This window comes from Delphinapterus leucas, chromosome X (assembly GCF_059928025.1).
Source record: "Delphinapterus leucas isolate spDelLeu-1000000601 "Yukka" chromosome X, BTC_Dleu_Yukka2, whole genome shotgun sequence".
Lineage (NCBI taxonomy): Eukaryota > Metazoa > Chordata > Mammalia > Artiodactyla > Monodontidae > Delphinapterus > Delphinapterus leucas.
Genome location: NC_143150.1, coordinates 78,892,210 through 78,964,298, shown reverse-complemented (window position 1 = coordinate 78,964,298; position 72,089 = coordinate 78,892,210). Strand labels below are relative to the sequence as shown.

At 38.6% G+C, this 72,089-nt stretch overlaps 2 non-coding genes across 2 annotated transcripts; one reads left to right on the top strand and one right to left on the bottom strand.

Moving 5' to 3' along the window:
- The first annotated feature begins 4,121 nt into the window (after nt 1-4,121).
- On the top strand, nt 4,122-4,225 carry LOC115802268 (U6 spliceosomal RNA). Its single transcript, XR_004022698.1, has one exon. It is a non-coding gene; the product is annotated as a U6 spliceosomal RNA (small nuclear RNA).
- A 15,751-nt stretch (nt 4,226-19,976) lies between these two features.
- LOC111169716 (uncharacterized) lies at nt 19,977-70,181 on the bottom strand. Its single transcript, XR_016391358.1, has 6 exons — nt 65,841-70,181; nt 64,310-64,467; nt 38,933-40,499; nt 23,303-23,350; nt 22,908-23,031; nt 19,977-22,191 (listed from the first exon to the last, which is right to left on the bottom strand). It is a non-coding gene; the product is annotated as an uncharacterized LOC111169716 (transcript).
- Nucleotides 70,182-72,089: the final 1,908 nt, after the last annotated feature.

The window sequence follows — 72,089 nt, the reverse complement described above, 5'->3', positions numbered from 1 at the left end:
ACAATGGATACCACAGAAATACAAATGATTATAAGAGAATACTATGAACAGCTATATGGCAATAAATTAGACAACCTAAAATATGGACCTTCCAAGACTGAATCATGAAGAAATGGAAAATCTGAATAGACCGATCACTAGTAAAGAGACTGAAGCAGTAATCAAAAACTCCCCCCAAGAAAAAAAATCGAGAACCAGATGCCTTCACAGGTAAATTCTACCAAACATTTAAAATTGATTTAATGCCTACCCTTCTCAAACTCTTCCAAAATATTGAAGAGGAGGGAATGCTTGCTAACTCATTTTATGAGCTCAATACTACCTGATACCAAAACCAGACAAGGGCAATGCAAAAAAAGAATTGTATACGTCAGTATTTCTAATGAACATAGATGCAAAAATTGTCAACAAAATATTAACAATGCATATACAACAATACATTAAAAGGATACAACATGATCAAGTGGGATTTATTCCAGGCATGCAAGGATGGTTCAACATTCACAAATCAGTCAATGTGATATACCACATCAACAAAATGAAGGGTAAAAATCATATGATCATCTCAATAGATGCAGAAAAATAATTTGACAAGAATCAACACTTGTTTATGATAAAAACTCAATAAAATGGGTATAAAATAAATGTACCTCAACATAATAAAAGCCATACATAACAAGCCCATAGCTAACAACATACACAACAATGAAAAACTGAAAGCTATACCTCTAAGATCAGGAAAAAGACAAGGATACCCACTCTTGGCAGTCTTATTCAAAATAAGAAGTCTTAGCCAGAGCAATTACAAAAGTAAAATAAATAAAAGGCATCAAAATTGGAAAAGAAGAAGTAAAACTGTAACTATTTGTGGATGACATAATTTTATATATAGAAAAACCCTAACAACTCCACCAAAAATCTATTAGAAATAGTAAGTGAATAAAGTTGCAGGGTACAAAATCCATATGCAAAATCTGTTGAGTTTCTACACACTAACAACAAGCTAGCAGAAAGAGAAATTAAAAAGAAAATAATCCCACTTACAGTCACAACAAAAAGAATACCTAGGAATAAATTTAACCAAGGAGGTGAATGACCAGTACACTAAAATCTGTAAGATACTGTTGAAATAAACTGAACAAGACACAAAGAAATGGAAAGATATTCCATGGTTGTGGCTTAGAAGAATTAACATTGTTAAAATGTCCATATTACCTAAAGCAATCTACTGATTCAATACAATCCCTATCAAAACCCTGATGACATTTTTCACAGAAATAGAACAAATCATCTGAAAATTTATGTGGATCCTTAAAAAACCCTGAATAGCAAAATAAATCCTGAGGAAAAAGAACAAAGTGGAGGTATCATCCTCCCTGATTTCAAAGTATACCACTAAGCTGCAGTATCAAAACAGCATAGCATTGGCAGAAAAAAGACACATAGACCAATGAAACAGAAATGATAGCAAAGAAATAAACTCATGCATATATGGACAATTAATTTATGACAAAAGAACAAAGAATGTACAATGGAGAAAGGTATCTTTTCAATAAATGGTGTTAGGAAAACTGGACAATCCACATACAAAGAAAAATGAAACTAGACCACTATCTCATACCAGACACAAAAATCAAATCAAAATGGATTAAATCCTTGAATACAGACCTGAAACCATAAACCCCCTAGAAGAAAACATAAGCAGTACACTCTTTGACACTGGTCTTAGCAATATCTTTATGGATATTTTCCTCAGGCAAGAAAGACAAAAGCAAAAAACAAACAAATGGGACTACATCAAACTAAAAAGCTTCTGTACAGTAAAGGAAACCATCAGCAAAATGAAAGGACAACCTACCAAATGGGAAAAGTTATTTGCAAATCATATATCTGATATGGGGTTAATATCCAAAATATATAAAGAACTCATACAACTCAACAACAAAATCAACAATATGATTAAAAAATGGGCAGAGGATCTGAAGAGACATTTTTCCAAAGAAGACATACAGATGGCCAACAGGCACATGAAAAGATGTTCAACATCACTAATTATTAGGGAAATGCAAATCAAAACCACAACATATCACCTCATGCCCATCAGAATGGCTAGTATCAAAAAGGCAAGAAACAACAGGTGTTGGAAAGGATGTGGAGAAAAGGGAGTCCTTGTGAACTGCTAATTGGAATGTAACTTGATGCAGCCACTATGGAAAGAAGTATGGAGATGCCTCAAAAAGTTAAGAACAGAAATATCATACTATCCCGCTAATCCACTTCTGGGTATTCATCTGAAGAATGCAAAAATAATAATTTGAAAAGACACATACAACCCCTATATTTGTTGCAGCTTTATTTACAATAGCACACAACCACTATGTTTGTTGCAGCTTTATTTACAATAGCCTAGGTATGTATGGAAACAACCCAAGTGCTCACTGATGGATGAATTGATAAAGAAGATGTCACATATGTGTACACACACACACACACACACACACACACACACACACAAAATACACAATGGAATACTACTCAGCCATAAAAAAGCCAAAATCTTGCCATTAGTGACAACATGGATGGATATTAAGGGTTTTATGTTAAGTGAAACAAGTCAGATGGAGAAAGACAAATACTGTATGATTTCACTTATATGTGGAATAAAAAGAAAAATGAACAAACAAAATGAAACAAGACAAACACATAGATACAGAGAACAGGGTAGTGGGAGAGGGGAAGCACGGATACAGGCCCATTGCAATAGGCTCCAATATAGCTCATCACAGCACTGGTCAGAACCCTAAATTGTTGATGAAACGGGTCAGGGGAAAAGGGCAGGGCTGTCTCCTGAAAGAAGTAGGTAGAGGGGCTGGTCTGGGAAGTCAAGCTCTGCCTGCTGAGAGAGAGAGGGGCAGATGACCCCAACAAGAGGGTCAGGCTCAAGAAGAAACAACTAAGGCTAATCTGGCATCACCTACTAACAAATTAAACACACACATTCCCTTCAACCCACATATTCCCTTCCTTCGAATGTATTCCATAGACCTTTAAGGAATAAAGTGATTTAACTGACTGCTTCCTGGAACCTGCATGGGAAAAGGGATGTCCAGGGGGTCTCACCTGGGTGAAGGTGACACCAAGGGAGATGAGAGAAGTTGTGCCTCGAACGCCCCAATCCACCATTTCTTACTCTTTTTTTTTAACATCTTTATTGGAGTATAATTGCTTTACAATGGTGTGTTAGCTTCTGCTTTATAACAGTGAATCAGTTATACATATACAAATGTTCCCATATCTCTTCCCTCCTGGGTCTCCCTCCCTCCCACCCTCCCTATTCCACCCCTCTAGGCGGTCACAAACTACCTAGCTGATCTCCCTGTGCTATGCGGCTGCTTCCCACTAGCTATCCACTTTACGCTTGGTACTATATATATGTCCATGCCACTCTGTCACCTCGTCACAGCCTACCCCTCCTCCTCCCCATATCCTCAAGTCCATGCTCTAGTAGATCTGTGTCTTTATTCCCGTCTTACCCCTAGGTTCTTCATGACCTTTTTTCTTTTTTCTCCTCAGATTCCATATATATGTGTTAGCATACGGTATTTGTTTTTCTCTTTCTGGCTTACTTCGCTCTGTATGACAGACTCTAGGTCCATCTACCTCACCTTAATTTTTAACTGTAACTTTCAATTCCATTTCTTTATACATTTTAGAACTGTCTTTAAATGCATTAAAGGGACATATCATCCAAGCTTTTTAAGCAAATTATTTTTTGTTTATCTGAAATTCAAATTTAAAAATACTTTGGGATGGGTATAAACAAAAACACAATATACCAAAACTTATGGGATACAGAGAAAGAACTGCTAAGAAGGAAATTTATGGCTGTAAATGCATTCACTAAAAAAGAAGATCTCAAGTAAATCACTTTATACCTTATGAAATGAAAAAAGAAGAGCAAATTAAAACCAAAGTCAGCATAAGGAAAGAAATAATAAGGATTAGAACAGAGACAAAAGAAATAAAGATTATAAAAAAATAGAGAAAATCAACAATTGGTTCTTTGAAACGATCAATAAATTCAACAAAACTTTAAGCTAAACTGATTAAGAACAATGAGAGTGCTCACTTTAGCAGCACATATAATATAGTTGGAATGATACAGGGATTAGCATGGCACGTGTGAAAGAATAACATGCAAATTTGTGAATTGTTCCATATTTTTGCTATGAGTGCAGAGCTTTAATATTCTCACCATAACAACAGCAACAGCAAAATGGCAATTGTATGAGGTAGAGGATGTGCTAACTGATCTTATTGTGGCAAGCATTTCACAATATTTACATATATCGATCACCACATTATACACCTTAAACTTACACCATGTTATATGTCAATTATATCTCAATAAAGCAGGAAAAATGCCCCCCAAACCCCTAAATGTCATAGAAATGTATAATTTAATATGTATTATCCAGTTTACGTACAGGATGCTTTGGATATTAAAGTATTTCGGCCTCAAAAAATAAAAGAGAAAAGTCTCAAATTACTAAAATCATAAATTAAATTAGGGATGTTACTACTGAACTTACAGAAATAAAGAAAAATATGAGAGAATATCCTGAACAATTGCATGCCAACACATTAGACAGATGAAATGAATGAATTTCTAGAAACATAGAAACTACCAAAAATGACTCAAGAAGGAATAAAACATTTGAACAGGCCTATAACAAGTAAAGCCACTGATTCAGTCATCAAAAACTTCCCAACAAAGAAAAATCCAGGACCAGATGGCTTCACTGGTGAATTCTACTAAACATTTAAAGAATTAACAACAATCCTTCTCAAACTATTCCAAATATTGAAGAGAATGGAAGACTCCCAGCTCATTCTATGTGGTCACCATTACCCTGATACCAAAGCCAGACCAGGACATCACCAACAAAAATGTAGATTAATATGCTTTATGAATATAGATGTAAAAATCCTCAACAATATAGTAGCCAACTGAATGTAGCAGCATATTAAGAGGATTATACACCATGGCCAAGTGGGATTTACCCTAGGAAAGCACGGGTGGTTCAACATCTGAAAATCAATCAAATTTATACACCATATTAATAAAATTAAGGAGAGGGAGCTCCCTGGTGGCCTAGTGGTTAAGATTCTGGGCTTTCACTACTGTGGCCTGGATTCAATCCCTGGTCAGGGAACTGAGATCCTGCAAGCTGTGCAGCATGGCCAAACAAAAAAGAAACAAAAAAGTAAATAAAATTAAGGAGAAAATAACACATAGTCATCTCATCTGCATCTCAACATGATTCAGGAAAACATCTTATATAATCTAACACCCTTTCATCACAAAAGCACTCAACAAACTAGGAACAGAAGGAATGTCCTAAACGTGATAAAGGTCATTTGTAAAACAAAACAAAACAAAAATATAACATACTCAATGGAGAAAGACCAAAAGGTTTCCCCCTAAGATCAGGAACAGTACAAGGATGTCTGCTTTCACTACTTCTATTCAACACTGTAAGTTCTAAACAGGGTATTAGGCAAGAAAATAAAAGGCATCCAAATTGGAAAGGAATAAGTAAAACAATCTCTATTCAGAAATGATATGATCTTACATATATAAAATCCTAATGAATATACAAAATAAACCGCTAGACTTAATAAATGCATTCAGTTCTGTCTTGTACTCATTGAGTTGTGGTCAGTGAACACGGCACCCTATACTTTACACTTTTTGGGGAAAGTAGAGCAAACAATACCAGCACATTCTCTTTCTCTGTTTTTCCTTCTCTTTGTTAGGGAAAAGGATGGGAAAGAAGAGGAATATACAAGGAAAGACTCAAAGGAATGAAACAACCTACATCTTGACTGGTTGTATTACTACAAATCAACTATTGTTTCTTGTTTATTTCCCTCAGCAAGTAACAACAACCAAAGGGAGTGTGGTCTTGTTTTCAGAGGCAGCAAGGAATGGGTGATCTGGGGAGAGAGTGTCCTACTCCATAGCCAGGCTTATGGAGATGATGTCAGCTATAAAAGGAGAGGCAAAGCAGCTGAGGCCCTGGGCTTGCTGTAAGAAAGGATGGGACAGCTTAGGAACTTACTGAATGTTGTAGGGCACAGTACTAGGATTGAGTACCCCATACACAGTGAAGCCTATATAGAGAGGGTTCCTGAAGTCTGGTTTCCTCTGAACCAAGAAAGGCCACACGGAATGGGTTTTCTCATAGATTCTGTCAGAAAGAAAAAGCAAGCCAAAAATTTAAAAGCAGCAAGCAAGTAAAATCAACAGTCCTGTTGAACTTGATAATCACCCAAATTTTATTAACAATTAACCTAATTCAAGACAGAGGGATAGGATATGATAGAAGGAAAGTGAAAATAAGTGGTAATGAACACTGATAGAGTAGCAAATTATCTGGGCTTCAACTTACCCATTTTTAAATGAATTAGAGGTTAGAAAGTGTTCCACATTGAAGAGCAACAGATGCTGAGTATAGTCTCTGCCATGGAGTAGCTATGTAATCTGAGGAATGTCTCTAGCTCTTTCTGGGACTATTTCCTCATTTGTAAAATATGACCTTTAAGGTCTCTTCCAAATCTCAGATTCTATGAACTAATGACCTTCCCAGTTTTAAAAAATCTAGAATTGCTTTAAAAAATCTGGTAAGTTAACAGAAAGACCAGAGGGTGAATTTCTGGCTTTTCTATATTTTATTTTATTTCAAGCTAGCTTCTCCTCCTCTCAGAAGGTGTAAGACAGTGAAAGACAATTAGCAATTTATATTAGCAAATATTTGTGAGTTATCTAGGTGAGCAGCACAGACTGTGATATTTATATTGCAAGACTGATTCTTCTTATACCTTAGTTGAGTCCTTCAGGAGCCACTTAGTTAACACTGCACAAAACATGGGATCCATTGTCCCAATGAGAGCTGCTGTGTAACCATGCATGGATAGTTCATTTACTCACACAGTGTCAAAGAAAGTTCAAGGAGGACAACAAAGAGAAGCGGTATGGGTTGTAGGACCTAAACATTGTAGTCTTGTAACTTTTAGAATCCTCAGACCATTTCAATGAGGTCAAAGGACTTGTATATCCATCTTTCTCATTTGTTTTTGGTTGAAAAAAAATCTTGCAGAGGTAAGGTAACTAGTATTTGTTGAGTATGTACTATGTGTGAAACACTGTTCCAGACTCTACCTAAAATACTTCATTAAATTTTCATAATAAAACACTGTGAAATATTTTATCCCCAAAATAATAATGAGAAAATGAGACAAAAAATAATTTGAAAAAAGTTACATAGCTAGTAGGTGACAGAGCCAAAATCTGAACCCCAGTCTCTCTGATTCTAGAGTCCATGCCTTTTCTTTTATGGATGAATGATATTTCTGTTTATTTTATGCAATCACTATTTTAACATGTTAAAATTTTCAACTTTTGTACTTTTACATGGAGATTCAGATTTGTGTGGGGAATGGGTCTAGGATATATTAGCCTCACTTTAAGAGGGAGGAAAAAAGAATATGGAAAAGATCTTAGATTTTAATGCTAGAAAAGCAGGTCAGAGACAGAATGAATGTGTCTGAAAGCATCTGTGAAGAGGGTAAGAAAGGTCTAGTTGCAAAATGAAATAGAAATGTGCATAGAAGCTACCAAGTAAGCACAAATGTTAAAGCAGCAAGATCCATCTCTGTGTTGACAAGAAAACAGAATTAGAGATGTCATCCAATTCATCCAGGATACATCATAGAGGGGTCTGAGAACTTGAGCTAACTGCCACTCAACCAACAGCTATGAAACAAGAGTGGGCTGTGCGACAGCTACTTCCCTCTCTATTTCATTTTCTCTGACTCTAAAACAAGGAGAATACTATTCACAGAAACTCTATCTTGTCAACTTCAAAAATTATTTACGTTTTATATATTGTGAGGATGTTAGGGTTTTAAGTCTGGTGCAAATCTAACTGCCTATAGGAGCTGGGAAGATAACATTAGAAGTGCGCTGAGAATAAACTATAGAGAGTGGTGAGAACTGTGGCAAACGAGAGTGTGTGCTTCATTCAAGTGGAGCAGCTGTTATTCAGCTTTAGCTGATAACTGCCATTAGAAAATGCAGGTCCAGTACTGCCAGAGCTCCTGATTTTGCAGAATATCTTGGCACAACAGCTTTTTGATTTAGGAAAAAATCCTAAAATAACTGGATTTGTATGTGAAATATCGTGATATTTAAATGTTGACAACTTATTCACAGTTTAAAGAATACTCCACAGACTAAACAAAATATACCTGTTAAGCTAGATTTGGCCTATGAACTGCCATTTGGTGATCTCTGACACAAATGATAAAGGACTGTAGCTATTGACTACTCACACCTGCACAGTAGTTCATTCCTTACAAAGTCCTTGCACATCCATTGTTTTACTGGTTCCTCAGGATTGCTCTGAAAAGTAGGTATTATCCCTATTTCACAGATAAAGAATCTGAGGTTTTGAGGAATCTCCATGCAAACACTGAGTGATTTATGCTTCAAAAGTTATTTTTATAGTTGTCATCTCCTCCCCTTTCGTGAACTGCTGTCCCAAATTCAAGGTGATGTGTAAATTTCTTTTACACTGATCCCCTCTCCCTATTCAGTGTTTTTTCACAAACTGAATTCACCTCAGATCTTCTCGAGCCTTCTGGCAGTTTCCAAGGAAGTTCCGAAACTGGCAGGAGAAAACATGGTCATGAATTTCCAGCAAGAAATTTTCATTAAACTCAAAGGCACAAGGAAATTGTTCCATTAACTGCCAGATACAGTCTAGGAACTGTGTGAAGATAGGGGATACTTCTTTAACGTCCCCATCCAGGTGGCCACACCTGAGAGATGCAAATAAAGGTAAAGAAAGACAATGATTAACATCAGGGATTACACTGTTTGGAATAGGCTATAGCAAGTTCACCTTTTGTCTCTGTTGGCATTGGTAAGGAAAGGCCTAATGCCAAAATGCCACCCAGAATCTCAAAGTTCATTAATCCCAATGGACCTCTTAGCCACCAGCATCCTTCACTATTATCAATATTGTAAGCCCTTGGTAATCTATTCTATTTCCTTTTACATCCTCTACAATACAACTTTCTGCAATGATCAAAATGTTCCATATTTGTGCTGTCCAATATGGTAGTCACTAACTATTAAGCCCTTGAAATGCAGCTAGCGTGACTAAGGAACTGAATTTTCAATTGTATTTAATTTTAATTAATGTAAACAGCTACCTTTAGCTTCATGTGAGCAAGGACCATATCTATCTTGTTTACTGGACAGTGCCTAGTATGAAAAGGGTATTTAATAAGTTTATTAAATGAATGAAAAAACCTAATCCCAGAATTGTTTAATGTTTCCTCTCTCATGATGTCCTCTTTCCCAACTCTACCATTCATTCCACTAGAAATAAACATGGCATCCTTAGCTTTTACATTGAATGTTCTACCTTTTGATTTAATTGAAATCCATCTCACCAAGGACACTACTTCTTCTTGGGGCCCAAATCAAATGGAGAATGCTCATCATTCCATTCTCCATGTATAATAATCCTAAAGCAGAGCAGAAGTGGGATCAGCTTTCTCCTTTCTACTACTCCTTTCACTCTCTTAAAAACACTTCCACTATGGGTCATGCTGTTGTTCACTTTCCTCAATGTTGTGTTCCACAATCTTTGGGTCACTTCTCCACATTTTCTGAAGAATCTGACTCCAGTCATAAGTACTTATCTTTGGAGTCGATGCAGATGACCTACACTTGGCTTAGCAGGTTCCTTAACTAACTCGAATCTAATTATCTTCACCGATCTTTACCTCTACTTCACATCAGCCTCTCGTATCCATGGCTGTTTCTTGATGTTAGCTAAAGATCCTTCCTCCACTTTGAAACCTTAATCTCAATATCCTACTCTGATCACCGTATATTATATTTCCAAAGGCTGCTCATCTTATCTCCTCCAGTTGGACCTATCACCTTTCCAGATTCCTACTAGCTTCCCTTTCTTCCTTACCCAGACTATATTCTGCCCCATCAACTATTCTGTCCCCATTTTCTTCAATTTTCTGGTCATTTTTTTGTCATTATTCTCCTTCAATATCCAACCATTGATGAGCCTAAGAAGCTATGTTCTCTACTCCCAAATCTTGACTGATAAATGCTGCTTGAGAAAATTATAAAACCATGCAAATTGATACCATAAGTCTCCATACTCAGCTGGAACTTAATTGCTCCCAAATAACCTTTATGTATATCCTTAACACAGTTTTCCCATTAAACCTTACAGCTCTTGCAAATTTTAACCTATCTTCTTAAACCCTAACCCATTTCACATTGATGTATATACAGCGTTAATGAAAAAGATCAAGGCTATCAAGTAAAAATATCTAACTTCTGCCTTGGACACTCAAAAACTTAGTTCCTTCTCCTCCTGTCCTTCCATGGAGTCTCCATGTAGAGAAAAGGGAACCATCCTACACTGCTGGTGGGTATGTAAATTGGTGCAGCCACTGTGGAAAACATTATGGAGATTTCTCAAAAACTAAAAATAGAATCAACCTCATCTTTTTAATGTTCTAAAATGCCATCAGTTCTAGAAAGCTTTCTTTGCCCAGAATAGGTAAGGTTCCCTTGTATATGTTTACCTTTGACTTAGCACTTATCATACTATACTATCATCATTGATTTTATTTTCTATAAAAGAAGGGACAGAGACCATATCTGATCTAATACAGTCTCCTTAAAACCTGGCATATTGCCTGGCCCAATGTTTGTTGACAAAGGAAGAATGAATGGATGGACCCAAATAGCTAGAGAGCAATAATCAAATGAAATTAAATGGATATACACCAATGCAGGAGAATAAGACCTGAATAGTAACCTCCTTGAGGGTAAACCTCACATTGCATGTGCCTTTGGCACCAGCTCAGTGTCTGATATAGTATACAGCGTATTGTTAGGTGTTCAGTAAACATTTGTTATTGTTCTCATAACACACATAAAGTCTCAGTGAGGCTGTTTGGCTTATAGCAGCATTAGGTCACTAAATAAATGTAAGTCCTTGCATCCACCTCTTACCAAAGAACAGAAATGCGCACATGCCTTTTCTTCTTATACAAGGTTAAAAGGTACATTGTGGGCTTCCCTGGTGGTGCAGTGGTTGAGAGTCTGCCTGCTGATGCAGGGCACATGGGTTCGTGCCCTGGTCCGGGAAGATCCCACATGCCACAGAGTGGCTAGGCCTGTGAGCCATGGCCACTGAGCCTGCACATCTGGAGCCTGTGCTCCGCAACGGGAGAGGCCACAACAGTGAGAGGCCCGCGTACCACAAAAAAAAAAAAAAAAAGGTACATTGTCTTAGATATTATTCCCTCTGCCTGAATGCCCACTGTTCTCTCTAGCAAACACCTATTCATTCCCTAAAATTCACTTTTAAATACTGCCTATTCCTGGAAGGCTATCCTGTCTTCTTCAGAAACAGTTAAGCACTTTTTCCTCTGTGGCCCATGATGTCTGTTCTTCCCTGAAATATTTAACAACTTGATATAATCATTTGCTCACTTTGAAGGCAGATATGATATTCTAGTCACCCTTGTAGCCCTAGTCCCTTAGCATAGTGTCTGGAATATGTGTTTCTTGATGAAAAGAGATTTATGCCATGTTCAACCTACTCTTCCTTCTTTCACAAGAATATATTGGGGTTTTTGATAAATCTCACTCTAATAAATTCTCCTTAGCCTCTACCTTTAAAGTAATATTTTTACCTTTGGGAGAACTTGTGGCCCATGGATACCCATTCCTTCTCTATCAGGATCTTCATTTTTATACAAAAAGAAAATTTTGCATTAGAAAAATCATAAAATTAATTAACCATACCTATAAAATATCAAAACACTTTGCTGAAGTAGACTTTGTACAAATTTGCATTGAACTGATCATAAAGTTAATTTCCCAAATGATAAATAAGTTACTTGGATTTCATTTAAAAGCCTATACAGGCTGCCTTCAAATTTCAAAGCTCTCAGGAGAAATTATTCTGGATTTGTATCCATTGTCACATTTCTTTTGGCTTTTACATAATGTGTGACAAGCCATAACTAAGTGCAATCTTGATAAACATATTACATTCAACCTATGAAAAAACAGGGATCCAAAGGCAGTACTTGAGTTTATACCAAGAACAAATCTTGATATAAACACATTTTCAAGCGTTAAAAAAAATAAAGCATTTCCAAAAGAAAAATGAGGATAAACCCCTACTGTGAGTTCTGTTTCATAGAAAGACAAACTAAGAAACCTTGGATTCAGCACCAGAAAAAAATCATGAGTCTGACATCCAGACAGCTGATGCTGAAGATGATGAGCCCATCAGTCTGCTTATTTAACAGTCATCCATTAAATTTTGCAAACTTTTGGAGTCTTTCCTACCCCTTACATCAGCCTATTACATCCAACTTATCTTCTGATGGATAAGAAACTATGTTGAGTGTGAAATGTAAAGTATATAGACTGTAAATGCCTGGTTTAGTAGAAAGAAGTAAAATTGAAAAACAGAGCTGTTTTCGTAGACCTCTTTCTTGTAGAAAACAAGTTGGCTTAGAGTTATTTTTGATATATTCACAATCTCCCACTTGTGCAAAGTAAAATCCAATCACTTGTTCTCTTACCATGAGTCCCTTGAATGTCCTATAAAATGGATCTAGGAAGATGCTGGCCACAGAGCAGACCTGTGCTGTGTGGTCCCACCCATCAAAACAATGGACTAAGACATTGGTCTTTTCTACCTTCACTGCCTGTGAAGACAAGAGGCAAAAAGTAGCACAGACAATTTTTCATAGCATGCCGGGTTAATAAATAGGGTTACCACCCCTACAGCAGAGAACTTGGTCTTACTGGGCTACATGAATTTCTTCTCAAAATATTAACACCCTGTATGGGAATGACAAAGAAAATAAAGGGGAGCTGCGAAGGAGAGCGCAGCCACAGGGGTGCGGAGGGCAAAGCGGTGAGATTCCCGCACAGAGGATCAGGGCCGACTGGCACTCACCACCAGCCCGAGAGGCTAGTGTGCTCACCCACCGGGGTGGGCGGGGCTGGGAGTTGAGCTCCGGTTTCAGTCAGAGCTCCTGGAGAGGACTGGGGTTGGTGGCCTTGAACACAGCCTGCAGGGGGTTAGTGCACCACAGCAAGCCGGGAGGGAGTCCGGGGAAAAGTCTGGACCTGCCAAAGAGGCAAGAGACTTTTTCTTCACTCTTTGTTTCCTGGTGCACGAGGAGAGGGGATTAAGACGATTGCTTAAAGGACCTCCAGAGATGGGCGCGAGCCGCGGCTAAAAGCGAGGACAACAGAGACGGGCATGAGATGCTAAGATGGCTGCTGCTGCCACCAAGAAGTCTGTGTGCAAGCACAGGTCACTATCCACACCACCCTTCCGGGGAGCCTGTGCAGCCCACCACTGTCAGGGTCTCCGGATCCAGGGACAACTACACCGGGAGAACGCACGGCGTGCCACAGGCTGGTGAAACGTCATGCCAGCCTCTGCCACCACAGGCTCGCCCCACACTCTGTGCCCCTCCCTCCTCCCGGCCTGAGTGAGCCAGAGCCCCCGAATCAGCGGCTCCTTTAACCTCGTCCTGTCTGAGCGAAGAACAGACGCCTTCCGGCGACCTACACGCGGGGCCAAATCCAAAGCTGAGCCCCTGGGAGCTGTGAGAACAAAGAAGAGAAAGGGAAATCTCTCCCAGCAGCCTCAGAAGCAGCGGATTAAAGCTCCACAGTCAACTTGATATACCCTGCATCAGTGGAACATATGAATAGACAACGAATCATCCCAAATTAAGGAGGTAGACTTTGAGAGCAAGATTTATGATTTTTTCCCCTTTTCCTCTTTTTGTGAGTGTGTATGTGTATGCTTCTGTGTGAGATGTTGTCTGTATAGCTTTGCTTCCACCATTTGTCCTAGGGTTCTATCCATCCGTTTTTTTTTTTTTACTTTCATTTTCTTTTCTTTTTATTTCTCTTAATAATTATATTTTTTATTTTAATAACTTTATTATATTTTATCTTTATATTACTTTACCTTCTTTCTTTCATTTTTCCTTCCTTCCTTCCTTCCTCCCTCCCTCCCTTCTTTCTTTCTTTCTACTTCTACTAATTCTTTCTTTCTACATTTTCTCCCTTTTATTCTGAGCTGTGTGGATGAAAGGCACTTGGTGCTGCAGCCAGGAGTCAGTGCTGTGCCTCTGAGGTGGGAGAGCCAAATTCAGGACACTGGTCCACAAGAGACATCCCAGCTCCACATAATATCAAACGGCAAAATCACCAGCACCCAGCTTCACTCAACAACCAGCAAGATACAGTGCTGGACATCCTATGTCAAACAACTAGGAAGACAGGAACACAAACCCACCCATTAGCAGAGAGGCTGCAGAAAATCATAATAAGTCCACAGACACCCCAAGACACACCACCAGACGTCGACTGGCCCACCAGAAAGACAAGATCCAAACTCATCCACCAGAACATAGGCACTAGTCCCCTCCACCAGGAAGCCTACACAACCCACTGAACCAAACTTAGCCACTGGAGACAGACACCAACAACAACGGACACTACAAACATGCAGCCTGCAAAAAGGAGACAACAAACACAGTAAGATAAGCAAAATGAGAAGACAGAAAAACACACAGCAGATGAAGGAGCAAGATAAAAACCCACCAGACCTAACAAAAGAAGAGGAAATAAGCAGTCTACCTGAAAAAGAATTCAGAATAATGATAGTAAAGATGATCCAGAATCTCAGAAATAGAATAGAAAAAATGCAAGAAACATTTAACAAGGACATAGAAGAACTGAACATGAAACAAACAATGATAAACAACACAATAAATGAAATTAAAAGTACTCTAGATGGGATCAATAGCAGAATAACTGAGGCAGAAGAACGGATAAGTGTCCTAAAAGATAAAATACTGGAAATAACTACTGCAGAGCAGAATATAGAAAAAAGAATGAAAAGAACTGAGGACAGTCTCAGAGACCACTGGGACAACATTAAATGCACCAACATTCGAATTATAGGGGTCCCAGAAGAAGAAGAGAAAAAGAAAGGGACTGAGATAATATTTGAAGAGATTATAGTTGAAAACTTCCGTAATATGGGAAAGGAAATAGTTAATCAAGTCCAGGAAGCACAGAGAGTCCTATACAGGGTAAATCAAAGGAGAAACATGCCAAGACACATACTAATAAAACTGTCAAAAATTAAATACAAAGAAAATATATTAAAATCAGCAAGGGAAAATCAACAAATAACACACAAGGGAATCCCCATAAGGTTAACAGCTGATCCTTCAGCAGAAACTCTGCAAGCCAGAAGGGACTGGCAGAACATATTTAAAGTGAGGAAGGAGAAAAAACTGCAACCAAGATTACCCAGCAAGGATCTCATTCAGATTTCATGGAGAAATTAAAACCTTTACAGACAAGCAAAAGCTGAGAGAGTTCAGCACCACCAAACCAGCTTTATAACAACTGGTAAAGGAACTTTTCTAGGCAAGAAACGCAAGAGACGGAAAAGACCTAAAATAACGAACCCAAAACAATTTAAAAAATGGGAATAGGAACATACATATCGATAATTACCTTAAATGTAAATGGAGTAAATGTTCCCACCAAAAGACACAGATTGTCTGAATGGATACAAAAAGAAGGCCCATATATTTGCTGTCTACAAGAGACCCACTTCAGACCTAGAGACACATACAGACTGAAAGTAAGGGGATGGAAAAAGATATTTCATGCAAATAGAAACCAAAAGAAAGCTGCAGTACCAATTCTCATATCAGACAAAATAGACTTTTAAAATAAAGACTATGAGAAGAGAGAAAGAAGTACACTACATAATGCTCAAGGGATCGATCAAAGAAAAAGATATAACAGTTGTAAATATTTATGCACCCAACATAGGAGCACCTCAATACATAAGGCAAATACTAACAGCCATAAGCACGGAATTCGACAGTAACACACTCAGAGTGGAGGACTTAAACACCCCACTTTCACCCATGGACAGATCATCCAAAATGAAAATAAATAAGGAAACACAAGCTTTAAATGATACACTAAACTAGATGGACTTAATTGATATTTGTAGGACACTCCATCCAAAAACAACAGAAAACACATTTTTCTCAAGTGCTCATGGAACATTCTCCAGGATAGATCATATCTTTGGTCACAAATCAAGCCTTGGTAAATTTAAGAAAACTGAAATTGTATCAAGTATCTTTTCCGACCACAATGCTATGAGAGTAGATATCAATAACAGGAAAAGATCTGTAAAAAATACAAACACATGGAGGCTAAACAATACACTACTTCATAACGAAGTGATCACTGAAGAAATCAAAGAGGAAATTAAAAAAAAACTTAGAAACATATGACAGTGGAGACACAACGACCCAAAAACTATGGGATGCAGGAAAAGCAGTTCTAAGAGGGAAGTTTATGGTAATACAATCCTACCTTAAGAAAGAGGAAACATCTCGAATAAACAATCTAATCTTGCAGCTAAAGCAATTAGAGAAAGAGGAACAAAAAAAACCCATAAGATAGCAGAAGGAAAGAAATCATAAAAATAAGATCAGAAATAAATGAGAAAGAAATGAAGGAAACGATAGCAAAGATCAATAAAACTAAAAGCTGGTTCTTTGAGAAGATAAACAAAATTGATAAATCATTAGCCAGACTCATCAAGAAAAAAAGGGAGAAGACTCAAATCATTAGAATTAGAAATGAAAAAGGAGACGTAACAACTGACATTGCAGAAATAAAAAAGATCATGAGAGATTAGTACAAGCAACTCTATGCCAATAAAATGGACAACCTGGAAGAAATGGACAATTTCTTAGAAATGCACAACCGGCCGAGACTGAATCAGGAAGAAATAGAAAATATGAACAGACCAATCACAAGCACTGAAATTGAAATTGTGATTAAAAATCTTCCAACAAACAAAAGCCCACAACCTGACGGCTTCACAGGAAAATTCTATCAAACATTTAGAGAAGAGCTAACACCTAATCCTTCTCAAACTCTTCCAAAATATAGCAGAGGAAGGAGCACTCCGAAACTCATTCTACGAGGCCACCATAACCCTGATACCAAAACCAGACAAGGATGTCACAAAGAAAGAAACCTACAAGCCAGTAACACTGATGAACATACATGCAAAAATCCTCAACAAAATACTAGCAAACAGAATCCAACAGCACATTAAAAGGATCATACACCATGATCAAGTGGGGTTTATTCCAGGAATACAAGGATTCTTCAATATACGCAAATCTATCAATGTGATAAACCATATTAACAAATTGAAGGAGAAAAATCATATGATCATCTCAATAGATGCAGAGAAAGCTTTTGACAAAATTCAACACCCATTTATGATAAAAACCCTGCAGAAAGTAGGCATAGAGGGAACTTTCCTCAACATAATAAAGGCCATATATGACAAACCCACAGCCAACATCAGTCTCAATGGTGAAAAACTGAAAGCATTTCCACTAAGATCAGGAACAAGACAAGGTTGCCCATTCTCACCACTCTTATTCAACATAGTTTTGGAAATTTTAGCCACAGCAATCAGAGAAGAAAAGGAAATAAAAGGAATCCAAATCGGAAAAGAAGAAGTAAAGCTGTCGCTGTTTGCAGACGACATGATACTATACATAGAGAATCCTAAAGATGCTACCAGAAAAATACTAGAGCTAATCAATGAATCTGGTAATGTTGCAGGATACAAAATTAATGCACAGAAATCTCTGGCATTCCTAAACACTAATGATGAAAGATCTGAAATTGAAATCAAGAAAACACTCCCATTTACCATTGCAACAAAAAGAATAAAATATCTAGGAATACACCTACCTAAGGAGACAAAAGACCTGTATGCAGAAAATTATAAGACACTGATGAAAGAAATTAAAGATGATACAAATAGATGGAGAGATATACCATGTTTTTGGATTGGAAGAATCAACATTGTGAAAATGACTCTACTACCCAAAGCAATCTACAGATTCAATGCAATCCCTATCAAACTACCACTGGCATTTTTCACAGCACTAGAACAAAAAATTTCACAATTTGTGTGGAAACACAAAAGACCCTGAATAGCCAAAGCAATCTTGAGAACGAAAAGAGGAGCTGGAGGAGTCAGGCTCTGTAACTTCAGACTATACTACCAAGCTACAGTAATCAAGACAGTATGGTACTGGCACAAAAACAGAAAGATAGATAAATGGAACAGGATAGAAAGCCCAGAGATAAAGCCACACACATATGGTCACCTTATCTTTGATAAAGGAGGCAGGAATGTACAGTGGAGAAAGGAAAGCCTCTTCAGTAAGTGGTGCTGGGAAAACTGGACAGGTATATGTAAAAGTATGGGATGAGATCACTCCCTAACACCATACACAAAAATAAGCTCAAAATGGATTAAAGACCTAAATGTAAGACCAGAAACTATCAAACTCTTAGAGGAAAACACAGGCAGAACACTCTATGACATAAGTCACAGCAAGATCCTTTTTGACCCACCTCCTAGAGTAATGGAAATAAAAACAAAAATAAACAAATGGGACCTAATAAAACTTAAAAGCTTTTGCACAGCAAAGGAAACCATAAACAAGACCAAAAGACAACCCTCAGAATGGGAGAAAATATTTGCCAATGAAGCAACTGACAAAGGATTAATCTCCAAAATTTACAAGCAGCTCATGCAGCTCAATAAAAATAAAACAAACAACCCAATCCAAAAATGGGCAGAAGACCTAAATAGACATTTCTCCAAAGAAGATATACAGACTGCCAACAAACACATGAAAGAATGCTCAACATCGTTAATCATTAGAGAAATGCAAACCAAAACTACAATGAGATATCATCTCACACCAGTCAGAATGGCCATCATTAAAAAATCTAGAAACAATAAATGCTGGAGAGGGTGTGGAGAAAAGGGAACACTCTTGCACTGCTGGTGGGAATGTGAATTGGTTCAGCCACTATGGAGAGCAGTATGGAGGTTCCTTAAAAAACTACAAATAGAACTACCATATGATCCAACAATCCCACTACTGCGCATATACCCTGAGAAAACCAAAATTCAAAAAGAGCCATGTACCAAAATGTTCATTGCAGCTCTATTTACAATAGCCCAGACATGGAAACAACCTAAGAGCCCATCATCGGATGAATGGATAAAGAAGATGTGGCACATATATACAATGGGATATTACTCAGCCATAAAAAGAAACGAAATTGAGCTATTTGTAATGAGGTGGATAGACCTAGAGTCTGTCATACAGAGTGAAGTAAGTCAGAAAGAGAAAGACAAATACCGTATGCTAACACATATATATGGAATTTAAGAAAAAAAATGTCATGAAGAACCTAGGGGTAAGACAGGAGTAAAGACACAGACCTACTGGAGAACGGACTTGAGGATATGGGAAGGGGGAAGGGTGAGCTGTGACAAAACGAGAGAGAGTCATGGACATATACACACTAACAAACGTAGTAAGGTAGATAGCTAGTGGGAAGCAGCAGCATAGCACAGGGATATCAGCTTGGTGCTTTGTGACCACCTGGAGGGGTGGGATATGGAGGGTGGGAGGGAGGGAGACGTGTAGTGGAATAACTGAGGACATGGAAAGGAGACGTGGCCCATGAGCCCCCCCCCAGCAAACTGGGGGCTGGCGAATAAGCCAGAACTGGAAACAGTCCTGATTGCTTTGAGCCTCCCCCCGGGCAAAACAGGGGCATGCGAATAAGCCAGAACTGCAAACAGTCCTGGATGCTTTGAGTCGCCCCCCCTCCCCCCCCCCCGGCAAACCGGGGGCTTGCGAATAAGCATTGAGTGCTTTGGGTACTGATCCATGTGATGTCCTCAGTATAATCAGAATGGTGGGAACACAAGAAAATGTCCTTGTGCTACTTCAGTATAATCAGAATAATGGAAACACAAGGCAATGTCCTTGTGCTGCTTTTGCGCTCAAGGACGAAGCAGGGCATGTCTTCAAGAAAGCCCATTGTTGCTTGTATAATCAATAAAAGCATATGTTGCTGCTTTGGCATTTCTGGAATGTTAAGAAAACAGGTCTTAAAATGTAAACATAGATAATGCTTAAATAAAAGCTACCGCAGCAGGACAGACGGCGCTGTTTTGCCTGAGCGAGCGGCAGCCCTCTACTGCTGTGTTTTGGCACAGTTCATCTCGTGTGATGAGCTTGCTTTCAGAAACCCTGTCATAAAAAAAAAACTGCAACATTTGGCGCCCGAACAGGGACCTGAAAGTAAGTAATCGCGTGATCGGGGAACCGAAGGGGAATTTGGTACGCTCAAGAGTAAGTGAAACCTTCGGGAGCAGTAGAGTAACTGTAATGGGGAATTCCCATTCAGTAGAATTTCAATACATTAGACTCCTGAAACAGTTATTACGGAGTTCAGGAGTGAAAGTGAAACCAGAGTCTTTTGATGAATTGTTTGCACTGGTTCGTAAACATTGTTACTGGTTTCAACCTACTGGTCATAACCAGTTGAATTTAAAAGTTTGGAAACAGGTTATGCAAGCCTTAAGAAGAGCTCATCAGCATGGAGACCCTACATCTGTCCGTGTTTGGTCTCTTTGTAAATTAATTTCCCTTGCCCTGGAAACATTACAATCTGAAACTGAAAGTGAAAATGGGGTGCGCCCTCAGCGTCCGAATTCTGCTCCCGATCATGCTGCTGCTTTTTGTACTCTGTTTCGTGAGTCTCTTATAGAGGACCTTCCTCTGCCTCCTCCTCCCCTTGTGTCTGAGACAGGAGAGGATTTTTCAGGTTCCAGTGATGAAGGGGCTTTTTCTGATGATGATAAAGATCGGGAGCAGGCTAGCAAACAAAATGAGATGCCACTTTCTCAACAGAATGAGATTTCTGATATACTTTCAAAGTTAAAAAATTTGATGGTTAAATTGGAAGAAAATAAAAACAACGCTACCACTACTTTATATCAGGAGCCATGTCCTACTATTCCTTCGGCTCCTCCTTTAGAATTAGCAGCTTATCCTGTTGGAGCCTCTCGTTAGTTTTGCTTTCCTCTAAAACCTGAATCTAATAGACTATTGTTGGAAGAAGAGATGAATAAGGAAGAAAAGCAATATTCTGAATCATTTTTTGCTTTCCCTATTGTTAGACCAGCTACGCCTGCTAATGATCAATTTCCGAATGGATATGTAAATGTTGAGTATAACCATCATGATATAAAAATTTTAAAAATGCTAAAAGAAGCCATTAATGCATATGGGATGCATTCTAATTATGTTCAAGGTCTTTTGTCTAGGTATGCTTCCGAAAACATATTAATTCCTCAGGATTGGGAGGCGCTTGCCAAGACTGTTCTTGAACCTGGACAATATATGCAGTTTAAGACTTGGTGGAAAGAAGGCGGTGCCTGCATTGACCTGGTGGCAAGTGAAAAAGTTTACAGACACTACCAAAAATCTTATCATTTCACAGGGTAAACCCCTCAATAGCACCAATCTTTTTGAGGCCATGATGGAAGTGTTGTCTGCACAGGTAATAAGCATATCAGCCAATGAGATAAATTGTACTAACCATACTTATTGGACTTATATTCCTAACCCTCCTCTTAATTTGGGGGTTACCTGGTGGGATGCCCCAATTCTTGTATATGTAAATGAGTCTGGATGGTTGCCTGGTCCTTTTGATGATAGAGGCCCTTTGAAGCCGGAAGAAGAAGGAAGGATAACAGAGAATTACACGGTGGGTGTTAGTGGACCTCCTATTTGTATGGGAAAGGGAGATCATTGCCTTAAAATGAATTATCAGGCATGGTTAAGTGTTGTCAAAAATGAAAGCAGATATCATGGGTTATATCTTTTGAGTGCTTATAGTTTTAAAAGTTCTAATTCTACTCTTAATGAGAATGTTTCTGCACCTTACTTGCCTCCATGCCAGGTGCCTCTTGTGGATCAATTATCGGATTGGGTCCACTGGAGTCGATGCCGAGGGGAAATGGCTCGGGTTCTTGTTAATACTTCTTGGGGAAGTGTCACTGATTGGAGCCCTTTTGGCTCCACCTGAGGAAAAAGGGGTCTGAAGAATTTACACTGGCATAGAGAGGATAACACTATTTATAGCAATACTATAAATGATACCATAGTATGGCATGCAGGAGGGTTTTCTCCTCCTGGTCCTCATTTAAATGGATATCCCATCGAAAAGGACTTGTGGAAGCTTATGGCAGCTTTGGAAAAGATTAATGCTTGGGTAGGACATATGGTTAACAAATCTGGAAATCATAGTTTGACTTTTCATAAAAATGTTACTTGGTATACTCGTAGTTGTGTAAAATTACCTTATATATTGTTAAAGGGACCAGCTGAATGGAATAAGACTCTAGGTATTATAATATGTAAAAATTGCTCTCTGTATACCTGTATTAACTCTAGTATATCTTTTAACATATCTACTAAAAGTCTGTGTATCTTACGAGTTCGGACAGGTTTTTGGCTTCCTGTCAATCTTGGAAGGGAATGGCAAGAATCTCTTCCTATGGCTGTTTTGCAATATTTAACTGATGCATTAAAAACAAGTAAAAGATTTGTAGGAATGTTGATTGCAGCTGTCATGGGTATTATAGCCATAACAGCTACTGCTGCAGTAGCTGGAGTTGCTTTAGAACAATCTATTCAGACCGTTGATTATATAACTGATGGGCATAAAAATTCTGAAATGCTTTGGTCCTCTCAACGACAAATTGATTTGGAAATACATTCGGAAATAGCAGACTTACAACAAGCTGTGGTTATGTTGCGGGACCAACTTGTAAATTTACAAAGACAAATGAAGCTACGTTGTGACTGGAATCAAAGTGCCTTTTGTGTCATTTCGGTTCCATATAATCAGTCTGCATTCCCCTGGGCAAAAATAAAAAAGCATTTATTACATCACAAAAATTTGACAGAAGAAATTGGGAATTTACAAGGGAAAATTCAACAAACTTTTCAGAAGAAATTACAACAACTTAATTCACAAGAAATATGGTCTGGAATTATTCAAGGATTTAATAATTTAAATCCCATGTCTAAATTACATGCTTTATTTGGTTCTACTGCAGGATTGCTAATGCTCATTATAATAATAATCATATGTTTAATTGTAGTCCGATGATGAGTGAAAGCTACCCACCATGCAACACTGCAACAAGCTTCCATGTTCTCCTTGATGCTGCACAAGCTGCAAAACAAAAAGGGAGAAATGTAGTGGAATAACTGAGGACATGGAAAGGAGACGTGACCCATGAGCCCCACCCACCCAGCAAACTGGGGGCTGACGAATAAGCCAGAACTGGAAACAGTCCTGATTGCTTTGAGCCCCCTCGGCAAACTGGGGGCATGCAAATAAGCCAGAACTGCAAACAGTCCTGGATGCTTTGAGCCTCCCCCCCTGGCAAACCGGGGGCCTGCGAATAAGCATTGAGTGTTTTGGGCACTGATCCATGAGATGTCCTCAGTATAATCAGAATGGTGGGAACACAAGGAAATGTCCTTGTGCTACTTCAGTATAATCAGAATAATGGAAACACAAGGCAATGTCCTTGTGCTGCTTTTGCGCTCAAGGACGAAGCACGGCATGTTTTCAAGAAAGCCCATTGTTGCTTGTATAATCAATAAAAGCATATGTTGCTGCTTTGGCATTTCTGGAATGTTAAGAAAACAAGTCCTAAAATGTAAACATAGATAATGCTTAAATAAAAGCTACCACAGCAGGACAGACAGCGCTGTATTGCCTGAGCGAGCAGCAGCCATCTACTGCTGAGTTTCAGCATAATTCATCTCGTGTAATGAGCTTGCTTTCGGAAACCCTGTCATAAGAAAAACTACAACAGAGACGCAAGAGGGAACTGATATGGGAACATATGTATATGTATAACTGATTCACTTTGTTATAAAGCAGAAACTAACACACCATTGTAAAGCAATTATACCCCAATAAAGATGTTAAAAAAAATCCTTAACAAAATACTATCAAACAGAATCCAACAGCACATCAACTGGATCATACACCATGATCAAGTGGGGTTTATTTCAGGAATGCAAGGATTCTTCAATAGAAGCAAATCACTCAACGTGATACACCATATTAAAAAATTGAAGGAGGAAAAACTTATGATCATCTTAATAGATGCAGAGAAAGCTTTCAACAACATTCAACACCCATTTGTGATAAAAACCCTGCAGAGTGAGCCGCGGCTAAAAGCACGGACCCCAGGGACGGGCGGGATACGCTAAGGCTGCTGCTGCCACCACCAAGGGGCCTGTGTGCGAGCACAGGTCACTCTCCACACCCCTCTTCCAAGGAGCCTGTGCAGCCTGCCACTGCCAGGTTCCCGGGATCCAGGGACAGCTTCCCCGGGAAAACACACAGCGGGCCTCAGGCTGGTGCAACATCACGCTGGCCTCTGCTGCTGCAGGCCCGCCCCGCACGCAGTGCCCCTCCCTCCCCCCACGGCCTGTGTGCGCCAGAGTCCCCGAATCAGCGGCTCCTTTAACCCCATCCTGTCTGAGCAAAAAACAGACGCCCTCCAGCGACCTACATGCAGAGGCAGGGCCAAATCCAAAGCTGAGCCCCTGTGAGCTGTGAGAACAAAGAAGAGAAAGGGAAATCTCTCCCAGCAGCCTCAGAAACAGCGGATTAAAGCTCCACAATCAACTTGATGTACCCTACATCTGTGGAATACATGAATAGACAATGAGTTATCCCAAATTGAGGAGCCGTGTGGATGAAAGGCTATTGGTGCTGCAGCCAGGAGTCAGGGCTCTGCCTCTGAGGTAGGAGAGCCAACTTCAGGACACTGGCCAACAAGAGACCTCCCAGCTACACATAATATCAAACAGCGAAAATCTCCCAGAGACCTCCATCTTAACACCAGCACCCAGCTTCACTCAACGACCAGCAAGCTACAGTGCTGGACAACCTATGCCAAACAACATAGCAAAACAGGAACACAACCCCACCCATTAGCACAGAGGCTGCCTAAAATCATAATAAGGCCACAGACACCCCAAAACACACCGCCAGACGTGAACCTGCCCACTAGAGAGACAAGATCCAGCCTCATCCACCACAACACAGGCACTAGTCCCCTCCACCAGGAAGCTTACACAACCCACTGAAACAACCTTAGCCACTGGAGACAGACATCAAAAACAGCGGGAACTACGAACCTATAGCCTGCAAAAAGGAGACCCCAAACACAGTAAGATAAGCAAAATGAGAAGACAGAAAAACACACAGCAGATAAAGGAGCAAGATAAAAATGCACCAGACCTAACAAATGAAGAGGAAATAGGCAGTCTACCTGCAAAAGAATTCAGAATAATGATAGTAAGGATGATCCGAAATCTTGGAAATAGAATGGAGAAAATGCAAGAAAAAGTTAACAAGGACCTAGAAGAAATAAAGATGAAACAAGCAATGATGAACAACACAATAAATGAAATTAAAAGTACTCTAGATGGGATCAATAGCAGAATAACTGAGGCAGAAGAACGGATAAGTGACCTGGAAGATAAAATAGTGGAAATAACTACTGCAGAGCAGAATAAAGAAAAAAGAATGAAAAGAACTGAGGACAGTCTCAGAGACCTCTGGGACAACATTTAACGCACCAACATTCCAATTATAGGGGTTCCAGTAGAAGAAGAGGAAAAGAAAGGGACTGAGATAATATTTGAAGAGATTATAGTTGAAAATTTCCCTAATATGGGAAAGGAAATAGTTAATCAAGTCCAGGAAGCACAGAGAGTCCCATACAGGATAAATCCAAGGAGAAATACGCCAAGACACATATTAATCAAACTGTCAAAAATTAAATACAAAGAAAGCATATTAAAAGCAGCAAGGGAAAAACAACAAACAACACACAAGGGAATCCCCATAAGGTTAACAGCTGATCTCTCAGCAGAAACCCTACAAGCCAGAAGGGAGTGGCAGGACATACTGAAAGTGATGAAGGAGAAAAACCTGCAACCAAGACTACTCTAGCCAGCAAGGATCTCATTCAGATTTGATGGAGAAATTAAAACCTTTACAGACAAGCAAAAGCTGAGAGAGTTCAGCACCACCAAACCAGCTTAACAACAAATGCTAAAGGAACTTCTCTAGACAAGAAACACAAGAGAAGGAAAAGACCTATAATAACGGACCCAAAACAATTTAGAAAATGGGAATAGGAACATACATATCGATAATTACCTTCATTGTAAATGGACTAAATGCTCCCACCAAAAGACACAGATTGGCTGAATGGATACAAAAACAAGACCCTTATATATGCTGTCTACAAGAGACCCACTTCAGACCTAGAGACACATACAGACTGAAAGTAAGGGCATGGAAAAAGATATTCCATGCAAATGGAAACCAAAAGAAAGCTGGAGTAGCAATTCTCATATCAGACAAAATAGACTTTCAAATAAGGACTATTAGAAGAGACAAAGAAGGACACTACATAATGATCAAGGGATCGATCCAAGAAAAAGATATAACAATTGTAAATACTTGTGCACCCAACATAGGAGCACCTCAATACATAAGGCAAATACTAACAGCCATAAAATGGGAAATCGACAGTAACACATTCATAGTAGGGGACTTTAACGCCCCACTTTCACCCATGGACAGATCATCCAAAATGAAAATAAATAAGGAAACACAAGCTTTAAATGATACATTAAACAAGATGGGCTTCATTGATATTTATAGGACACTCCATCCAAAAACAACAGAATACACATTTTTCTCAAGGGCTCATGGAACAATCTCCAGGATAGATCATATCTTGGGTCACAAATCAAGCCTTGGTAAATTGAAGAAAATTGAAATTGTATCAAGTATCTTTTTGGACCACAATGCCATGAGACTAGATATCAATTACAGGAAAAGATCTGTAAAAAATACAAACACATGGAGGCTAAACAATACACTACTTAATAATGAAGTGATCACTGAAGAAATCAAAGAGGAAATTAAAAAATACCTAGAAACAAATGACAATGGAGACACAACGACCCAAAATGTATGGGATTCAGAAAAAGCAGTTCTAAGTGGAACGTTTATAGCAATACAAGCCCACCTTAAGAAGCAGGAAACATCTCGAATAAACAACCTAACCTTGCACCTCAAGCAATTAGAGAAAGAAGAACAAAAAAACCCCAAAGCTAGCAGAAGAAAAGAAATCATAAAAGTCAGATAAGAAATAAATGAAAAAGAAATGAAGGAAACAATAGCAAAGGTCAATAAAACTAAAAGCTGGTTCTTTGAGAAGATAAACAAAATAGATAAACCACTAGCCAGACTCATCAAGAAAAAAAGGGAGAAGACTCAAATCAATAGAATTAGAAATGAAAAAGGAGAAGTAACAACTTACAGTGCAGAAATAAAAAAGATCATGAGAGATTACTACAAGCAACTCTATGCCAATAAAATGGACAATCTGGAAGAAATGGACAAAGTCTTAGAAATGCACAACCTGCCAAGACTGAATCGGGAAGAAAGAGAAAATATGAACAGACCAATCACAAGCACTGAAATTGAAACTGTGATTAAAAATCTTCCAACAAACAAAAGCCCAGGACCAGATGGCTTCACAGGCGAATTCTATCAAACATTTAGAGAAGAGCTAACACCTATCCTTCTCAAACTCTTCCAAAATATAGCAGAGGGAGGAACACTCCCAAATTCCTTCTACGAGGCCACCATCACCTTGATACCAAAACCAGACAAGGATGTCACAAAGAAAGAAAACTACAGGCCAATATCACTGATGAACATAGACGCAAAAATCCTCAACAAAATACAAGCAAGCAGAATCCAACAGCACATTAAAAGGATCATACACCATGATCAAGTGGGGTTTATTCCAGGAATGCAAGGATTCTTCAATATACGCAAATCTATCAATGTGATAAACCACATTAACAAATTGAAGGAGAAAAACCATATGATCATCTCAATAGATGCAGAGAAAGCTTTTGACAAAATTCAACACCCATTTATGATAAAAACCCTGCAGAAAGTAGGCATAGAGGGAACTTTCCTCAACATAATAAAGGCCATATATGACAAGCCCACAGCCAACATCAGCCTCAATGGTGAAAAACTGAAAGCATTTCCACTAAGATCAGGAACAAGACAAGGTTGTCCACCCTCACCACTGTTATTCAACATAGTTTTGGAAGTTTTAGCCACAGCAATCAGAGAAGAAAAGGAAATAAAAGGAATCCAAATCGGAAAAGAAGAAGTAAAGCTGTCACTGTTTTCAGATGACATGATACTATACATAGAGAATCCTAAATATGCTACCAGAAAACTACTAGAGCTAATCAATGAACTTGGTAAAGTAGCAGGATACAAAATTAATGCACAGAAATCTCTGGCATTCCTATACACTAATGATGAAAAATCTGAAATTGAAATCAAGAAAACACTCCCATTTACCATTGCAACAAAAAGAATAAAATATCTAGGAATAAACCTACCTAAGGAGACAAAAGACCTGTATGCAGAAAATTATAAGACACTGATGAAAGAAATTAAAGATGATACAAATAGATGGAGAGATATACCATGTTTTTGGATTGGAAGAATCAACATTGTGAAAATGACTCTACTACCCAAAGCAATCTATAGATTCAATGCAATCGCTATCAAACTACCACTGGCATTTTTCACAGAAGTAGAACAAAAAATTTCACAATTTGTATGGAAACACAAAAGACCCCGAGTAGACAAAGCAATCTTGAGAACGAAAAACGGAGCTGGAGGAATCAGGCTCCCTGACTTCAGTCTATACTACAAAGCTACAGTAATCAAGATAGTATGGTACTGGCACAAAAACAGAAGATAGATCAATGGAACAGGATAGAAAGCCCAGAGATAAACCCACGCACATATGGACACCTTACCTTTGATAAAGGTGGCAGGAATGTACAGTGGAGAAAGGACAGCCTCTTCAATAAGTGGTGCTGGGAAAAATGGATATATACATGTAAAAGGATGAGATTAGATCGCTCCCTAACACCATACACAAAAATTAGCTCAAAATGGATTAAAGACCTAAATGTAAGGCCAGAAACTATCAAACTCTTAGAGGAGAACATAGGCAGAACACTGTATTACATAAATCACAGCAAGATCCTTTCTGACCCACCTCCTAGAGTAATGGAAATAAAAGCAAAAAGAAACAAATGGGACCTAATGAAACTTCAAAAATTTTGCACAGCAAAGGAAACCATAAACAAGACCAAAAGACAGCCCTCAGAATGGGAGATAATATTTCCAAATGAAGCAACTGACAAAGGATTAATTTCCAAAATTTGCAAGCAGCTCATGCAGCTCAATAACAAAAAAACAAACAACCCAATCCAAAAATGGGCAGAAGACCTAAATAGACATTTCTCCAGAGAAGATATATAGACTGCCAACAAACACATGAAAGAATGCTCAACATCATTAATCATTAGAGAAATGCAAATCAAAACTACAATGAGATATCATCTCACACCAGTCAGAATGGCCATCATCAAAAAATCTAGAAACACTAATTGCTGGAGAGGGTGTGGAGAAAAGGGAACACTCTTGCACTGCTGGTGGGAATGTGAATTGGTTCAGCCACTATGGAGAGCAGTATGGAGGTTCCTTAAAAAACTACAAATAGAACTACCATATGACCCAGCAATCCCACTACTGGGCATATACCCTGAGAAAACCAAAATTCAAGAAGTGTCATGTACCAAAATGTTCACTGCATCTCTATTTACAATAGCCCGGAGATGGAAGCAACCTAAGTGCCCATCATCCGATGAATGGATAAAGAAGATGTGGCACATGTATACAATGGAATATTACTCAGCCATAAAAAGAAACGAAATTGAGCTATTTGTAATGAGGTGGATAGACCTAGAGTCTGTCATACAGAGTGAAGTACGTCAGAAAGAAAAAGACAAATACCGTATGCTAACACATATATATGGAATTTAAGAAGTAAAAAAATGTCATGAAGAACCTAGGGGTAAGACAGGAATAAAGACACAGACCTACTGGAGAAGTGACATGAGGATATGGGGAGGGGGAAGGATGAGCTGTGACAGGGGGAGAGAGAGTCATGGACATGTACACACTAACAAACGTAAGGTAGATAGCTAGTGGGAAGCAGTTGCATGGCACAGGGATATCGCCTTGTGCTTTGTGACTGCCTGGAGGGGTGGGATAGGGAGGGTGGGAGGGAGGGAGATGCAAGAGGGCAGAGATATGGGAACATATGTATATGTATAACTGATTCACTTTATTATAAATCAGAAACTAACACACCATTGTAAAGCAATGATACCCCAATAAAGATGTTAAAAAAAAAACCTGCAGAAAGTAGGCATAGAAGGAAATTTTAACAACATAATATAGTCCATATATGACAAACCCACAGCCAACCTCTTCCTCAACGTTGAAAAACTTAAAGCATTTCCACTAAAACCAGGCACAAGACAAGGTTACCCACTCTCACCACTCTTATTCAACATAGTTTTGGAAATTTTAGCCACAGCAATCAGAGAAGCAAATGAAATAAAAGGAATCCAAATGGGAAAAGAAGAAGTAAAGCTGTCACTGTTTGCAGATGACATGATACTATACATAGAGAATCCTAATTATACTACCAGAAAACTACTAGAGCTAATCAATGAATTTGGTAATGTAGCAGGATACAAAATTAATGCACAGAAATCTCTGGCATTCCTATACACTGATGACAAATCTGAAAGTGAAGTCAAGGAAACACTCCCATTTACCATTGTAACATAAAGAATAAAATATCTAGGAATAAACCTACCTAAGGAGACAAAAGACCTGTATGCAGAAAATTATAAGACACTGATGAAAGAAATTAAAGATGATACAAATAGGGAGAGATATACCATGTTCTTGGATTGGAAGAATCAACATTGTGAAAATCACTCTACTACCCAAAGCAATCTACAGATTCAATGCAATCCCTATCAAACTACCACTGGCATTTTTCACAGAACTAGAACAAAAAATTTCACCATTTGTATGGAAACACAAAAAACCCTGAATAGCCAAAGCAACCTTGAGAACGAAAAACAGAGCTGGAGGAATCAGGCTTCCTGACTTAAGACTATACTATAAAGCTACAGTAATCAAGACAGTATGGTACTGGCACAAAAACAGAACGACAGATAAATGGAACAGGATAGAAAGCCCAGAGATAAAGCCACACACATATGGTCACCTTAACTTTGATAAAGGAGGCATGAATGTACAGTGGAGAATGGACAGCTAAATCAATAAGTGTTGCTGGGAAAACTGGACAGGTATATTTAAAAGTATGAGATTAGATCACTCCCTAATACCATACACAAAAATAAGCTCAAAATGGATTAAAGACCTAAATGTAAGGCCAGAAACTATCAAACTCTTAGAGGAAATCATAGGCAGAACACTGTATGACATAAGTCACAGCAAGATCCTTTTTGACCCACCTCCTAGAGAAATGGAAATAAGAACAAAAATAAACAAATGGGACCTAATGAAACTTCAAACCTTTTGCACAGCAAAGGAAACCATAAACAAGACCAAAAGACAACCCTTAGAATGGGAGAAATTATTTGCCAATGAAGCAACTGACAAAGGATTAATCTCCAAAATTTATAAGCAGCTCGTGTAGCTCAATAACAAAAAGACCAACAGCCCAATCCAAAAATGGGCAGAGGACGTAAATAGGCATTTCTCCAAAGAAGATATACAGACTGCCAACAAACACATGAAAGAATGCTCAACATCATTAATCATTAGAGAAATGCAAATCAAAACTACAATGAGATATCATCTCACACCAGTCAGAATGGCCATCATCAAAAAATCTAGAAACAATAAATGCTGGAGAGGGTGTGGAGAAAAGGGAACACTCTTGCACTGTTGGTGGGAATGTAAGTTGATATATCCACTATGGAGAACAGTATGGAGTTTCCTTAAAAAACTACAAATAGAACTACCTTATGACCCAGCAATCCCACTACTGGGCATATACCCTGAGAAAACCAAAATTCAAAAAGAGTCATGTACCAAAATGTTCATTGCAGCTCTATTTACAATAGCCCGGAGATGGAAGCAACCTAAGTGCCCATTATCGGATGAATGGATAAAGAAGATGTGGCACATATATACGATGGAATATTAGTCAGCCATAAAAAGAAACGAAATTGAGCTATTTGTAATGAGGTGCATAGGCCTAGAGTCTGTCATACAGAGTGAAGTAAGTCAGAAAGAGAAAGACAAATACCGTATGCTAACCCGTATATTTAGAATTTAAGAAAAAAAATATCATGAAGAACCTAGGGGTAAGACAGGAATAAAGGCACAGACCTACTAGAGAATAAACTTGAGGATATGGGGAGGGGGAAGGGTAAGCTGTGACAAAGCGAGAGAGAGGCATGGACACATATACACTACCAAACGTAGGGTAGATAGCTAGTGGGAAGCACCCGCATAGCAGAGGGAGATCAGCTCGGTGCCTTGTGACAGCTTGGAGGGGTGGGATAGGGAGGGTGGGAGGGAGGGAGAGAGACGCTAGAGTTAAGAGATATGGGAACATATACATATGTATAACTAATTCACTTTGTTATAAAGCAGAAACTAACACACCATTGTAAAGCAATTATACTCCAATAAAGATGTAAAAAAATAATAAGAAGAATCTGCCTTCCAATGCAGGGGACGTGGGTTTGATCCATCGTTGGGGAATGAAGATACCACATGGCATGCGGCACCTAAGTCTGTGTACCACAACTACTGATCCCGTCCGCTCTGGAGCCCGTGCACCACAACTAGAGAGTAGCCCACACGCTGCAACTACAGAAGCCTGTGTGCCTCAACAAGAGACCACATGCAGCAATGAAAGATCCTGCATGCAGCACCAAAGATCCTGCGTGCCAAAACTAAGACCCGACATGGCCAAATAAATAAAATATTAAAAAAAAGAAAATAAAGGAGTGTAACAGAAGGTGAGCTTACCTAATAAGGAAAAGAAAATCAAAGTCAACACATGATACAGGTTAAAAAGAAAAACTGAAGGAGGTCTACATTCATAAAACTTCTGAAAAAGACACGGATCAATTCTCAATTCTCAGAGAGAGAAGTGGGCAAGAGGAAGAATTCATGCTCAAAAACAGACAGGACTGTTCTGCATTCTGGTCCCAGACCTGACAATAATTTCCTCTGGAAGCTTTATCCATTTAGCCTTACTAATATAAGTCCTTCCAACTTAAGATGGAGAGGTTTACCTGTCTTAGGTCAGTTTCTGTACAATCAGAACTATGTAAAAATATGGGCATTTACTCAACCTGTGCAATTTTGGCAATGGTAGATATTGAGCATTCACTTATTCATTCTAACACTTAGTTATGTATACCTCTGTGCCAGGTATGTGCTAAGTATTAGAGATACAAAGATGAGACTCAGTTTCTGACTTCAAAGAGCAAACTAGTCAGGGTGACCAAAGGTAAATAAATAAATACAATGCAGTGCAAAAACTGCTGCTATAGGGTAATGTGTAGTAACTATATCCTTTTGCAGGAGCCAGGGAAGCTTGAGCCTTGAAGAAAATGTAGGATTTTCTCAGGTGAGGAAGGAGAAGGAAATTTATTCACTCATTCATTCATCTACTCACCTAGCCAATAATTACTGAGTGACTATACAAGATGCACTATTGTGTGCACTAGGTACACAAAAAAAGACAAACATTTAAATGAATGACTACAAACCAATGATAACCAAAACAATAAAAGTTTATACCAGGTACAACAAAGGCACACAATAGCTAAAGAAGAGGAGACAACTAAAGTGGGTCTTGTCAGATGAGTAGGCATTTGTCAGATGGACCAGGAGGAAAGGACATTCCAGGCAAGGGGCATAATATAACAACATGTACAAAGGCAAGGATGTGAGGCATAGGTGAGGAATTCTTAACTAGCTTGGTGGTTGAGGCTAGGCTGGGAGTGAAGGAGTGAGGAGAGACAGGTCTGGCCAGGAGGGCAAGGGTCGACTGACAAGTGTGCATTTTATCTGGTGGCAACAGAGAGTCACTGGAGTGTTAAAAGCAGAGGAGTGCCATGATCAGATGTACTCATTGTGGTGACAGTAGGAGAATAGAGGACATAAATTTGGATTTAGGAAGACCAGTCAAAGAGTTACTAAAATTGTGAAATGCAACAAGGACCTGAATTAATGCAGTAGCAGTGGGGCTGAAAAGGATGTTAAGAATGAAGATTCAACAGGACATAGTAAGAGAATGGATGTGGAATGAAGGAGAAAGAAAAGTCAAAGATGACTCTTAAATGTGTCACTTAGTAACTAGGTGGATTACAGTACCATTATCCTAAACAGTGAACACAGAAGAAGAAACAAGTTTTAGTTGGTGTTGGGAGTAGATAAGATTTCATCTGGGGCCATGGAGATTCTGAGGTAGTTGAGGGACATCTAATGGAGCATCCAGTGGACAGCTGCATATGTGGGTCTGGAGTTCAGGAGAAGGAAGAATCTGAGCCAGAGTATAGATTTGACCACTATATGAATACAGATGATAGTGGAAACTGTGCATGGCTGGTGCTGTCCAGGCAGAGACCAAAGTGAGAAAAGGAAAGACCTTAGAAAGTAGTAACGTTTAAAGGGAAAGTAGAGGAAGGGGGGGCTATTACAGGAGTCAGCTTGTGAAAAAGAAGGCTGAAAGGTAGAAAGAGAACCAGGAAGTAGCAGTGGGATTAAGGCCAGAACTACAAAAATGGTTCAAAGAGAAAGGGGATAACAATGTCAAATGCAGCAGAGTGGTTAAAATAGAATAAAGATTAAAGAGTGACCCTGAGATTGACAAGTTAGGGGTCATTAGTGACCTCAGCAAGAACAGTAGTAATGGTATGTAAACTGGATCACAGTGAACTGAAGAGTGAAGGGAGGTGAGGAAGTGCGTATAGGGAAGGCCAATTACTTTCAAGAAAGCTCTAAGCAAGAGGAAAGAGAACAGTAACTAGAAGAGAATAAGAAAAGTTCTTTTTCTTAGGAATAAGAAAGTATTGAGCGTATTTCTGAGGGATGAAGCCAGTGAAAGGAAAAGTTTGAAAATGTAGGGGAAAGAGGTTCCTTGAAGGAGGGGATGGGATTAAGAATACAGGTAAAGGGATTAGTCTTACACAGAAGATGAGGCACCATTTCCTCTGAGATAGCAAGAAAGGAGCAAAAAAAGTTGGTAAGAATAGTAGTGGGAAGATGAGAGATTACCTTTATTTTTCTATGAAGAAGGAGACATGTCTGAATATGTGTTTACTGAGAGGAGAGTAACAGTGGTGTAGCCAGCTTGAAAGTAAAATACAAATTAGGAATATTTGCTTGGTGGAACAGGGCTGGGAACCAACCAGGGACACATAAAATGACTGTTAAGTGGTCCTAAGACTATAGGACTACAGTCAATATTATAGACCATAAACCTGTAATTATACCAAGTAACATGGCTATGGGATTTATTTCTTTGTGGCAATGTTTAGTTGTCAGGGCATAAGAGCAGAGAAAGTAGAGAATGATTGGGATTAACAGGGCGGGTAGAGTGGAAGGATAAAGAGGCAAGGTGGAATAGATGAGGTGCTACACCACTAGGTTTTGGCTTGATACGAAAGAAGGTGGGAAAAGGTGGGAAAAGTGGAGTTAAAAGTGTAAAGGTCTCCATGGGATAGAAGAACCAGGTTAGCTGGAGTAAGAGTGTAAGAACTGGAGTACAAAAGCTCAAAGAACTATCAGTGCAGAGTGTTTTATAGTTTGTACATGGACATTCAAATCTCCTGGGATTGACAGGAAGAATCAGGATGGAGAGGAAACCACCTACCTAAAGTGGTTTCCAAAGTCCTTAATGAAGAAAGAAGAGTCATTAGGAGAGGTACAGAGTGGTATAGCTAAATGCAATAGACCTAAAAGGAGGAAGGAGTTTTGTAAGGAGCAAGGGGAGTATTGAACCTGTCATGGACCGTGCAGTTCATGGGGTGTGGGAAAATGAGTAACTTTTGTAGTAGAAGGTAAAAGAGAAATGATATTCCTAGAAGGATACTTAGGTTGCACGTAAGACAAGAGTCAGAGAGATCTGGAGAAAAGTTTCTCAACCTTTTAAACCCCTCAGTTAACCAGATACCTCAGATAGTATCAGAGGCCTAATAGTAGCGATTATACTCTTTCCTTAGGACTCCAAATGGAGTGAAAAGTCACTGGTGGACAGGAAAAGATGCTAAATTTCACTAATGATTAAATAAATGCAAATTAAAACATGACATAAAATGCATAACCTATCAAATTGGCAAAGATTAAAAAGATTGATGATAACCATTGCTGGCTATGTGGAGAAAGAGGCATTGTTGGTGGGAATGGAAACTGGTGCATCCTATTTGAAGGGCAATTTGGCCACATCTAGTAAAGTCTGAAATATTCATACTCTTCAACTGAAAATCCACTTTTAAGAATGCCCACACATATAAAGATATATGTTCAAGGATATTTGATGCAACAATGTCTGCATTTGTGAAAAATGTGAATAACTGAATTGCCCATGAACAGGGACCATGATAAATTCACTTAATGGAATATTATACAGTCACTGAAAAGAATGAGGTCACACTGACTGAACTAACCTGGAAAATGTTCACCATACATTAAGTATAAAAAGTTAGTTGCAGAAAAATATGCACAATACAATCTCATTTTTACAAATTAGTAATAATATATGTAGTTATATATATGTTGAAAAATTCTAGACCTGTACTGTCCAATATGGTAGTCACTAGCCACAAGTGGCTATTTAAATTTAAATTGATCAAAACTAAATAAAATTAAAAATTCAGTTCCTCACTCTCACTAGCCACATTTCAAATGCACAACTGCCACATGTGGCTAGTGGCTATTGTATTAGTACAGATCCAGAACATTTCCATCATCACAGGAAGTTCAAATAGTGCTGATCTAGCAGCATACATTAAACTATTAATAGTGTGTGCTGTGGGGCAAACTAAAGGGAATATTTACATTTTACATTATATATTTCTGAAATGTATACTTCTTAGATAACGTACATGTATAACTTTTGTAATGAGAAAAAATAAATAAAGATAATGAGAGACAAAACGAGAGAGGGAGGGATACTATAGTGTTTTGGGGAGAAACAAGAATCTCACTAATTACCAGGGTCTTATGGGCAATGGGGAACCATTGGAGTATTTTGAGTTTAAAGTGACATTATCATATGTGCTCAAGAAAGATGGCTTTAGAAGCAATCTGGTGGCCATACTGGGGGGAGCAACTACTAAAGACAAGTAAACCAGTCAGGAAGTTATTATAGTACTTAAGGCAGAGGTGGGGAAGAACGGATATTTGAGAAACACTTTTGAGGAGAACTGACAGGATGAGGCAATTGCCAGATGGAGGGGAAGAGAGAGAATTCAAGGCTTACTTGAGTTTTCAAGCTTGGGATACTGGATAGGTACTGATGGAGATGGGAAGCACAGGATAATCGTGCAATCACAAGTCTATCTTTTTCATCCACTCATTTTAATTCAACCAATATTTATGAGGTTGTATGGTCTATCAAATCTATCCCTCTTCTCCATTCTCACTCTCTTTGGTCTAATAAAGTCAGTTTCAGAAAGGAAATAGAAATTTATGGGTATAGGGCATGCGAAAAAGGAACAGTATAAAGAATGGCTAGAACAGTGGGCTTGAAATGACCAAGGGGGTCACATAGTAAGCACTAATAATAAATTACAGTGAAAAATGTAGGCAACAGGACTAGGAAATTGTAAAACAATAGGGCTGGATATTTAAGACAGTTAATTACACACACTCTCTAAAAACCTTTTAAGCCAGAAGCTATAAATCTCATTATCTTCAACTGAAAAACTGACAGCAGAGAGGTGAAGAGTGATTCTCTCCTTTTCTTTACTTCTACCAAATAATAGGGGTGTGGTGAAAAGAGCAAGTTCTCATGTAAGAATGTATAAACAAAACTTCAAAATGAGAAAATGTACACTCCAAATTTCTTCTTCTTTTTTTTTTAAATATCACCTAACAATGATACAGAAGCCAGGGTTCTGAAGGTCAGAAAATAAGTGAGTCAGCATAAATGAGTGATGAAGCCTACTTAGACTGCATTCAGAGGCATACCTAGACAAAGAAGTCAGGAAAGTCTGATTTATACTCAGAGCTCTGAAAACCCATAGAAACACAAGCTCTGCATTTATTTTACAACCAGTCTTACTTCCACTTGATACCTTAGAATCAACACAAAAATACATCAGAGTATTTGAGCTGGAAAGACTATGAGAATATTTGAGCTGAAAGGACCATGAGAGATTATCTAAGAGTTTTTAACTTGAGATCTGGGGTCTGTGTACCCCCTGAAATTAAGGTCTATTTTCTGTATGTATAGCCATATGTACATTTTTCTAGGGGCAGAAGGTCAATCATATTTTCAAAGAGTTCAGTGGGCCCCCCAAAACTTATACCATTAGATTCTAGTAGAACCACCTTGTTTTACAGACAGAGAAACTGAGGCCCACAGAAGGGAAGAGATTTTCCAAGGGCACGCAGTAAATTAGTGGCTGACCTGAATCTAGAAACCAGGTTGTTTTTCAATATTCTTTCCACCATGAATACACTGTTACCTCAAGAGATCCCATAATTAAGTCAGTGCAAGTTCTTAAAAGTCCTGATTATTACCTTTGCAATGAAAATTCCAGCATCCATAATAGCTTTAATGTGTCTCAACCACTCTGAGCTCTCCAGGCTGCTAAGAAATTCACTCATTGTTGGAGTTTTCAATTCACAAACTAAGGTAGAAAAGCAGAGATTGAAATTCACAATTACCTCAGTTTATTCACCAAGAAAGGGGACAAAATGGATCCCCATTTTGTAAATGAGGAAGCTGAGGCACAGAAAGGTTAAATGATTAGTTGGAAACCGCACAGTGAATCAGGGACAGGACTAGGGCTAGAGCCTACCATATCTCCTAGCTCGGGTCTCTGCTTTCTTGACTTGTAGAACCCACCCCAAGCCCACAGAGATCTCTGAAGAACAGAGCCAGAAGACTGAGTCAGCATCCACAGGAAAATACTCACATCTCCTCTGATTAGAAAACACATTTCATTCCCATCTTAACTCCTCCTACTGAGCCTAACTTTGTAGACCCTTAACATCTGTCTCTGCTTCCACATCCCCACCTACTCCCTTGCAGCCCTGTGCTGTCTCAACAGGTTGAAAAAACCATGTTAATTTTCATGCATTTTGCACTGGTTATCCAGCAGATGGCAATCTTTTGCCTCAAAAAATCTGCAAAATGTCCTCTTACACTCCTACTATAGAATATTCTGGGACAAAAAAGAAAGGAGGAAGAGACCCAAGGAAGAGGAACATTAATATCCAAAAAGGGCTGCAGACTGAGAAGACAGGATCTGATAAGGGTTGTGTAAGGGAGAGGTCCTGGCAGACAGCATAAGTGAACAATTGAAGAAAAGAGAGGAAGAACAGGGAGTTCACTTAATGAGGGCAGGTTTTCCCTATGTGTGCCTGAGATGACATACCACATCATGGAATCCTGGGTAGTGGCTTTGGGAGAAATGTTCTAGACTCAAGAGTCATGTAAAGCCCTGATCTCACCTTGCCCGCATTCTGATCCCAATTACATTGCGGTGATGACAGATGACCCAAATTGTCTGATAGCAGCTTTATTCCTTTGAAGTCTAAATTCGCCCCCTTCATCAGCACAGTGATGAAATTGGACTGACCCCTTACAGCAGATTAAATGAGGAAGATGAAATAAATCCCAGTTCATTTATATTTATGTTGACCTACCCACCCCTATACAGCAGTCTCTGTAATTCTATAGAGAGAAATTATTTCCATAGCCACTAAACCCAGATGAACTCCACAGAGTTATGAAAACTAAACATTGTAGTTCCTCTGTCAGACCAACACTGCTATAATTCAGTACTACCTATGCAAACTGGATTTATACTATAGTCAAAAATCTTATCACCTGTTAATTCTGCTCACCTGGTTGCTTTTATGTTTCACCACAAAATCAGGCATACTTTTTGCTTACATAATTATGCAAGCTATATAGCCTCTGGCCTAGCCCAGGTGAAATCCCTGTACCTTCCAAGAGTTTCTGCAGGCTGCTCCGCATCACATGGATGTTCTCAATGCCTATGAACCTGAAGCGAATGTTGGCATAGTTGTCTTCATTTTCATAACCCTTCCCAGCTGCTCGGTTGGCCATGGCATTTAACTGCAATATAGAGGACATAACAGAACAGATGGGGCAGATGATAAAAGAACATGGTTCATCAATCTCAATGCTTCATTCTAAACAGTTTTAAATCTTACCCATTTAAAAAGAAGTTAGATCACATAGGGCACATTCTGGGATGAAGAGAATCTCACTGGCATTTAGATCAGGTATCTTAAGTAACAGTAGTATAGGGAAAGAGAAGGAGATTTAGTGTTTTTATTTTATTATTAAAACTCTGCTTAAGAGATTGATTGAAGGATATGGCAGCTATGAGGATATCTGATCCGAAAAACTAAAATTATAATTTTGAGCTTCCTATCACAAACAAATGGGCTTTATACTGAGAAACATGTGAAAATTCAAAAATCCTTATTACTGAGAAGCTCTAGAAAGAAGTCTAAGAACTTCAGGGCCAATTAATTATAAACAGCTACTCTAGAAAAATGTCTAGAACATGACTGCATAAGATAAATGACTTTCATTCACTGATAAAATTGAAATGGAGATACCAAGAGCTGTTTTAACACTATATTCAGCTTGTGGTAATCAGAATACTTCGAGGTCATATGAAGAATGTTGGATGGGGTAGTGAGTAAATGAGACTTGCAGAGAGGAGATATTAATTCAAAAACTAGAAAGGGGCTTCCCTGGTGGCACAGTGGGTTGAGAATCCACCTGCCAATACAGGGGACACGGGTTCAATCCCTGGTCTGGGAAGATCCCACATGCCACGGAGCAACTAAGCCCGTGCGCCACAACTACTGAGCCGGCGTGCTGCAACTACTGAAGCCTGCGTGCCTAGTGCCCGTGTTCCACAACAAGAGAAGCCACCGCAATGAGAAGCCCGCGCACTGCAATGAAGAGTAGCTCCCACTCGCTGCAACTAGAGAAAGCCCGTGCACAGCGATGAAGACCCAACACAGCAAAAAATAAATAAAATAAATAAATTTATATATAAAAAAAACTAGAAAGCAGCCAAGATATCTTATATGATTATAACCATCTTAATAATTAAATGATTTTCTGTTGTCTGGGCCTATTTTCTAATCTCCCATTATTGTGCATTCCTGAAGGTAGGAGGAGAATGTATATGGATAGGGTGTCATTTTTGTATTAATAAAAAAAGAATGCCATTAAAAACCTCAAAAGCACAAACTATTCACATTAACACATGCAGGGAAGAAAAATCTACACGTCAACACATTCTATTTAGCATGCAGGATATTTGTTAAAGGGAGAAACATGATGGTAATTTTGATCGCTTATCACACAAAGAATGTCACTGAGCTTTCATTAAATTAATGACAAATCAATGGGACACCTGAGGAGGTGTAAGCAACAGCAACTAGTAACAAAAAAGTCTGTTATGACTGATGGATGCTTCAGTAAATGAAACAATAATTACGGCAGTCCCTACCCAGGTCTGGGCAGCAGTAGAAAGGCCAGCTACTACAGATAGCTAGCTACATCATACCAGTATACACTCTTTGGGAATAGGACTGGCATATCTGAGAAACTGCTACATATTAGTAGCCTAATGTTCAAGTAGGAAAGAACATATAATATTTACTGAGCCCCTAGTATGTATGTGCCAGACACTGTGCTAGATCCTTCACTTATATTATCTCATTTAATCCTCATGACAGCTCCTAAAGATAGGTACTATTATTATTCCCATAAGGAAACAAGTTCAGAGAGGTAAACGAATTTCAACCAGGATCATATGGATAAAAGCTGAAGGCAGGATCTGACCCCAGATTTGACTGACTCCTAAGAATGTAACTTTGTCACTACAATACAGTTTCTACTAAAAGTATATATCTAGCCATCCAGAAGAAGAGTGTTGCTAGATATTTCTAGGCTCTCTGAGAGAGGAAAAAGGGACCTATTAAAAAGGACTTTTTGGTCTTTCATTTGGCCAAAGGGCATCAATCCTTTAGTTTTTCAAAACTTGGTACTTCTCTTTATCATTTTAAGACTAATACGATGGAAGACACAGATTTGATTAAACTCTTTCTAATCCCAGAATGTCAAACGCAGTTATAGTTGAAGCAAGACAGCAAAGTTCTGAGAAACTGAAGGATGGTACCTGAGCAGAAAGGGAAATTTTTTTTTCTATTGAGCCCAGTCAGTTATAGGTAGCCCTGCAGAACAGTCAGTGAGAGATCCCCAAAATGGGTAGACATCTGTCTAAGACCACTATCTGGTTTCAAGCACAACCAATTGCTTAACTCTGAAGTCACAACCACCTGGCTTAGGCTTAGAATATAAATCACTTACTTAGCAATCCCTAGTTAGCAATGAAACCTCCTAATCATCCACAGTCAACATATCAAAGTATAAGCAAAATTATTTCTTTCTGGGGCTGTTTGTGAAAAGAACAGCCTTTAAAAAAAGGAAATCTGTCCTTTACTTGCCTTGTGGGGCACAATTAATTCCTCTACGATCCCTTATTAAAGCTAGACAAAATGTTGAGGGTCAAGGAATTAATGCAGGAGTTTAGGTTGATCTGAGGACCCTCCTCTCTGTGACATTCACAGGCAGTGGCAAGACTAAGTTGTTCAAAGTACCTTCTCATAGTCTTGCTTGACAGTGACAGCTATGATAAAAGGAGTTCCAAATGGCTTACTCAAATGATTTTACACAGTTATGACATAATAAGCCCATATACACAAACCTAACTTTCCCATTAACACTGCAAAACTCAACATGTGGGGAAGGGGATTATAACATGAGTAAAGTAGGGGTATTAGAGAGGTCATTGATACATAGATACTTTTGGTCTTGTGTCTACAACATACATAAACTGGCTCTCTGGGTTCGTCTGGCTAATAGCCTCTAGCAGGAGCTCATCATCTATGCAATGAGTATAAAATCCAGACAGAGGCTGGCTACAGTGGTAAATGGCAGGCTGTAAGGAAAAAGTATATCATTTGAGTGGTCCAATGTACAGGTGGTCAAAAATCCTCCTTGATCCCATATTCAGTGAGTAGAAGAAGAGGATGAGACAACTCAGGATAGTGAAGTAAAAAGAAATGTAGCTCTGAAGCCCAGGCATTCCACTGACATTAGGCTCAGCCTCCTGCCTCCATCCCCACTCCAGCATGTGGGCTGTATTACCACAAACCGTTGCTCAGATAGTCTTTTTTTCTTCTACATGGCTATGATTCCCAACCCAGTCCCGGCAAAACCAGACTTCAAGAAAATCACACCCTGAGTGTTTCCTTAATAAAATTCTATGTATTTTCAATATGTATTAGGCTAGTATTTACCGGAAACTTTCTTGCTTTTTATAGTCCCAGTAATATCATCCATATAAACCAGAGGCTCACAGTGACAGCAGAATTCAAAGACCTAGAGTCTCTTAAGAGAACAAGGTTCACTCGTTTCAGGAGTTAATGCCAAATCAGAGGGCTGGTTTGTTTCAAGCCATTTCAATAGGAAAACAACATAGCTATTTAGCAGATACATCTGGTAATAATTAGTTAGTGAACTGCATTACACTTTGGTGTGTTTTTTATAGAGTCTGCTTACTTTGATAGTTTGACACAAAGACACCCACTTGTATTACTGTACTTTTTAGCACTTGATAGTTGCCTACCTGAGAACTTGACTGTCTAATTCCAGATCTCAGAGAGACCACAAGAGGCAAGAACTATTATCCCTTCCTATGGAAGGGGACTCAAATAGAGAAGTCAAGCGAAATATTCCCCTACTAGCTTAAATTGTATGAAAATAGTGAGAAAGAATCAAGGACATGTGTGTTCTAATGGGAAGCCACAGTGCCCAAATATCCTTTCATACAGCTGTTCCCTTTTATTCAACAACTTGCCATCAAGCAGGAGCCCATAGAGAAGAAAAGAAATAAATGAATGCACTACAAATGCCACTTAACATCTGCACAACACTTTAAAATTTACAAAGTACACATATTTTTTTCTCTCATATTACACACTTAAAAACTCTCAGAACTACCAAAGTTCAGAGAAGTAACTTGCTTGAGGTCACATAGCTAGTAAGTGCCAATGGTGTGACTTAAACTCAGGTCTTCTAGCACCAAGTTAAGTTCTCATGAGAGAAGTTTGCTCAACTCACATTGTTCTCTTTGTAGAGGTAGGAAAGCATAGGCACACGTTCTTTACTTCTGAACTTCGAACTTCCAACCACCATTCCCAATGTAACAGATTTAGGAACCACTATTTCAGGAGGGTAGGTACTGCATATCTAAAACAAAATAAACTCAATTTTTTTAAACTCAATTTTTTAAAATATATTTTTACCTGCTAGCAACAGGTTAGAATAGCAATCACTCAAGAATTAGCTGTCTGTTATTTATCATCTAGAATCATCCATTCCTCAGAAATAAGAACAAACATCCTTGATGGGAGGACATTCAAGACGGCGGAGGAGTAAGACATGGAGATCACCATCCTCCCTAAAAATACATGAAAAATACATCTACATGTGGAACAACTCCTACAGAACATCTACTGAATGCTAGCAGAAGACCTCAGACTTCGCAAAAGGCAAGAAACTCCCCACTTACCAGGGTAGGGCAAAAGAAAAAAGAAAAAAACAGAGACAAAAGAAAAGGGATGGGACCTGCACCTCTGGGAGGGAGCTGTGAAGGAGGAAAGTTTCCACACACTGGGAAGCCCCTTCACTGGCAGAGACGAGGGTGGTCAGGGGGAAGCTTTGGAGCCACAGAGGAGAATGCAGCAATAGGGGTGTAGAGAGCAAAGCAGAGAGATTCTCACACAGAGGATCAGTGCCGACCAGCACTCACCAGCCTGAGAGGCTTGCCTGCTCATGTATTGGGGCAGGTGGGGACTGGGAGCTGAGGCTTGGGCTTCGGAGTTAAGATCCCAGGGAAAGGACAGGGGTTGGCTGCGTGAACACAGCCTGAAGGGGGCTAGTGCAACACAGCTAGCTGGCAGGGAGTCTGGGAGAGAGTATGGACCTGCCTAACAGGCAAGATACCATTGACTCAGTGTGCACAAGGAGAGGGGATTTGGAGCATCGCATAAATGAGCTCCAGAGATGGGCACGACTACGGCTATCAGCATGGACAACAGAGACGGGCATGAAACACTAAGGCTGCTGCTGCAGCCAACAAGAATCCTGTGTGCAAGCACAGGTCACTATCCACACCTCAACTCCCAGAAGCCTGGGCAGCATGCCACTGCTAGGGTCCCATGATCCAGGGACAACTTCCCCGGGAGAACACATGGCATGCCTCAGGCTGTTGCAATGTCACCTTGGCTTCTGCCGCTGCAGGCTCACCCCACATTCCATACCCCTCCCTCCCCACAGACTGAGTGATCCAAGGCAACCTAATCAACTACTCCTTGAACACCCTCCTGTCTGGGCAAGGACCAGACGCCAGACGGGGACCTACATGCAGAGATGGGACCAAATCCAAAGCTGAGCCCCAGGAGATTTGCGAACAAAGAAGAGAAAGGGAAATTTCTCTGGGCAGCTTCAGGAGCAGTGGATTAAATAGCAACAATCAACTTGATGTACCCTGCATATCTGGAATACCTGAATAGACAATGAATCATCCCAAAATTGAGGTACTGGACTTTGGGAGCAACTGTAGACTTGGGGTTTTTGCTGTATGTAACTGACTAGTTTCTGATTTTAGGTTTATCTTAGTATAGCTTTCAGCACTTGTTATAAGTGGTGGCTTTGTTTATTGGTTTCATTGCGCTCTTCTTTTCTTATTTAATTACATTTAAAAAAATTTTAATTTTAATATTTTTTATTTTAATAACTTTTTATTTTATTTTATTTATCTTTTCTTTCTTTTTTTTCTCCCTTTTCTTCTGAGACGTGTGGTTGACTGGGTCTTGGTGCTCCAGCCGGGTGTCAGGCCTGAGTCTCTGAAGTGGGAGAGCCAAGTTCAGGACGTTGAACCACCAGAGACCTCCCGGCCCAATGGAGCATCAATAGGCGAGAGCTCTCCCAGAGACTTCTAACTCAATGCTAAGACCCAGCTCCATTCAACAACCAGCAAGGTCCAGTGATGGACACCCCATGACAAACAACAGCAAGACAGGAACACAACACGATCCATTAGCAGAGAGGCTGCATAAAATCATAATAAGGTCACAGACACCCCAAAACACACCACCAGATGTGGTCCTGCCCGCAAGAAAGACAAGATACAGCCTCATCCATCAGAACACAGGCACCAGTACACTCCACCAGGAAGCCTACACAATGCACTGAAGCAACCTTACTGACTGGGGGAAGACACCAAAAGCAACAGGAACTACGAACCTGCAGCCTGCGAAAAGGAGACCCTAAACACAGTAAGTTAAACAAAATGAGAAGACAGAGAAATATGCAGCAGATGAACGAGCAAGGTAAAAACCTACTAGACTAAACAAATGAAGAGGAAATAGGCAGGCTACCTGAAAAAGTATTCAGAGTAATGATAGTAAAAATGATCCAAAATCTTTGAAATAGAATGGAGAAAATAAAAGAAACATTTAACCTAGAAGAACTAAAGAGCAAACAATGAGGAACCACACAATAAATGTAATAAAAAATTCTATACAAGGAATCAACAGCAAATTAACTGAAGCAGAAGAACAGATAACTGACCTGGAAGAGGAAATAGTGGAAATAACTACTGCAGAGAAGAATAAAGAAAAAAGAATGAAAAGAATTCATGACAGTCTCAGAGACTTCTGGGACAACATTAAACACACCAACATTTGAATTACAGGGGTTCCAGAAGAAGAAGAGAAAAAGAAACAAACTGACAAAATATTTGAAGTGATTATTGTTGAAAATTTCCCTAATATGGGAATGGAAATAGTCAATCAAGTCCAGGAAGCACAGAGTCCCATACAGGATAAATCCAAGAAGAAACACACCAGGACACATATTAATCAAACTATCAAAAATTAAATACAAAGAAAAAATATTAAAAGCAGCAAGGGAAAAGCAACAAATAACATAAAAGGGAATCCCCATAAGGTTAACCGCTGATATTTAGCAGAAACTCTGTAAGCAAGATGGGAGTGGCAGGACACATTTAAAGTGATAAAACGAAAAACCTACAACCAAGATTACTCTTAATGAGCAACGATCTCATTCAGATTCAACAGAGAAATTAAAATCTTTACACACAAGCAAATGCAAAGAGAATTCAGCACCACCCAACCAGCTTCACAACAAATGCTAAAGGAACTTCTCTACACAGGAGACACAAGGGAAGGAAAAGACCTACAAAAACAAATACAAAGCAATTAAGAAAATGGTAATAGGAGCATACACATTGATCATTACTTTAAATGTAAATGGATTCAATACTCCAACCAAATACACAGATTGGCTGAATGGATACAAAAACAGGACCTGAATATATACTGTCCAGAAGAGACCCACCTCAGACCTAGGGATACATACAGATTGAAAGTGAAGAGATGGAAAAAGATATTCCATGCAAATGGAAATAAAAGAAAGCTAGAGTAGTAATTCTCATATCAAACAAAATAGACTTTAAAATAAACACTATTACAACAGACAAGAAGGACACCACATAATGATCAAGGAATCAATCCAAGAAGAAGATATAACAATTGTAAATATTTATGTAGCCAATGTAGGAGTACATCAATACATAGGGTAAATGCTAACAGGCATAAAAGGGGAAATCAATAGTTACACAATAATAACAGGGCACTTTAACACCCCAGTTTCACCAATGGACAGATCGTCCAAAATGAAAATAAATAAGAAAACACAAGCTTGAAATGACACATTAAAAAAAGATGAACTTAATTGAAACTTATCAGACATTCCATACAAAAACAAGAGAATACACTTTCTTCTCAAGTGCTCATGGAACATTGTCCAGGATAGACGATATCATGGGTCACAAATCAAGCCTTGGTAAATTTAAGAAAATTGAAATTGTATCAAGTATCTTTCCTGACCACAATGCTATGAAACTAGATATCAATTACAGGAAAAAAAAAACATAAAAACACAAACACATGGAGGATAAACAGTATGCTACTAACTAACAAAGAGATCACTAAAGAAATCACAGAGGAAATCAAAAAATACCTAGAAACAAATGACAATGAAAACACAATGAACAAAAACCTATGGGATGCAGCAAAAGCAGTTCCAAGAGGGAAGATTATAGCAATAGAATCTTACCTCAAGAAACAAGAAACATCTCAAATGAACAGCCTAAACGTACACCTAAAGCAATTAGAGAAAGAAGAACCAAAAAAACCCAAGGTTACCAGAAAGAAAGAAAACATAAAAATCAGATCAGAAATAAATGAAAAAGAAATGAAGGAAACAATAGCACAGATCAATAAAACTAAAAGCTGGTTCTTTGAGAAGATAAACCAAATTGATAGCCATTAGCCAACCTCATCAAGAAAAAAAAAGAGAAGACTCAAATCAACAGAATTACAAATGAAGAAGGAGAAGTAACAACTGACACTGCAGAAATACAAAGGATCAGGAGAAATTACTACAAGAAACTCTATGTCAATAAAATGGACAGCCTGGAAGAAATGGACAGATTCTTAGAAAAGCACAACCTTCTGAGACTGAACCAGGAAGAAATAGAAAATATAAATAAGCCAGACACAAGCACTGAAATTGAAACTGTGACTAAGAATCTTCCAAGAAACAAAAGCCAAGGACCAGATGGCTTCACAGGCGAATTCTAGCAAACATTCAGAGAAGAGCTAACATGTATCTTTCTCAAACTCTTCCAAAATATAGTAGAGGGAGGAATACTCCCAAACTCATTCCACGAGGCCACCATCACCCTGATAAAAAAAACCAGACAAAGATGGCACAAAAACAGAAAACTACAGGTCAATATCACTGATGAATATAGATGCAAAAATCCTCAACAAAATACTAGCAAACAGAATCGAACAGCACATTAAAGGGATCATACACCGTGATCAAGTGGAGTTTATCCAAGGGATGCAAGGATTCTTCAATATATGCAAATCAATCCATGTGATACACCATATTAACAAACTGAAGGATAAGAACCATATGATAATCTCAATAGATGCAGAAAAAGCTTTTGACAAAATTCAACACCCATTCATGATAAAAACCGTCCAGAAAGTAGGCATACATGGAACGTATCTCAATATAATAGAGGCCATATATGAAAAACCCACAGCCAACATTGTTCTCAATGGTGAAAAAATGAAACCATTTCCTCTAAGATGAGGAGGAAGACAAGGTTGCCCACATGCAACACTATTATTCAACATAGTTTCAGAAGTTTTAGTGACAGAAACGAGAGAAGAAAAGAAATAAAAGGAATCCAAATCAGAAAGGAAGTAAAACTTTCACTGTTAGCAGATGACATGACACTATATATAGAGAATCCTAAATATGCTACAAAAAACTACTAGAGCTAATCAATGAATTTGGTGAAGTAGCAGGATACAAAATTAATGCACAGAAATCTCTTGCATTCCTATACACTAATGATGAAAACTCTGAAAGAGAAATTAAGGAAACACTCCCATTTATCATTGCAACAAAACGAATAAAATACCTGAGAATAAAGCTACTTAAGGAGACAAAAGACTTATATGCAGAAAACTATAAGACAGTGATAAAAGAAACTAAAGATGATACAAATAGATGGAGAGATACACCATGTTCTTGGATTGGAAGAATCAACATTGTGAAAATGACTCTACTACCCAAAGCAATCTACAGATTCAATGCAATTGCTATCAAACTACCAGTGGCATTTTTCACAAAACAAAAACAAAAAACTGCACAATTTGCATGGAAACACAAAAGACCCCAAATAGCCAAAGCAATCTTGAGAAAGGAACACAGAGCTGGAGGATTCAGGCTCCCTGACTTCAGACTATACTACAAAGCTAGAGTAATCAAGACACTATGGGACTGTCACAAAAAACAGAAATATAGGTCAAAGGACCAGGATAGAAAGCACAGAGATAAACCCACCTACATATGGTCACCTTATCTTTGATAAAGGAGGCAAGAATATAAAATGGAAAAAAGACAGCCTCTTCAATAAGTGGTGCTGGGAAAACTAGACAGCTACATGTAAAAGAATGAAATTAGAACACTTCCTAACATCATACACAAAAATAAAGTCGAAATGGATTAAAGCCCTAAATGTAAGACCAGACACTATAAAACTCTTAGAGGAAAACATAGGCAGAACACTCTATGACATAAATCACAGCAAGATCCTTTTTGACTCACCTCCTAGAGAAATGGAAATAAAAATAAACAAATGGGACCTAATGAAACATAAAAGCTTTTGCACAGCAAAGGAAACCATAAACGAGACCAAAAGACAACCCTCAGAATGGGAGAAAATATTTGCAAAGGAAGAAAATGACAAAGGATTAATCTCCAAAGTTTACAAGCAGCTCATGCAACTGAATATCAATAAAACAAAGAACTCAATCCAAAAATGAGCAGAAGACCTAAACAGACATTTATCCAAGGAAGATGTACAGATTGCCAACAAACACATGAAAGAATGCTCAACATCACTAATCATTAGAGAAATGCAAATCAAACCTACAATGAGGTATCACCTCACACCAATCAGAATGGCCAGCATCAAAAAATCTACAAACAATAAATGCTGGAGAGGGTGTGGAGTAAAGGCAACCCTCTTGCACTGTTGGTGAGAATGTAAATTGATAGAGCCACTATGGAGAACAATATGGAGGTTCCTTAAAAATCTAAAAATAGAACTACCATACGACCAAGCAATCCCACTACTGGGCATATACCCTGAGAAAACCGTAATTCAGAAGGAGCCATGTACCACAATGTTCATTGCAGCTCTATTTACAATAGCCAGGACATGGAAGCAACCTAAATGTCCATCAACATATGAATGGATAAAGAACATGTGGCACGTATATACAATAGAATAATGTTCAGCCATAAAAAGAAACGAAATTGAGTTATTTGTAATGAGGTGGATGGACCTAGAGTCTGTCATACAGAGTGAAGTAAGTCAGAAAGAGAAAAATAAATATGCTAACAGATATTTATGGAATTTGAAAGAAAAAAAGGTTCTGAAGAACCTAAGGGTAGCACAGGAATAAACACACAGACATAGAGAATTGACGTGAGGACATGGGGAGGGGTAAGGGTAAGCTGGGATGAAGTGAGAGTGGCATGGACATATATACTCTACAAAATATAGCCAGTGGGAAGCACACGCATAGCAGAGGGAGATCAGCTTGGTGCTTTGTGACCACCTAGAAGGGTGGGATAGGGAGGGTGGGAGGGAGACACAAGAGAGAGGGGATATAGGGATATATGTATACATATAGCTGATTCACTCTGTTAGCAGAAAGTAATACAACGTTGTAAAGCATTTATACTCCAATAAAGATGTTAAAAAAATATCCTTGATGTAAAAAGCTCTTCCAAGTATGCTATTATTTTCTAGAAAGGAAGATGTTGAGATATATAAGAACAAAATGTACCTTTACAATAACTTTATAGGTAGAAATGAATGTATAATCTACCCTGAAATTCCTACACTTGCCTAACCGAGAAAACAATGTATATTATAAGCAAGTAAATTAAAACAAATAGACTCAAATGCAAGCCAGACAGGTAAAGAAGGGGGAAACATGATTTATCCTTTCTTAAAATGCCTACTAGGTTCGTAATATGCACATCTTGAGGACCTTTAAAATCCTAGTCAGGGTAGAAGTGTCAACATTTTAGGTAGGACTTACTCTATAAGACTGATAAACTATCTCTAATTTATCATCCTTTAGTGGTATCCAAAATATATCATTCCTAAGAGACAGTGACAAAATATTATAATGGCACAGACCTGATATTAGCATATTAATTCTAATCACTCCTCTAAGAATGGATCAAACAAATTAAAAAATGAATATGCAAAAGAAGTCCAAGGTGGAATAGATCAGGAATGGCTCTACGTAAATTGCTAAAGCCAGTGTCTCAGAATGCAGAACATTTGAAAGAGAAAAAGTTCTCTACCCATCCCCTTACCTAGATGTAGGCTTTGGATAAGCTGGTCATAAAAAGAGAAATAAATGCAGTTTCCCTTTCAACTCAGAAGGCTACACGTGTGAAGGGTGCCAAAGGAGCTATTTCGGACCTCATTTGGGGGACTTACACACAAATTTGAACTGGAAAGAATCCACGTCATCTCTTCTCATTCCTGTTAATTATGACTCTAAAGAGCCACCTCACCCTGCTGAGTGACAGCTCATCAATCCAGTATCTAGTGGATATTCAAAATGTAATTACTGGAGAAGGACCTTCAAGATGACAAGGAGTATGACATGGAGATCACCTTCCTCCCCACAAGTACATCAAAAATACATCTACATGTGGAAAAACTCCTACAGTACACCTACTGAAGGCTGGTAAAAGACCTCAGACTTCCCAAAAGGCAAGAAACACCCCATGCACCTAGTTATGTGGTTGACAGGATCTTGGTGCTCCAGCCAGGTGCCAGGATTGAGTGTCTGAGGTGGGAGAGCTGAGTTCAGGACACTGGACCACCAGAGTCATCCTGGCCCCACATAATATCAATCAGCAAGAGCTCTCCCAGAGACCTCCATCTCAATGCTAAGACCCAAACCCACTCAACGACCAGCAAGCTCCAATGCTGGACACCCCATGCCAAACAACTAGCAAGACAGGAACACAACCCCACCTATTAGCAGAGAGGCTGCCTAAAATCATAATAAGGTCACAGACACCCCAAAGCACACAACTGGATGCTGTCCTGCCCACCGGAAAGACAAGATCCAGCCTCATGCATCAGAACACAGGCACCAGCCCCTCTACCAGGCAGCCTACAAAAACCACTGAACCAACATTACCCAATGGGGGAAGACACCAAAAACAACACGAACTACAAACCAGCAGCCTGCAAAAAGAGGATGCCAAAAACAGTTAGTTCAGCAAAATGAGAAGACAGAGAAATACGCAGTAGATGAAGGAACAAGGCAAAGACCCCCCAGACCAAACAAATGAAGAGGAAATAGGCAGTCTACCTGAAAAGCTATTCAGAGTAATGATAGTAAAGATGATCCAAAACCTTGGAAACAGAATGGAGAAAATAAAAGAAACGTTTAACATAGAATAACTCAAGAGCAAACAATGATGACCAACATGATAAATGAAATAAAAAATTCTCTAGAAGGAATCAATAGGAGAACAACTGAGGCAGAAGAGTGGATAAGTGACCTGGAAGATAAAAACGTGGAAATAACTGCTACAGAGCAGAATACAGAAAAAGGAATGAAGAGAATTGATGGCAGTCTCAGAGACTTCTGGGAAAACATTAAGCACACCAACATTCAAATTATAGGGGTTTCAGAAGAAAAAGAGAAAAAGAAAGAGACTGAGAAAATATTTGAAGAGATTTTAGTTGAAAACTTCCCTAATACGGGAAAGGAAATAGTCAATCAAGTGTAGGAAATGCAGAATCCTATACAGGATAAATCCAAGGAGAAACATGCCAAGACACGTATTAATCAAACCATCAAGAATGAAATACAAACAAAAAGTGTTAAAAGCAGTAAGGGAGGGGGACCTTGAAGATGGTGGAAGAGTAGGACGCGGAGATCGCCTTCCTCCCCACGGATACACCAGAAATACATCTACACGTGGAACAACTCCTACAGAACACCTACTGAAGGCTGGCAGAAGACCTCAGACCTCCCAAAAGGCAAGAAACTCCCCACGTACCTAGGCAGGGCAAAAGAAAAAAAGAAAAAACAGAGACAAAAGAATAAGGACGGCACCTGCACCAGTGGGAGGAGCTGTGAAGGAGGAAAAGTTTCCACACACTAGGAAGCCCCTCCATGGGCGGAGACTGCGGGAGGCGGAGGCGGGAGCTTCAGGACCGCGGAGTAGTGCACAGCGACGGGTGCGGAGGGCAAAGCGGGGAGATTCCCGCACAGGGGATCGGTGCCGACCTGCACTCACCAGCCCGAGAGGCTTGTCTGCTCACCCGCCGGGGCGGGCGGGGCTGCGAGCTGAGGCTCAGGTTTCGGTTTTGGACGGAGCGCAGGGAGAGGACTGGGGTTGGCGGCTTGAACAAAGTGAAGGGGTTAGTGCACCACGACTAGCCGGGAGGGAGTTTGGGGAAAAGCCTGCACCTGCCGAAGAGGCAAGAGACTTTTTCTTCCCTCTTTGTTTCCTGGTGCGCGAGGAGAGGGGTTTAAGAGCGCTGCTTAAAGGAACTCCAGAGACGGGCGCGAGCCGCGGCAAAAAGCGCGAACCCCAGAGACGGGCGTGAGCCGCGGCAAAAAGCGCAAACCCCAGAGACGGGCACGAGCCGCGGCTAAAAGCGCGGACCCCAGAGACGGGCGGGAGACGCTAAGGCTGCTGCTGCCGCCACCAAGGGGCCTGAGTGCGAGCACAGGTCACTCTCCACACCCCTCTTCCGCGGAGCCTGTGCAGCCTGCCACTGCCAGGTTCCCGGGATCCAGGGACAACTTCCCCAGGAGAACACACGGCGGGCCTCAGGCTGGTGCAACGTCACGCCGGCCTCTGCCGAAACGTCATGCTGCCTCTGATGCCGCAGGCCTGCCCCGCACGCAGTGCCCCTCCTTCCCCCCACCCCACCCCCGGCCTGAGTGAGCCGGAGCCCCCGAATCAGCGGCTCCTTTAACCCCGTCCTGTCTGAGCAAAAAACAGACGCCCTCCAGCGACCTACACGCAGAGGCAGGGCCAAATCCAAAGCTGAGCTCCTGTGAGCTGTGAGAACAAAGAAGAGAAAGGGAAATCTCTCCCAGTAGCCTCAGACGCAGCGGATTAAAGCTCCACAATCAACTTGATATACCCTGCATCTGTGGAATACCTGAATAGACAAGGAATGATCCCAAATTGAAGAGGTGGAATTTAGGAGCGAGATCTATGATTTTTTTCCCTTTTCCTCTTTTTGTGAATGTGTACGTGTATGCTTCTGTGTGAGATCTTGTCTGTATACTCTTGCTTCCACCATTTGTCCTAGGGCTCTATCCATCCATGGTTTTTTTTAAAAATTTTTTTTCTTAATAATTAATTTTAATTGTAATAACTTTATTATACTTTACCTTCGTTCTTTCTTTCTTTCCTTCCTTCCTTCCCTCCTTTAGACAACGAATCACCCCAAATTGAGGAGGTGGTCTCTGAGAGCAAGGTTTATGATTTTCCCCCTTTACCTCTTTTTGTGAAGGTGTATGTGTATGCTTCTGTGTAAGATTTTCTCTGCATAGCTTTGCTTCCAACATTTGTCCTAAGGTTATATCCGTCCTTTTTTTCTCTAAATATTTTTTAATTCAATAACTATATTATACTTTATTTTATTTTTACTGTATCTTCTCTCTTTCTGTCTTTTTTCCTTCTTTCCCTCCTTCCTTCCTTCCTTCCTCCCTCCCTCCCTCCCTTCTTTCCTTCTTTGCTTCTTTCTTCCTTCCTTCCTTTCCTCCTTTCCTTCTTTCTTTCCTCATACTTCTACTAATTGTCTCTAATTTTTCTGCCTATTATTCTGAGCTGTGTGGATGAAAGGCTCTTGGTGCTCCAGCCAGGAGTCAGGGCTCTGCCTCTGAGGTAGGAGAGCCAACTTCAGGACACTGGTCAACAAGAGACCTCCCAGCTCCACATAATATTAAACGGCGGAAATCTCCCAGAGACCTCCATCTTAACACCAGCACCCAGCTTCACTCAACGACCAGCAAGCCACAGTGCTGGACAACCTATGCCAAACAACTAGCAAAACAGGAACACAACCCCACCCATTAGCAGAGAGGCTGCCTAAAATCATAATAAGGCCACAGACACCCCAAAACACACAGCCAGACGTGAATCTGCCCACTAGAGAGACAAGATCCAGCCTCATCCACCACAACACAGGCAATAGTCCCCTCCACCAGGAAGCCTACACAACCCACTGAAACAACCTTAGCCACTGGAGACAGACATCAAAAACAACGGGAACTACGAACGTGCAGCCTGCAAAAAGGAGACCCCAAACACAGTAAGATAAGCAAAATGAGAAGACAGAAAAACACACAGCAGATGAAGGAGCAAGATAAAAATGCACCAGACCTAACAAATGAAGAGGAAATAGGCAGTCTACCTGAAAAAGAATTCAGAATAATGATAGTAAGGATGATCCGAAATCTTGGAAGTAGAATGGACAAAATGCAAGGAACAGTTAACAAGGACCTAGAAGAAATAAAGATGAAACAAGCAACGATGAACAACACAATAAATGAAATTAAAAGTACTCTAGATGGGATCAATAGCAGAATAACTGAGGCAGAAGAACGGATAAGTGACCTGGAAGATAAAATAGTGGAAATAACTACTGCAGAGCAGAATAAAGAAAAAAGAATGAAAAGAACTGAGGACAGTCTCAGAGACCTCTGGGACAACATTTAACGCACCAACATTCCAATTATAGGGGTTCCAGTAGAAGAAGAGGAAAAGAAAGGGACTGAGATAATATTTGAAGAGATTATAGTTGAAAACTTTCCTAATATGGGAAAGGAAATAGTTAATCAAGTCCAGGAAGCACAGAGAGTCCCATACAGGATAAATACAAGGAGAAATACGCCATATTAATCAAACTGTCAAAAATTAAATACAAAGAAAGCATATTAAAAGCAGCAAGGGAAAAACAACAAATAACACACAAGGGAATCCCCATAAGGTTAACAGCTGATCTCTCAGCAGAAACCCTACAAGCCAGAAGGGAGTGGCAGGACATACTGAAAGTGATGAAGGAGAAAAACCTGCAACCAAGACTACTCTACCCAGCAAGGATCTCATTCAGATTTGATGGAGAAATTAAAACCTTTACAGACAAGCAAAAGCTGAGAGAGTTCAGCACCACCAAACCAGCTTTACAACAAATGCGAAAGGAACTTCTCTAGGCAAGAAACACAAGAGAAGGAAAAGACCTATAATAACGAACCCAAAACAATATAGAAAATGGGAATAGGAACATACATATCGATAATTACCTTAAATGTAAATGGACTAAATGCTCCCACCAAAAGACACAGATTGGCTGAATGGATACAAAAACAAGACCCTTATATATGCTATCTACAAGAGACCCACTTCAGACCTAGAGACACATACAGACTGAAAGTAAGGGCATGGAAAAAGATATTCCATGCAAATGGAAACCAAAAGAAAGCTGGAGTAGCAATTCTCATATCAGACAAAATAGACTTTAGAATAAGGACTATTACAAGAGACAAAGAAGGACACTACATAATGATCAAGGGATCGATCCAAGAAGAAGATATAACAATTGTAAATATTTATGCACCCAACATAGGAGCACCTCAATACATAAGGCAAATACTAACAGCCATAAAAGGGGAAATTGACAGTAACACATTCATAGTAGGGGACTTTAACACCCCACTTTCACCAATGGACAGATCACCCAAAATGAAAATAAATAAGGAAGCACAAGCTTTAAATGATACATTAAACAAGGTGGACTTAATTGGTATTTATAGGACACTCCATCCAAAAACAACAGAATACAAATTTTTCTCAAGTGCTCATGGAACATTCTCCAGGATAGATCATATCTTGGGTCACAAATCAAGCCTTGGTAAATTTAAGAAAATTAAAATTGTATCAAGTATCTTTTCCGACCACAACGCCATGAGACTAGATATCAATTACAGGAAGAGATCTGTAAAAAATACAAACACATGGAGGCTAAACAATACACTACTTAATAATGAAGTGATCACTGAAGAAATGACAAATAACATACAAGGGAACTCCCATAAGTTTAACAGCTGATCTTTCAGCAGAAACTCTGCAAGCCAGAAGGAAGTGGCAGGATATATTTAAAAGGATGAAAGGGAAAAACCTACAAACAAGATTACTCTACCCAGCAAGGATCTCATTCACATTCAATGGAGAAATTAAGATCTTTACACACAAGCAAAAGCTAAGAGAATTCAGCACCACCAAACCAACTTCACAGCAAACGCTAAAGGAACTTCTCTACGCAGAAAAGACAAGAGAAGGAAAACACCTACAATAGCAAATCCAAAGCAATTAAGAAATGGTAAGAGGAACATAAATATCGATCAATACTTTAAACAAAAATGGATTAAATGCTCCAACCAAAAGACACAGATTGGCTGAATGGATACAAAAACAGGACGTGTATATATCCTGTCAGTAAGAGACCCACTTCAGACCTAGGGACACATACAGACTGAAAGTGAGAGGATGGAAAAAAATATTCCATGCAAATGGAAATCAAAAGAAAGCTGGAATAGAAATTCTCATATCATACAAAATAGATTTTAAAATAAACACTATTACAACAAAGAAGGATACTACATAATGATCAAAGAATCAATCCTACAAAAAGATATAACAATTGCAAATATTTATTAGGCCAACATAGGAGCACGTCAATGTATAAGGCAAATGCTTACAGCCTTAAAAGGGGAAATTGATAGTTACACAATAATAATAGAGGACTTTAACACCGCATTCTCACCAATGGAGATATTATTCAAAATGAAAATAAATAAGGAAACACAAGCTTTTAATGGCACATTAAGCAAGATGCACTTAATTCATATTTATAGGACATTCCATCCAAAAACAAGAGAATACACTTTCTTCTCAAGTGCTCAACGAACATTCTCCAGGATGAATCCTATCTTGAGTCACAATTCAAGCCTTGGTAAATTTAAGAAAACTGAAATCGTATCAACTATCTTTTTTGACCACAACTATGATATCTCTAGCTATGAGACTGGATATCAATTACAGGGAAAAAAACTGTAAAAAACACAAACACATGGAGGATAAACAATGTGCTACTAAATAACCAAGAGATCACTGAAGATATCAAAGAGGAGATCGAAAAATATCTAGATACTAATGACAATGAAAACACGATGATCCAAAACCTATGGGATGCAGCAAAAGCTGTTATAAGAGGGAAGTTTATAGCTATACAATCCTACTTCAAGAAACAAGAAAATTCTCAAATAAACAACCTAACATTCCACGTAAAGCAATTAGAGAAAGAAAAACAAAAGAAACCCAAAGTTAGCAGAAAGAAAGAAACCATAAAATAAGGTCAGAATAACTGAAAAAGAAAAGAAGAATATGATAGCAAAGATCAATAAAACTAAAAGCTGGTTCTTTGAGAAGATAAACAAAATTGATAAACCATTAGCTACACTCACCAAGAAAAAGAGTGAGAAGGCTCAAATCAACAGAATTAGAAATGAAAAAAAGTAATAACTGACACTGCAGAATTACAAAGGATCATGAGAAATTACTACAAGCAACTATATGCCAATAAAATGCACAACCTGGAAGAAATGGACATATTCTTAGAAAACACAAACTTCTGATACTGAACCAGGAAGAAACAGAAAATATAAACAGATGAATCAGAAGCACTGAAATTGAAACTGTGATTAAAAATCTTTCAGCAAAAAAAAAGCCCACAACCGGATGGCTTCACAGGCGAATTATATCAAACATTTAGAGAAGAGGTGACACCTATCCTTCTCAAACTCTTCCAAAATATAGCAGAGCGAGGAACACTCCCAAACTCATTCTACGAGGCCAGCATCACCCTGATACCAAAACAAGACAAAGATGTCACAAAGAAAGAAAACTACAGGCAAATATAACTGATGAACATAGATGCAAAAATCCTTAACAAAATACTAGCAAACAGAATCCAACAGCACATTAAAAGGACCATACACCATGATCAAGTGGGGTTTATACAAGGAATACAAGGATTCTTCAGTATATGCAAATAAATCAATGTGATATACCATATTAACAAGCTGAAGGCTAAAAACCATATGACCATTTCAAAAGATGCAGAAAAAGCTTTTGACAAAATTCAACACCGATTTATGATAAAAGGCCTCCAGAAAGTAGACATAAAGGGAAGTTACCTCAACATAATAAAGGCCATATATGACAAACCCACAGACAACACTGTTCTCAATGGTGAAACTGAAACAATTTCCACAAAGATCAGAAACAAGACAAGTTTGCCCACTCTCACCACTATTATTCAATATAGTTTTGGAAGGTTTAGCCACAGCAATTTAGAGAAGGAAAAGAAGTAAAAGGAATTCAAATTGGAAAAGAATTAAAACTGTCACTGTTTGCAGATGACATGATACTATTCATAGAGAATCCTAAAGATGCCACCAGAAAACTACTAGAGCTAATCAATGGATTTGGTAAAGTAGCAGGATACAAAATTAATGCACAGAAATCTCTTGCACCCCTATACACTAATGATGAACAATCTGAAGAGAAACTAAGGAAACACTCCCCTTTACCATTCCACCAAAATAATAAAATACCTAGGAATAAACCTACCTAAGGAGACAAAATACCTGTATGCAGAAAACTATAAGATACTGATAAAAGAACTAAAATATGATACAGATGGAGAGATATACCATGTTCTTGGATTGGAAGAATCAACACTGTGAAAATGACTATACTACCCAAAGCCATCTACAGATTCAATGCAATCCCCATCAAACTACCAATGGCATTTTTCACAGAAGTAGAACAAAAAATTTCACAATTTTTATGGAAACACAAAAGACCCTGAACAGCCAAAGCAATCTTGGGAAGGAAAAACGGAGCTGAAGGAATCAGGCTCCCTGGCTTCAGGCTATACTGCAAAGCTACAGTAATCAAGACAGTATGGTACTGGCAGAGGAACAGAAATAGAGATCAATGGAACAGGATAGAAATCCCAGAGATAAACCCACACACATTTGGTCACCTTATCCTTGATAAAGGAGGCATGAATATACAAAGGAGTACATACAGGATCTTCAATATGTTGTGCTCGGAAAACTGGACAGCTACACATAAAAGAATGAAATTAGATCACTCCATGACACCATACACAAGAATAAACTCAAAATGCATTAAATACCTAAATGTATGTCCAGACACTATAAAACTCTTACAGTAAAACAGGCAGAATACTCTATGACATAAATCACAGCAACATCCTTTTTGATCCACCTCCTAATGAAATGGAATTAAAAACAAAAATAAACAAATGGGACCTAATGAAACGTAAAAGCTTTTACACAGCAAAGTAAACCATAAACAAGATGAAAAGACAACCCTCAGAATGGAAGAAAATATTTGCAAATGGAGCAACTGACAAAGGATTAATCTCCAAAATATATAAGCAGCTCATGCAGCTCAATATCAAACAAACAAACAACCCAATCCAAAAATAGGCAGAAGACCTAAATAGACATTTTCTAAAGAATATATACAGATTGCCAACTAACACTTGAAAGGATGCTCAACATCACTAATTGTTAGAGTAATGCAACTCAAAACTGTAATGAGGTATCCCCTCACACCAGTCAGAATGGCCATCATCAAAAAATCTACAAACAATAAATGCTGGAGAGGGTGTGGAGAAAAGGGAACCCTCTTGCACTGTTGGTGGGAATCCAAATTGATACAGCCACTATGGTGAACAGTATGGAGGTTCCTTAAAAATCTAAAAATAGAACTACCATACGATGCAGCACTACTGAGCATATACCCTGAGAAACCCTTAATTCAAAAAGAGTCATATACCACAATGTTCATTGCAGCTCTATTTACAATAGCCCAGACACAGAAGCAACCTAAGTGTCCATCGACAGAGGAATAGATACAGAAGATGCGGCACATATATACAATGGAATATTACTCAGCCATAAAAAGAAATGAAATTCCGTTTTTTATAGTGAGGTGGATGGACCTAGAGTCTGTCATACAGAGTGAAGTAAGCCAGAAAGAGAGAAACAAATACCGTATGCTAACACATATTTATGGAATCTAAAAAAAAAGAAAAAGGTTCTGAAGAACCTAGGGGCAGGAGAGGAATAAAGACACAGACGTAGAGAATGGACTTGAGGCCACCAGGAGGGTGAATGTTAAGCTGGGTTGAAATGAGAGAGTGGCATGGACTTACATATACTCCCAAATGTAAAACTGATTACATTTGATTACATTGATTACACATAGCATACATGTGCTATGTGGGAAGCAGCCGCATAGCACAGGGAGATCAGCTTGTGCTTTGTGACCACCTAGAGGGGTGGTATAGGGAGAATGGAAGGGAGATGCAAGAGGGAGGAGATATGGGGATATATGTATAAATATAGCTGATTCACTTTGTTATAAAGCAGAAACTAACACACCATTGTAAAGCAATTATACTCCAATAAAGATATTAAAAGAAAACAAAACTGAAATACCAGAAAGTCATTAAATTTACTGTCTTTTTATGATAGTAAAAAGCTGGAAATGAAGAATCAACAATTCAGAAATACCACTTAAATTCCCTATGCAGAAAAGTTATCATAGCAGGCCTGACTGCTGTCCTTGGAAAGGCCAACTTGCAAGGTTGCCCCTTGGCTGATGCCTGTGAGCTTGAATTTTGGAAAGGTTCCCTCCATTCCATAACTGATAAAAGTGACTCACTGTGCCTAAACTGTACAAACAATTTGGCTTATGCTAAATACTTGCTTTCCTTGTGAGCATCTAGAACTTTGGTATACACCAAGCAGAGTGCTTATGTGACCAGCCCCCAGTAAAAATCCTGGCACTGATTCTCCAATGAGCTTCTCTAATAAACAACACTTTTCACATGTTGTCACAAGTTGTTGCTAGAGGAGTTAAAGCATGTCCTATGTGACTCCACTGGGAGAGGACTCTGAAGCTTGTGCCTGGTTTTCTCCAGACTTCACCCCTTTTCCCTTTGCTGATTTTGCTTTCTATCCTTTCACTGTAATAAATCACACTCACAAGTATGACTATATGCCAGGTCCTGAGAGTCCTCCTACTGAATCAATGCGCTTGAGGGATGGTCTTGGGGACCCCCAACACATTCCCAAACTTCTATATTTGGCTCAGAGCTCTTTCTTGAGACCTAGACTCAAATGCTTGATATCAAATACCTGATATGTCTTTAATCACCTTGTATTCAATCTAAAACTGAAGACACTGTCTGTCCTTCTTCTTATGCTCCTTATCTTGCTAACATATCCATAACCACTTGGGTCACCTAAGCCAGAAACCAGGAAACCTGGGATGCATACTAAACTTCTCCCTCTTTCTCCCAACCACATTAATGTGTCACCAGGTTCTTTTAATTCTACCACCTAAATATCTCTTAAAACCATCTCCTCCTCTCCATCCACAGTCATTGCCTTAGTTCAGGTTCTCATCACTTCTCATATCATTCTCCTGCATTCTTAGCTCCAGCAAACCAATTCTCCATACCAAAACCAATGTCATCTTTCTAAAATAAAAATATACTTACAGCCCTTTCCAGCTTAAAATAAATACTTTTGTGGTTGCTCTCTTCAGGATAATGTTCAAATTCTTCAGTCTAGCCACGAAGCCTTTCATGATCTGAGTTCACTTACTGACCTCTTTCCTTCTCTCCCTGCGTAAGTTAGGATAGAATTCCTTCTCCAGGCTATTACCCAATGAATAAGGCTGTTTCTGGCTTCCCAGTCTGATTTCCATATTCTTCATCTATGCTCCCTATGCTTTAGACTATGAGAACTCTGACTCGGTGTTTTGAGTGCACTAGTTATTTAATAAAAGCTTGTTGAATTGCTGAATGTTGAATGAAAAGGAGAGAACATGAGTTGTTTTTTCCCTTTTTTAAAAAATTTGTTTGCTGGTATTCTTCTGTTTTAATTAAATGAACCAAAAGAAAGTAACAATGAAAAAATTACCTCATAGTTTCTGTTGGCGTCTGTTATGGTCCAGTACCTGTTGGGAACTCCCATACGTCCAAAGTCTGATATTGGGTCAATCAGCTTCAATCCATTTTCCCTCATCTCTTTTGAGGATTTTGGATTGTAAGAAAAAGCATACAGATCTTCATGTAATTCTAGAGAAGAAAGATAGGCATGAAAACAAAGTAATAATGAGTGAAACTTAATACCAAATAGTGCAAAAGAGCCTAGATTTTCTTCTCTCTAAGGGAATGTTTGTCAACAGCCCCTGAAAAGGACAATAGTTTGTGTACAAGGTTGCTTTTATTTGTATACAAGGCATAAGAACTGAAATGTTGCTTCAGAGTCTTCTTTTAAAAATATTTAAATTTATATGATACCAATACAAAGCAGGAACATTCTGCCTGGTTTCCTGTGAATTGTTGGATAATGGACTGAACTCAAGCTTCCAGGTTTCACATGCTAAGAAAGTGGTCCTTACCATAAGTTTTTAACAGAACTTCAATGTCCCAATTGCACTGTTTGTTGTAACATACTGCAAAACATTAACAGTGTTCTTGCATTCTACTCTTCAGGTCAATACCTGATTCTGGCTGATAAATGGCCATTTCTTCTCTTCTTCCGGTCAACCCCACTTCCTCCCTTCACAAAGTTCAACACGTAATCAATAACTCATTTGACCAACTTATGTGGCAGTAACTTTTCCAGAGATGGATGGAGTCTTCCAGAGCCTTTTACAAAGTGTTGGGCCAGCTAACAGATAGCCTCTGTCAATAGAGCACCAGCAAATTCTGAGAAATTGTTCTGGGAAAAGGGTAGAAGAAAATGGGGAGGGAAATGTAATTTTAATCCACAGACTAGGACATTAGTCCACAGACTAAAATCAGAGGAGGCTGATGGGTTAGCAACCTGGAGTTGGGGCTGGAAGATGAGAGGGTGAGGCTGGAGGAAGCAGGGATAACTGCATTAAGGACTCTGATAAACTTCCCTAGTTTGCTAGTTGGAACTAAAAGTAGGGGTAGGAACAATAGGCCAAACATAAATCTTGCAGGACAACAGTAAACAAATTTTGCTCCAAAGCAGTCTTACTTCCTGAAGTGTTGAAAAATTTACAAGTTGATACTTAAGAGGAAAGAGGGAAAGTGAAGGAAATAACAGCTGTTAAACATCTACTATATACCAAGTACAGAGTAAAAATGCACACATGCATTTAAACCTCAAAACAACCACCACAGGGACCTTATACTATCATTATTTTTACAGGTAAGGAAGCTGAGTTCAAAGGTTATGTATCTTGTCCAAATATCATGGAACTGTAAGAGGCAAAACCCAGATTCAAACTCTGCTCTATTTAACTCCATAACCAATGATCTTTCCATTATGCCATTCTGGGAGAAAAATTACAATGGTTTTAGATAAAAAATACTATCATAACGACCTAGCTGAGAAAGCTTTAACAGTGAAATGTAAACCTCATGGCACACAACGTCAGATTCTAAAACAAAGTGGGCCACCCGGAAGTTCTTACAGCGGAGGATCAGGGGACAACCCAGGCTAGTGATGGACAACTTCTCCACAGTGGCAATATGATGCAGTGCAATCTACAAAACAGAAAAGAACCAAAATAATTCACAGACATGCACTAGATCTATCACTCTCAGTGTGCCTGACTCTCAGTAACAGTAACAGCATGGCCAGAGATGTGATCACATCTACAGCCTACAACCATCCTTTGTAAGGTACAACTGGGTTTCTTTTAAATGGAAGTAAATAGTGGTAAAGCAATGAAAAGCAAATTACGATATTATAAAACTTACTTCTCCTTAGGGATATAAGGTTAAGAGATTTACGGGGCAATTGTGGTGAACTGGCTCAGAACAAATGGCTTCTAGCATGCTGTGGTGGAGTTTAAAAATCATAGTAGAATGATTGTCAGAGAGGAAAATAGAACTTCCTTTTGTTCTAACAAATTACTAATTAAAATGATTAATAATTGGTATTGTGCTTTACTGCTCATGAGGTAGTCCATAATCATTAACTATTTAATCCCTGTAACAACACTTTTGACGTATAATCATCCCATTTCAGGAATGAAGAAAGCAAAGCTCTGAGAAGTGAACTCTTCATCAGAGGCCACACAGCCAAAAAGTGGCACAAACAGGATTTGAACCATGGCAGTCTAACTTTGTTCAGGATTATTTCTCTAGAAATTCTAAACTCTAGTCCTGGAATTAGGATTTAACTAGAAATATTACAGGGAAAATATCTCTTCCACATTTTAGACTCTAGTGACAGTAAAGCAAAGAATGAAATGGGGGAAATTTTTACCTAAGTGACTAAGGGAATGAGTGGAGACTGTAAGACTAAGGACTAAAGGAACTATACATAAGCACCGTACTGCAGTTAATAAAGTTGTTCCCCATGGGAGTACAGGTTAATAATTCAGATTTTTTAAAAAATGAAGGATTATTAAATTTTTAGTCTCATCATTCCTGCTCATGCTGATGCCAGCAAAAAAGAAATGCATGGAAAGGTAACCGGTACAAGAAACTGTATACAAATAATACAAGTCTCTCTTTATAATTTCAAAAAGCCATGGGATCATGGTTTTACATTTTAGTCTTTGATGTTCTCCTCCTATCTGTGTCTCTGATGTTTCCTACAACTAGAGCCTGAATGTACTCTTTTCATTCTCTGGACTCCCTGTCCTGTGCCTGGAATGGCCTTCCGATCATCATTGTCTTTTCTTTTCTTCCATCTCACACAGTCTATGCCCCAGCTCCCATTTATTTGGAAAAGAAATCTCTTCCTGAAAATCTTTCAATCATATCCATCATCTAAGAATGGGGTAGATGTAGGGACTATTCACATATTCTGAGAAGGAATTTTCCATCTTAATTTCTGTCTTAACTATTCTGTCAAACTCAATTCCTGTTATGGCAGTTTTGAAGGGTCATAAAAACTACTGATAATGTAACAGGAATTAATGTATCAAATTTCAAGAAAATCAAAGCCCTGTTGATCAATATGGGAGACCTGTGTTTGGGTAGTAAAACAGTGATCATCGAGATCAGGTGCCAGGCAAAAACTGGTGAATTGGAAAGAGGCGGAAAGTGAAGCAGACTAAGGATGGAAAGAGCTTCATTAATAGTACTAATTGGGTAAATATGCCTCCCTTGACATATAGAAATAATTAACATAAGTTCTCCCTTCCTGATCTAGTCCATTAGGTTTGAAATAATATCCAGTAGAAACAAATCTGGAGACATGTGCTGTCTGTAAATGCAGGTAGAAAGGGGAAAGTCTCATGGTACAGTACTAAAGAACTGGTTCCCAAACTGTTAGAAATGGAAGAGTCCTTACTAATTATATAATCTAACAACCTCATTTTACATATGAGGAAACTGAAGCCCAGAGAGCAAGAGTAACTTACCCAAGGTCACATAGCCAGTTAGTGCACGACTGAGTCTAGCTAGAATGAACTCTCCTGATCCCTCTTTTCTCATTCCTTTCATCATACCAAAGTGAACAAGATACAATGTCATATGGGGAAAGCTCATGGTGTTTTTAAAAAGGAAGTATTAAAATGCTTCTTTCAAATGTATATTCTGTTTAATTCATTTTATACTTATATAATCGTATCTATCATGTGCCAAACACTGTTTTAAGCATTTACAACGTTAACTTTTTTATTCCATAGCCAGGTATTATTTCCTCTGTTTTATAGATGAGGGAAGTGAGCCTCAGATAAGTTAAATAACTTGCCCAAGGTTACAAAGGTAGTAAATGTTGAAGCTGGGATTTCACCTTAAGCAGACTGGCTCTAGAGTCTGTGATCTTAATCACTATGCTATGCCATATACCAGAAGCATGTTTTACTTGTTACAGAGGACTAAGAATAAGTCTGGCTAATGATTAAGATTAAATGGTCCTACTTTAGGATGAGGTAGGCATAAAGTAACATTAGCGGTGCTAAACTAATTAGACAACATTGTTTAAAGGTATAACAAAACACACACACACACACACACACACACACACACACACACACACACACACCACCCTGTCTTAGGTCAGAGTGTTGGTCTAAATTATTGATACCCAAAATGTAGTCCATGTGCCACCAGCATCACCTGAGAGCACTTTAGAAATTTAAAATCTGAGGCCTGAGATTCTGCATTTTTAACAAGCTCCCAGGCGATACACATGTTCTTGGTTTTTGGACCACATTTTATGGGTAGCAAGGCTTTAAATTACTTCGGGATGCTTACCAAGTAAGCTCAGAAAATGAGCAGATACTACTTTACCTAAAAATATTGAGGAAAAGTCCCATGTAGCTTAAGATGACTATAGTCAACAACTTGAGGGACGAGAAATCATATGATTCAATCTCTGAAAAGACCCCCCCCAGAATAGATTCTTTAAAGAAAAGGTTTTACAGCAATTTAACTGTTAACTGAAATTTAACCATTTTAGAAAGCATGTATACATAACTCTTCCAGACCCTTTGATATTTCGTCTCATGAACATACCCATGTCTCTTTTCGGGCTGCACCAGAAGCCTCCACATAGATCAGGTGGGTTGCAGTAAGATATAGACTCCCATTAGCTGGTTTCTTACCTACATAATGATCCAGTAATTTCACATTTTCTACCTGTTATATGAGGGGGGAGAAAAACACTGATTAAGTTATCAACTCACCACCTGTGATTAAAGTGGTGTAATTCAAAGCAAGATAAATGCTGTTAATTTGCTATAAAACTTCTTTGAGGCTTTCTAGGTCCTGTCAAAGTGGCAAACTGGTATGATCTGTGTTTCCTTTTCCTAAATCAGCCCTGAAGAAACTATAAAAGTGAGAGGGAAACGTGGATTCTAAGAAGGATTAAAATTCTAGATGATGTTACTATGATGGGGTAGAAGTGTGTGGAAGATAAATAGGACATAAGAGCCTGCTGAGGTACTAATCCTGTTAGAGGGAAGTGGCAGTTACTGTATGTGGAAAAATCAATAGGTGTAAATAACGTGAGATTAGATCTTAAGTTAAAGGGCAAGAAAGTAGAGTATATAATTTTCTAAAAAGCAGGAGAAAACTTGATCTATCCAGTGGAAAGTAGGAATGAAAAAAAAGAAGCAAGCAAACAAACAAACAAAAAACCAAAAAGAGTACCATAAATGGAAAGCATAAAATTAAATGCCAGAAATAAGTCCCAATATAAGAGAAATAAAAAATGTACACAAATTAAACTTACCAGTTAAAAGACAGACTTACAGACTGAATTAAAACAAATACTCAACAATATTCAGTCTAGAAGATTATACCTAAAATAAAGAGATGTAAATAAGTTGAAAATAAAAAGATAGAAAAGATATACTAGACAAATGTGAACAAAGCTTGAGTAGATTTAATATCTGACAAAATAGAATCAAGAGACAAAGAACAACAGGACAAGAAAATATATTTATCATAAATATATATGCATCTTATAAGAAGTTTCAAAATACATCTGGCTTGATGTACTTGCTTGTAGCAGAGCTGCAGAGAGAAAAGAAACACTTGGATACTTTAACACTTTAGTAGGAATTGATAGATCAAGCATACAAAAATAAAAAACAAAAATGAATAGAGATACAGTATACTTGCACAGTACAACTACAAAGTTCAAGCTATTAGATATACAGAGAACACTATATCCAACAAATGAAGAACATAAAGTCATTCAAGACAACTAATAGAACATTTCTAAAAAGACATCATGATAATGGCTGTAAAGGAAGCCTCAATAAATTCTAAAGGTTCAATATCATACAGTCTACATTCTCCAACCATGACACAACGACATTAGAAATTAATAACAAAAAAATAGGCAAAGTTAGCATATGTTTGGAAACAAAATAGCATATTATTAAATTAACCTTGGGTTAAAAGGAAATCATAAATAAAATTAATAAATATTTAGAAGTGAATAATAATAAAAACACAACAAATGAAAATTTGTGGGGCAGAGCTAAAGCAGAACTAAGAAGAAATTTATACCTTTAAGTACACTTATCATTAAAGAAGAAACATTGATAAACTAGTTAAGCATTCAATGCAATGAAGAAAGCAAAAGAACAGAGAAACAAGGAATACAACGGACAGAAATTAAAAAGCAGAGAATTGCCCCCCCCCACATACACACACACACCAAAAAAAAAAAACAACAGAAAAGACGAACAAAACTAGAATTTACTTATTTAAAAAGGTTAATAGATCTTCTTAAATTAATTTTTATTGGAATATGGTTGCTTTACAATGTTGTGTTAGCCTCCACTGCACAACAAAATGAATCAGCCGTATACATACAGATATCCCATCCCTTTTGGACTTCCCTCCCATTTAGGTAGAGTTCCCTGTGCTATAGATTATGTTCCCAAGAGTTGTCTATTTTATACATAGTATCAATAATGTATATGTGTCACTCCCAGTCTCCCAATTCCTCCCACTGCACACCTTTCCCCATTGGGATCCATACATTTGTTCTCTACGTCTGTGTCTCTATTTCTGCTTTGCAAATAAGATCATCTATACCATTTTCCTAGATTCCACATATATGTATTATTATATGATATTTGCTTTTCTCTTTCTGACTTAACTCACTCTGTATTACACTCTCTAGGTCCATCCATGTCTCTACAAATGACCCAATTTCATTCCTAAATGTTAATACATCTTTGACAAGACTGATCAGGGAAAAAAGGGAAAAGAGGCAAATACACAAGCTACAGAATGAAAAAGGGAAGACAATGTAACAAATTTCTTTAAATGAGAGTATTATGAACAATATGCTAATAAATTGAAAAACATATGTGAAGTGAAAAAATTCCAAGGAAAATACCTCAGTATGACTTATTAGTGAATTCTACCAAATTTCCAAGAAACAAACTACCTTATCCAATTGATTCCAGTTATTAGAAAAAGAATGATAGTCTATTTTATGTACGAGGCTAGCATAATCTTGATTCTAAAACCAAACAGACAGCTATAACAAATGAAAATTTATACCCATTTCACTTAAGAAATGTAGATGCAAAAAAATCCAAATAAAAATTTAGTGAATCAACAGTATATTTTTAAAAATACATTTGATCAAGTAAATTTAACTCAAGAAAGCAAAGATAGTTCAACATTGGAAAACTTCAATGGAAAACATCACATTAACAGATTAAAAGAGAAAAATCAAATGCTTTATCTCAATTAATAGAGAAAAATACTTTTGAGTTCACTTCTATTTATGATAGCTCTTAGTGAATTAGGAACTGAAGTAAACATCCTTAACTTGGTAAAGATTATATATCAAGAGCCTACAAAGAATGTCATGTGTAATGGAGAAACTAAATGCATTAATTTAAAATCACAAAAATGACAAACTGGACCCATCTATCACTGCTACTCTTTTAGATATCCTAACCAATACAATAAGAAAAAAGAGGGGAGAAATTAAGACATGAAAGGATTGGAACTGAAGTGCTATATCTGGCACAATTTACTGGGAAGATAATTTTCCCAATAAAAAGATAACAGAAGATCTTCTACCAAGAAAAAAACAAAAGAATCAACAAACTATTAGAACTTAAATCAGAGGAATTCAGCAAGGTTGCAAGATAAAATATCAACCTACAAAAATCAAGTGTTTCTCTAAACCAGCAATAACCATTAAGAAAATACCATTCACAGTGGCAACAAACACCATGATGAATCCAGGATTTAGCTTAACCAAGCATATATGAGACTTTTAC